Source organism: Falco cherrug, chromosome Z, assembly GCF_023634085.1.
Source record: "Falco cherrug isolate bFalChe1 chromosome Z, bFalChe1.pri, whole genome shotgun sequence".
Lineage (NCBI taxonomy): Eukaryota > Metazoa > Chordata > Aves > Falconiformes > Falconidae > Falco > Falco cherrug.
Window position 1 is genome coordinate 39,600,383 of NC_073720.1, and position 72,089 is coordinate 39,672,471.

General features: G+C 40.2%; 2 protein-coding genes across 5 annotated transcripts in view; one reads left to right on the plus strand and one right to left on the minus strand.

The window, feature by feature from the left end:
* Positions 1 to 5,042, plus strand: part of ZFAND5 (zinc finger AN1-type containing 5) — a 15,676-nt gene extending 10,634 nt beyond the window's left edge. For all 4 annotated transcript variants that reach the window (XM_055699483.1, XM_055699486.1, XM_055699485.1 and 1 more), the window contains exons 5-6: positions 3,104 to 3,229; positions 3,483 to 5,042. In XM_055699483.1, the coding sequence (XP_055555458.1) occupies positions 3,104 to 3,229; positions 3,483 to 3,631 (275 nt within the window). In that variant the 3' untranslated portion in view covers positions 3,632 to 5,042. The remainder of the gene's footprint in view (positions 1 to 3,103; positions 3,230 to 3,482) is intronic.
* Positions 5,043 to 26,514: 21,472 nt separating this feature from the next.
* Positions 26,515 to 58,897, minus strand: GDA (guanine deaminase). Its single transcript, XM_055699320.1, has 14 exons — positions 58,638 to 58,897; positions 53,368 to 53,456; positions 51,505 to 51,676; positions 48,908 to 48,995; positions 47,530 to 47,635; positions 44,814 to 44,841; positions 43,284 to 43,391; positions 42,117 to 42,224; positions 39,907 to 40,004; positions 39,115 to 39,182; positions 38,500 to 38,646; positions 35,371 to 35,489; positions 34,238 to 34,265; positions 26,515 to 33,187 (listed from the first exon to the last, which is right to left on the minus strand). The coding sequence occupies exons 1-14, from the start codon at positions 58,758 to 58,760 to the stop codon at positions 33,117 to 33,119; spliced, it is 1,353 nt and encodes a 450-aa protein (XP_055555295.1). The 5' UTR covers positions 58,761 to 58,897; the 3' UTR covers positions 26,515 to 33,116.
* Between the last annotated feature and the right edge of the window lie 13,192 nt (positions 58,898 to 72,089).

The following is a 72,089-nucleotide window of genomic DNA, read 5'->3' on the forward strand; positions in this document are numbered from 1 at the left end:
AAGGTGATGGAGAGAGGTATTTGCCAACAGGAACTCTGATAAAAGGGATGAAACCTGTTTTAGTGGTGAAGGGTTTGCTTCATCTGAAAGTTGTTACTGAGGAAGCAGGTCTACAGTTACCTGTAACGGTTATTTTCCAATGTTTAGCATTTTTTTCAGCCACTTGTTCCATGATGATCATACAGCAGTCATTCAGAGACTTGGCCTAATGATTAACGCTGTGATGTCTGGCATAAAATGAGTTTCCTATATTGAGGACTGGAACTGTACTTGCCCAGTTGGATTTGACTTACGTGCTAAAGGAACCCTTTTATGACAAGCAGTTCTCAGGATAGCGTTTGATGAATTTATATTTGCTGCTGATGTCATGCCAGAACAACTACAGTTTATGGTATTTTTCATCTTTCAGGTTGATGAAAAGGGATTTTTCTCACAGAGCTTTAAGTGAGAGGCAGGATAGGCAGCTTTGCCTCTGTCCTAGCTATTACTCAGAAGCACTTTTTTGAAGGTTTGACAAGATAAAAATGCATCATCAAGCTAAACTGGTGTAAAAGAATAGTAGAGTTCTGTATTCATGGGAAGTAATAAGTTGAACATCTTATTTGGTTTTAGGGGGCTGTGCCCCATCTTGTCTTGGGACCTTTGAGTGCCTATTAACTCGTTGTGTTCTGCTTTTCCTTGGAATATGTTTTAGTGGTGAGGGAAGGATCCTGTTTATCATCCCTTTCAGGAAATGTGCTGCTATAGTTTCTTAAGATACTTTTTGTCATGTTCCAGTTCCTGGCTGGGCTGCCAGTTGTCACAGCTTCTTCATGCAGAGGAGAAAGTATATCTGTAGTAGTTGGTAACATTTTCCCTTAAATGGATTTGTTTTCAGTGTCTTTGTTTTGTGGTAGTGATCTACTAGGCTATCTCTGCTTTGGTGATTCCAGGGAAGTTGCTGTTTCCAGTTTTCCTTCCCTGTGGGCGTGATAGGCAGTGATAAAGGTTGCTCCTCTTTTCATTTTCTCTTGGTGTGTATTGTGAATGACTTACGCATTTTCTTTTACATCTGATTGAAACAGAATGCATGCTCCCAGGGCTCATATTTGTAAGCTGGTTCTGATGCAGATGAAACTTCCCTTGACTACCTATACACCACTTGCAAAGTGTGTGAGCATTTCTGGTTCCTCTGTTTAATCTGCCATGTTTTAGGATTATAACTTCATTTTAAAACAAATTAGCAATATAGCAAATCTAAAAGGAGTTTGACCATGCTTTTTGTGAGGTGTTTAGTGATTACTTTCAAGGCCGTAGCTAGTGGCTGTTAGCCAAGGTGCATAGTATCCAGCAGGCTTATGCTCTTTGTGATGTCACTGGTCTTAACCTGTTTTTTAGTCACAGGCTCTCAGACTGGTTAATTGATACCAAACACTGCTTTCCTTGAGATTTAAACACAAGTTCAGAGGATTGTATCAATTCATCTAGAATGTTACTCAAGCCAAATTTTTTTCTCAAAGCAAAGCAGCAGAAATTACTCCAAGAAGTAGCAATAGCATCAGTGATCATGGTGCTAGTGCTGTAATAATAGTTCTATCACTCAGACCTGGCAGAAGAGCACTGAGACTGAATTTCCAAAACTTTAAGGAAAAGATCTATGCCAGGTGACAGAAATTAAAGTGAAGTGATGAATGGCCTTGGTTATTTGTTAGGACTGTTGCTATAATGTATAAGAAAATATTAGCAGCCATTGTTTTACTGCATGAAATTTTTTAAGCGCTGAAGATTCCTTATTACCTCTGAGAGCTTGTCACTTTTAAATCTTGTTTAGATTATGAAGTCCTCATTGGAGGCTGTCTTATACAGTGAATTGTGAGGCTTTTTAGGTTAGTGGTAATAGTGAGCTGGGTGTTTAGAGTACCTGTGAACATGGTAATGCAAACACAATTTTAAAAAACGAGTATAAAGGGTAAACAGAAAACCAATCAATATAACTGTTTCTTCAAGTCAGGGGAAAAAAAAATCCACTTTTCACAGGATACAACATTTACTGATCCAAAAGCATCTCAACTAACAAATCCTATTTGTGTGTGTAGAGTTTATTACAAATAAGTCCTTAAAGCCTACATATGCTACCTATTCTGTAATGTGTTCTATAGTTTGTTCTATTTTAGAACAATAGGTGTCATACAGCTGGGAGTGTTCAGGAAAAATGTACCAGGAGCAGGTGTTAAGTTGTGTACAAAACCAACTCAGCTTTCCTCTGTACTAGTTTGGATATAAAGATGACATTTTAAAAGTTTCATGGAAAAAAAAAAAAGTACTTTTTTAACAATCAGATTCACAGAAGGGCAAACCTTTATCCTGCAGAGAACTTAAATCAAAGCTGACTCATTTTGTCTGCAGGTATTCATAACAGAGGCAGTTGAGGAATGACTTATTTTGAAGCTGAATGTAGTACAATAATACAGATAGTCAGTGTGAATCTGCACTTGATTCTTTAAATTACTGGAAGTGTCAAAAACATGAGAAATCTTTAAACTGTGCGTGTCTTGTAGCTGTGTTCTGGATCTGTCACAGAATCAGTGGCTTGTTAGCTGCTGTCCTTGTGAACTATTTTAGGCATCTTGACTTCACAAGTGTACTGGCAGAGTAATCCTTCTAAAATATGTTCCTATTAGTTATGCTCTCTACAGGTATCCCCTCTGTTCAACAACTTTAGCCCTGACAATACTGTTATTGTTTTATATTAAATCTTACTTGATCACATGATTTTTTTAAAAATATTAAATGTGTGCTTAGAATTTCTGGAGTGCCTTCCAAATCCTTAATGCCTGTATGCGCCTGTACAGGTGTAACAAGTGCCTTGTATTTTCTAGCTGGTGGGACTGTGGGGAAGATCTGATTTGTTTTGTGTAGAGCCAAAAGGGAAGAACAGAGTACCTGGAAATCCCTATTCCTGATTTACATTTTCATAGACTTGCCTATGTAGTCCTCTGGAAAACAAACATCAGGGTCTTTAGTAGAGGTATTTAATACACAAGAAATACATGCATGCTACTGAATAGCTAGTGAAGTCAAGAACAGGAAATTTAACCTTTACTTGCTTTACTTGCTTCAACAGTTGTTACTCAACCAAGCCCATCAGTTTCTCAGCCTAGTACTTCCCAGGATGAAGAGAGAGCCCCTGAGCTGCCCAAACCAAAGAAGAACAGATGTTTCATGTGCAGAAAGAAGGTTGGCCTTACAGGTATGAGAACACCTGTCAATTTTGAACACATTGGTATGATTAGTTGCCTCTTGCTAGATTAAACTTGGTGAAATGTCTCTACCGTTAAATTTAATTTGCTTCTTCAGGATCCCAACAAATTAGTACAGCTGTTCATCTTTCTTACTCTGTATGTCAGAGTACATGAACATACCCTGCTTGTAGTGACTAAGCCCCTAATTTACAACTTATATATGAAGCTTCCTATTGATGTTGCTGCTTTTTCTATCTACAGGATTTGACTGCCGATGTGGAAACTTATTTTGTGGACTTCATCGTTATTCTGACAAGCATAACTGCCCATATGATTACAAAGCAGAAGCTGCAGCAAAAATCAGGAAAGAGAACCCAGTTGTGGTGGCTGAAAAAATCCAGAGAATATAAATTAACCTGCTTGTGAAAAGACTGACTTTGTTTTGTTCTTAATACATCCTAGGAAAACATGAAAGAGCAGGTGCATGGCCATTTTCCTTTGTTCTTCAAAGTTTCACTTTCAGCCTTGTCTGTCTTAATGATATTTCAGGATGTTTGGGTGTTTCTTACAGGCAGAACTGGGTAGATAACAGCCCTTGAAAATATATATGCTCTCCCCAGGATATAATTGGATGGTTAGAAACTTGCACAGGGGACAGACCCTCTAGTTAACATGTGCCAAACAGATATATGCTATCTGCACGTTTGCAGCATATCTACTGTTTGAAGTGTATTTGAAGTATATCATCTTTGGCTAGTGTTACGTGCCTGTTTTGAAGAAGGGTATGTCAAAAAGGTTGGTAGTCTAATTCTATCATTTAAAATCTCATTCTCATTTTAGTTTTCACACTCCATTGTTTTTCAGCAGAATGTAAGCTATGTAGAGGGGTCCACCATGCCAGTAAGATCAGTGTTGGTGCCATATTTTAGAAAGTCACTTTTCCATTTTTCTCAGTATAATTGATAAAATCAGATAAGTATAAAGGGAAAGCTATTTCATAGGTTCCCAAAGGAAATGTGAACTGGCCTGCAACAGTTGTTAGCTTTTTCTTGTATAGTTAGAAATGTTACATAGCACAAGCTTGACAGGTTGACTTACAAAAAAAAGCTATGTAAGTTTAGACATGCCACAGCAACTCTGTCAACTGACATGTGTCTGATGGGTAAGTTCCTGAAGTGTGGTGTCTGCTTACCTTCTGTGTATTCACAGTTCATAAGGGCATAATTTTTTCCTGTTTTCAGTGTAACAGTTGCACCATTCTGCATGGAAAACCATCCCCAACATGGCTGCTGTAGAATTCAGTTGTAGATGGAACCACTCTTGAAGGGTTGTTTTATTACTTTTAATTGTACTTGAGTGTAGAACTGTAGTGTTCTTGGGTGTATTGCATGGGCTGCATTATCTACAGCATTGTACAATAACAACTCTAGAAAAGGCACTATACTTCACTGATGCTTGTCTGGTAATATCACTTCTGTGTTATAATGGAAGGGGGTTTTGTGATGTATGAAACTTGTGTTTATATAAAAACAAGTACAGTTTAGACTAGTGTTGTGGTAATGCCTGTTCTCATCTGTAAATAGTTATGTATGTATACAAGGCGCTACTCCTGAACTTCTGATTTCTATTGCAGTAGTCAGTCATAGTTTTTACTTCATTACTAAAAGCATCTCAGTTTTGCTTCTGACTTCATCCTTCTGAGTTACTAGATCTGTAGACATGTACAGATAGTTCATATTTATGTACTGCACATAATCATGCTACCCAGCATCTATGCTACGTTGTATTATGTAAATAATAAAAGTAATGTACAGAAGGCAATACTTTCTTTGTGATAGTTTATTGGTTTTAGTTATTGCTGTGATCAGAAAGTGGGCTTGTAAAGTTCAAGGTGCAAAGTTAGTATAAAATTCTTATAGATGTTGTCTTTATGCTTAAGCTTGCCTATGTCTTCATTTCTTATTTGGATATACCAACTTCTAAAATAACTTGTGTGAGCAGCTGGAATACAGATAACTACTCGATGGCTTGACAAAAATACCAGCAAACAGCAGCGTGCTTAAAAGGGAGCAAAGGAAGGCACTAGCAACGAACTTCAAAGGCTTTTTCTTTTGCCTACAAAACTTTTTTCCAGTGGATCTGTTACAATAGAACCAGTACACTGGCTTCGCCATTCTGTCCACATCTTCATCAGCAGACCTGGGCAGAGTTATTGTCAGGGTCAGCATCCAAATACGATGTTAAATATGCCAGATTTATCCTTCCCAATAAGAAGGACAGCACATTTTGCCTTGGAGGAAGAAATCTTTACTGCTGGATTATGCATAAAAATTGCTTGTATCAGAAATGGATAATGTGCATCCCACCAGTCAGCTGCCACTCACGTGATATGTTACTACTACAGCTACTATATACATCTCCAATAAGGGAACACAGGTATGCTCTGGGACTTCATTTTCCAGGATGAATTTTATAACTTAATCATGGAATTACTTTAAAGCAGCAAAATTATCATTTTTCTGCCTTCTGTATTGAAGCATAATCACTATTGCACTGCGGCATAATATGCTGTTCACTTTTTTCTTTTGAAGCTGAGAATGCCCTGTAACTGGATATTTGAGGAGAATGTGTCTGGGTTTGATACAGTCATGGCTACAGTGTGTAAGGACAGGTAATAGTACTGATACTGGTAGTTAATGATTATGATGGTCTCATTCTCCCTGTTTTTTCATCTGAACAAAGGCAGTACTTGGGAAGACTTGTTGAAAGAGTTGATCTGGAGGAGTGTGTGGAATGAAAAATTCATCATTGTCCTATAAAATCATGAACTGTATCATGCGTAAATTGCTCACAAGTGGGGTGTGAGCCTGTACTCAAATGTAAGTCTGCAAGCTCCCCTGAGCTTTGTTCTTCTAATAATCTGTATAGTGTCTCTAATCATTCAGGAGCCCTGATTCTGTGGAGGCTCAGGAACACCCAAAGGAGGGGAAGGCTGTTTAAAAAGAGCAGGTATTGACAAAGGAGACAGGGGTAGTATTTATACTTGGGTGCGAACACTGTGGTACGTCTTCCAGGAAAGAAACATGATCAGTTCACATGACACTGATCCTTGTCTAATGTTTGGCTGTTAGACTGAGATGTTTTTAACTTACACATAAACATGCTGTTCTGGGAAGAGTCTTCCTCTGTCCCAAACAAGCATACCAGATGATGGGGACTTTATTTTAGTTAGGGAACAAAAAGGAACATACAAACAAATGTGTAAATAAAAGCGGCTAAAAGCTGTTTGGTAATCTTCAATCTGGGAAATACTTGCCTAGCTAGTGTTGTAACTGCAATACCATGTTCCACAGGATCCTATGCAAACTTACTGACAGCTGTTACTGGAATTTGGAGTACAATGATGAGCTTCCTGTGGTGTTTACAACCTGTTGCTCTAAGGCTGATGAGCTGCCAGATGACTTGGTTGTGGTGCATAAGGATGCCATGGGGTCGAGAAGCCCTGACTGTCTTTCTGATACTTAGCTCTTTGAACACGTGCTTCTGAAAGTTCGTTACTCTGCCATGTGTTTTGGAAGGTCAGTATTCACAAGTGTAAGGCCATGTCTTAGACACTTGCTTGTATTTATCATGTCTCTTAGTCACTCAGAGAATACTTAACAAGGATTTGACTCATGCCTCTTGTCTGAGTCAAAATGCATGTTGGTTTCTTAATACTGTAGAGCTGCTGAGGAATGTAATCTGATGCATATATTTGAAGGAGGAAATGCACAGCAAATAAGGAAATTGGCTTATTTCAGGTATCCAGGTGTGTTAAGTAGCAGTGATTCAGTAAGAAAAGGAACTTTGGTTTCTGTATAGGTGTGTGATTTTGTTGTTGTTGTTTGTATTGGGTTCTAAGCTAGCCAAACAATGAAAATGCATTTTATCACAAATGACTTATTACTGACTCCCTTTTTTTGGAAACGCCCAGAGAAGTTGGACTGTGCTGTTGCCAGAGACCTTTTGTCTCCTGAGTAATACACCTGAAAGTATCTGGATGCCATTAGAATTAATAAGTGATAAACCCAAACAGTTACATGAGGGGAACAGATAGAAAACCTGAGCTGGAAAAATAGTGCAAACTTGTGGAAACATTAAAAAATAGTCCAGGACCAAAGTTCTCTCGATGAGTGCAGTTAGGATTAGTTACCCCCACAGTGAGGTCCATACCTAACAGAGGAAAGTTTGGGTGGTTTGTGGGGTTTTTTTAAGTGCCATTTCACAGCCCTGAATTACCCCTTAATCTACTGTAAACGCTTCAGTAGATTGTAAATTGCCCATTGTAGTAGTAATTTGGTGATGGCCCAAGAATAAACAGGGTTGGGTTTAGGGGTTTGTGGTTTTTGTTGTTTTCTGCTGGACTGAAAAGAATGCAGATACCATTTCTGCTTGAAAGGGGACAACAGCACAACAAGACAAAGAACTGGATTTCTGACAGGTCTAAAGAATTGTATTCAGTGGAAGAAGCAAGTCTTGCTATGTGGGATGCAAGATAGCAGACTACAGGCAGCCTGTGATCAAAATGAAAATAGAGGTGTAGAACTGTTGAAGATGGCAGTATACTTACAAAACACTTGTAGCTCGACTGCTGATTTGTTACTTTGACTGTTACTTTGACTCAACTTAAGTAAGGTATCTGTATCTTTACCTCCTTGTAGTCCTAGCCTTTTTGTCCCTGCCTACAACCACTCACAGCATTTATTCCCAGGTAGCAATAAGCCTTGTTATCATAAACTGAGGTTTACTCAATAGGGAGAGAAAACAAAATTAATAGGACAACTATATCTACTTTTGCACCTGAGTACATGGATGCAGGCTAGACTATATTGTGTTATTGGTCCTGGCATAATAAGGCAGGTTAAGTCTTGCACTTAACTAACCACATGGGTCAAGTGTCTGCCTCTGCAGGTGTTTCACAGTGAGGTTGTCCATGGCCTTTGCCAAGTGAAGGCATTTCCAAACCCCCCCTTCTCCTTCCAAGGTCCCATTGGGATGCCTTTAATGCTAGATGACTGCCGTTGGAGTGTGGTGCTATTTATACTCCATACAGAGGTGACATTTCTCAGTTATGTTGTTGTGACTATGCAGCAAGTTGTTTTGTTTTTTTTAATTGTTGTGCATGTATTGTAAATATGTGTAGGAAGCATGTGTATATCGAGGAATTCATATATAAAGTGCCTTCATCTTTTTCATTTTTCTTCCAGTTACATGCCATATCTCAAAGGATTTGACTGGACCCAAGTCTGATATTTGCAATGTCATATACTGTGGTTATAAAGTGACCTTCTCTGTATAAGACCAGCATGAATATCAGAGTAAAATGAGCGTCCCTAATGACAAACTGGGGCTGTGTTTGCTAAATGGATCACTAAAGCTGTGTTGCTCATGCAAAATGTCTAAATCCAAGGAAAGAGTTGGTCATTGACTGCATAATAGCCAAATGTACTTGCCTAATTGGACTCGACACCTTAGCTGCCCATGGCTTCGCTTGCTAAGCTACTTTTAAACTTAAAACACGGCTAGATCTGAATTGGTTTTACTGTCCCCCATACCCATAGGCAACCAGCCTCACTGTGATTCGGTTTGCTGTTAGGGGAAAAATCAACAGTTTTAAAATGCTTTGTTTAGGAGTTGTTAGGTTTTTGTGGTCATTTTGGTAGGGCTGTGAGCACTGTTGATGGTAAGTCACTTCTAACCTGGTCTTCCTTGTTCATGTGTTTCTAGGTTCTTCCTATAGCTCCAACAATTCAGTCAATATACATGGAGGCAACATGACTTAAAGGATTAACTGAAGTCATGATTTGGTATGGAGCCCTGCTCGTACCTTTTTTCTTTCAGCTTCATTTTCCCACTGCTACATCATCTTATCACTGATACCTACGGAGATAGGTATCTCTGTCCCTTTATCCAGTGTCTGAAAGGAGTCATTAAATGTTAACCAGGCATATTTAGAGATGATATTTGGACTTTGCTTTTACTGGTTGATTTTTATTTTCAGACTTCATTGACAGTGGTCTTTACATGTACTTCATGTATTTTGTCTTCTGAAAGCGTTTTGGTGGTGGTGATGTACTCGTACAGCTTGTCGGTGTACTTTTTTGTGAGAGGTGTTAGAAGCACAAGGTGCTTGCGGAGCTACTGCATGGCAAACGTGTAGGTGGAAAAATGCTCCCTACACAGCTCAGGCTTTTCATCTTCAGAGACCTACATTTGTCCCTCTAATATTTTTGTCTGATTGGTGATTGTGCAATGTAGTGAGGCAGGATGAAGTCCCACTGTGAATCTTCACTTGTAGTATCACCAAGGTTGTAGCACAGATCTGAGGAAAAGCAATCTAATTCACTGTTCCTCATTCCTGTTTACCTACTTACCACAGTGTACACTTACACTGTTTAAAACCCACCCAGCCTGCCTCATTTTGTGGATGAGGATTTTCCTTGGGTTGACAGCATTCTTACTGTAGATCTGGTTCAAGCTTACTTTAGTAGGTCAGCAAGAAGTTTGGTATGTGATGACTATTCCCTGAGTTCCCAAGGGAGCCTGTTCAATGGTTTGTACACAGGACCATTTGACTCCCAGAGGAGACCAGGTCAGACCAGGTTTAAACAGGATTAGGCTAAAGTAGATTTTCCTTAGTTGTATTTTAAGTAGCGTGGGATTTATGAGGGGAAAGTAGGTTTATAACCCTGGAAAAATCTTGATCCCTTTCAGTCTGGTTACAGTCTTCAAAGTGAGACTGAGCAGTTTTCTTTGATTACTATGCTGGACTTACCTGATGGATAATATCCATATGGGCTTACGTATTTCTACTAGAAGATCACCTTCGGTTTGACCTTGTAGGACCAAAGACTTGGATGTTTTGCTGCCAGTTCAGTCACAACAGTTCACGGAAAGTTCACCAAATAGCAGATTTAGGGTAAGGAGGAGTTAAGGACAGGCCAGAGAGGTAAGACCACCACACATGGATTTGCAAGGGCTGCTGAGGAATTGCCGTTTCAGTCTCCTGTCGAGAGGAATTGGCTGGTAGTTTCAAGTGTGTAGCAGTGATGCAAAGGCTGGCATTTACCACCCATGGCTTCAAGGTGTGCTAGCTGAGTCTGAGCCCTTAACCTGCAGGTTGCAGAAGTGGGTTATTTGCTTTCAAGATAATACTATGCTTACATGTAATCACCTGGCAATAAATAAAAGGACCATCAGTGAGAATAGTTCACTGGTTCCTCAGCAAGACCTTCTAAGCCAGACTTTAGAAATCCTATTATGATAGGAAATGGCCTCAGGGTGCAAGTTAATTTACTCAGGTTTCACCTAAGGAGAAGTTGTTGTGTTTACCAGTTTGTCATCTAGTGAGGGTGAATCACAGGTCAGGACAGAGTCATTCCTCCGTGTGAACTGGTCTTGAGTAAACAGAGGCATTTAGCACTCATCCGCAAATAGCTGCTGGAGGCAGTATTGGTGAATAATAACATTAGGACTTTTACAGCCTTCTTCCTCTTCATTTCCCAGGGTAGTTCACGGTGGCAGGTAAGGGTTGCTGTCCCTTGTGCACAGAGGAAGGACGCAGTACCCCCCCGTACCCCCTCGAAGGTGCGGCTGAGTCCTGCTGGACGCATGGCAGGGTGTTTGCTGTTTGCCTGCAAAGGCTGATATGTAAGAACACAGACTTAAAGCAACAAGGAGCAGATTTGCATTCAGGGTAAGAAAGAGTTAAAACAGAAGTGCTGTTGCAGAGGCAGGCTTGTGTAACCTGCAGAGCAGGAAGAGCATCTCCTGCCCTGAATCCTGCTGGTGAGGAGGAGGGGGTTGCTGTTGCTGACGATTAAGCAGAAGGACCTGACAATGTCACCCCAATTGCTGCAGCATTTGCAGCACAACAGGACCGGTAACGGCCCCTTTAGGGCAGGCAGTGGGTATGAGGAGAATAGAGGTGAATCTTTGATGGGGAAATTTAGGAAAGTTGGTTGTGAAAGACTTATCAGCATAATCTAATAGGACTAGATAAAGGTTCGAGTTGATTGTTACTAGATAATCGTGATGTAGAAAAGTTGATAGAAGGAATAGGGAAGGTGTACAGAAGGTAAAAGAAGAGCTGGGTCGTGCTAAACTGGTAGAGGAGAAGAGGCAGAGACAGAGGAGGAATGTCAGGCAGAAGTGAAAGAGTGAATCCCTTTCCTATGGGATCAGATCACTGTGCATATTGTAGGGAAAGTGGGCACTGGAAGCGAGATTGCCCTAAGCTAAAGAACCAGCAAGGGGTTCTGGTGAACTAGGGACTAGGAAAAATGAGGTGGAATTTTTAGTGAATACAAAACCAACTTATTAGTGTTAAACTCCAGTGAAAAGAATTTGTTACAGTTGTGGGAGCTGCTGGCCACCAGGAAAACATCCTGAAACCTTTAAAGTACAAACTAAGAAAACAATAAGAATCCCAAATTCACCAAAATAATCAATTAACTGAAATCTTGAGCTTATCTTTAATTCAGCAGAAAAGTGGAAAAGAGGATCTCCCTGAAGTAAAAGAAATCTTTAACCAGGTATATCTGGGAATAAATTCCAGGTAAGGCGAAAAATGCTTTACCTGTTACAGTAAAAATGATAAGCAGGAGGCCTGCCTAACTCAGGTAAAACAATATCCCTTGGTCAACTGGGCTGTGGGGGATATTGGCGTAAAAACTAAAATAAAATACACTCTGTAGTAGTTCTACTAATGTGAATCTGTGTGTTTTGCTATGACGGTGACTTGTTATGGGATGCGCAGATGAAACTGCATTGACAACGAAGTACAAGGAATAAGGTTGGTCAAGTAGCTCCTACCATAGTCAAGGGCAAGACTGGGTTGGCCTGTGTTTGCCACCAAGAAGAATCTTGAGCTCCGCTGTTGGCTGCAACACCGTAGGTGCTGAGCAGTGGGAACATATGCCATGCAAGACCTTGATGTGAGGAATGACCCCCTCTGTTATAAGAGGGTCATCCAGGAAGGAAGAACATAAGATGGCCCATTGAGGCACTGATTTGGAAATTGGAAACCACCTGGCCGACCATGAGGCCAGAAGAGTAGCAGAGGAGGTGGGAAAGGAGGAATTATCCTTAATACCAGACGGTAAAATCCAAACTGTAAGTACAGATCAGGAGCCAAACTATTCTAAAGATCTAAAGCTAATTCAGGACATGAATGGTAAAATAAATAAGTGGACCTATTTGGCAGATGGTCATATAGTGGTACCATCCAATTTAATATGGACCACAGCCCTAACAACATAATAAGACTCACTGGGGAGCTGACACGATATATAAAAGTCTAAATCAAAAATTGATAGGGCGAAACTTGGACACTACAATAAAGCAGGTGGCTCAGAAATGCGAATTGTGTTTACTTAATAATCCCAATGTAACGAATAGAATAAAACTAGGGAACATTAATAGAGGAAATTATCCAGGATAACAGTGGCAAGTTTATTTTTCTGAACTCTTAAGAAAAGGGGGGTACCGATATTTATTAGTTATGACTGATACATTTTCCGGTTGGCCAGAAACTTTCCCTTGTTGAACAAACAAAGCAAGAGAGGTAACAAAGGGATTGTTGAATGAGATTATTCCCTGTTTTGGGGTACCGGCAACAATCTCTTCTGATAGAGGCTCACACTTCTGTGCCAAAATAATACAACCAGTGAGTACAGTATTAGGAATAGATTGGCAATTACATACTCCTTACAGACCTCAAGCAAGTGGGCAAGTGGAAAAAATGAACCATTTAATTAAACAACAAATAGCAAAAATAGGGCAGGAAACAAATCTAACTTGGCCACAATCTCTCCCTTTAGCATTACTAAGAATCCGAACTAAGCCAAGAACAAAGGAAAAATTAAGCCCTTTCGAAATATTATGGGAGACCGTACCAGTTACAATTTGCTGGAGAAGATCTAAGACAGTTGGGAGAGGGATATTTGTGCAAATATGTGAAGGCCCTCCAGGGACAATTAAAGGTTATAAATAAAGAAATACTGGGAACAAGGGCCAGGGGGTTAGATCAACCAATTCACTCCTTTAAACCTGGTGACTATGTGTATATAAAGACTTTTTCAGGGAAACCTTTAGAAGAAAAGTGGGAAGGACCCTATCAGGTGCTGCTGCTGACCTTCACCGCCCTCAAGATAAGAGAACAACCAGCCTGGATTCACTATTCTTGGATAAAGAAAACTCCTGAGAAATCATGGGCTGTCACCTCAGCAGGACCCATGAAACTACAATTTATTAGATCATAATTATAATAGTAATTTCTGTAATAGTAATTTATTTAATTGTAATAACTTCTAGAAACACAATGGACTGTCAAAAGGATCAGGGATATTTGTGTACAGTTATTCTGATCTTAATTGTAATAACTGTAGAGATTTTAGAAACTGAAACATGGATAAACAATACCCATCTTCAAACACTGCCAAGAATTGTTAATGCCACGAAAGCTAAGGAATGCTGGATATGTACCTCTCTTCCTAAGGGAGGCCTGATAACACCCCTGTATGGGGTGGCCTCCCAAAACTGGAATTATCTAGATGGCAAATGGCCTAACTGGCCAGACTTTTGGAAAAAGCCAGGCAATGGTAAAGGATACTGTCTATATGATGACAAAACATATATGTTGGGTCCTAGATTTGATTTATAAATATTAAACCAAACCACCACAGTCGTTATGAAAAGTGATAATAACTCATTGGAAAGCTCAAACAAGGCAGGAGGAGCATGTCCTGGAAACCCAGGGCAAAATACTTGTTCCCAATCTGATGGATGGAATGATTAAACAAGGCATCCATAAGATATGGAACATGGTGCAGATCCTGGATGAAATTACTACAGACAATTTCTCATGGAGTTTTGAAACTATACGGAACAAACTGACTTCGTGGTTACCTAATTTGGAATGGTTAAAGCATGCTTTTGTTATAATACTTATTGTAATAGTTTTAGGAATAATATGTGTATTACTTCAATGTTTTGTTTGGTGCTGTCAAAGAATGATCATAAGGCATAATGATTTTTTTGTAGTTGCAAAAGAATTTGCAAAAGTTGTTAGAAAAGGGGGGAATGAATAGTGATACTGTACCACTTACCTAAAGGATGACGCACCTATGCTTAAAGTCGGGAGATGTCCAAGAACCCTTATTGCAACATGACGGATGCACAGACTGCTAAGTCCTTGGGTTGGTTATCTTTAGAAGGGACATTTGGTCTTAGATTCCTGTTGTACATGCAACGTGGTGAAGATGAAGACTAAACGTGGCGGCTAAGGAATAGAGTCTGCGTAGAGACAACTCCTCAAGGACATTGTGCAGGCACGTGATATGTAAATGAATTCTCAGAATTGTAATGAATGTGTAAACGATTTCTTGGAAAACTAATGAATAGGTATGAGTAGCTTGTATAAAGGGGGGACTGAAAAGTCCCCTCGGTGTGCATGACTTTGGTGGAGCGATCCCCCATGCACCCAGCGCTGCCGAATAAAGATAACCTCCGCTCGCCTGCATATTGCTGACTGATTCTTCAAATCACTGTCTTTTTATTCTAGTTTGTGCAAAGTGGGAGCTAGGTGGTAATTCACAAAAACTTACCTCTCAACGCAGAGTAAAACACTTCATAGACTTATAACAATCGTTTACTGTTTAGTCACATTTAGTTCTCACTGGTTCTTACAAACCTTGCCTCCATTTTAAAGTACAGCTTTTTTTTTCCCACCTCACATGATGTTCTGTGAGGAGGGGGCTTTTTTAGTAAGGGGCTTTCTTTGTACGAGGGTGGATCTTTTAGTGTGCTAATTAAGACAGTTCACAGTTCAAGTAATTTTCTGTTGGCTCTTATTAACAACTTGGTTCCCCTTGAGCTTTTGTTATGCCCTAGCTTGACATATTCATGGTGTTCATCAGTTCTCCCAACGCCGTGTTTTGTTAACAGTTCTTAACGTCCTGTTTTTTGCAAATTCCTTCTTGTTTTTATTATAGGTATTTACCTATTTTGTCTAAATTTAAACTTAAAATGATAGCCTGGTCTTTTATTAATCACCTATCTGCAAGCTGGTTGACTACAATACCACTGATCACAGAGGGGGATGGTGAGTTACGGTACCAGGAGCAGAGGTGATACCCAACTGCAGAGACCCAACCCATCTTTCAGCAAGAGAAGCACATCATACGTGTCTAAAGCAGCAGTGACAGTGCCAGGCTCCAGACGCAGCTCTCCTTGATTCTTCAAGGGTGTCTCTGCCACATCCCTGCTTATCCTGAGCTCTGGGGTTGCCACAGCTTATCCCTTTCCCAAGGGCAGGGAGGGCCAGGGGACGTGCAGTAGCCCTTTGGCTGAAGGCTGAGCAGGCACTGTGCCAGCCACACCTCCGCTGGGCTGTGCTAGCAAGCAAACACAGATGAAGCCTAGGGGTGATCATTCCTACCTTCCAGCAAACACTGTCCCAAAAATCTTTTACCTGATTCTATGGAGGCTAAAATCCACCCACCCCCTCCTTGATCAGGCTATTGAAAATCTTTAATTGCTGGCGTTGCAGTTCAGTAAACAACTGTGTCACACCCCTGCCAAACAATAAAAGCAGCAATAGGCAAAAATATCCTTACTCGGTTGGGCTTCTGCTCCCAGACCTCAGAAACACTCTTACTCTGCAACTCCTGCAGCAGCTTTTGCTTCTCTCTTTCATTTCATCCCACTCTCCTCCTGGTAGCTCTGGAACAGTCTGAAGCAAACCTGTCTGATTTTCTTAAAGCAGTTTGCATGATTTGAAAAGCTGCTAGGGTGGGTGGGTGTTTTTTTAACTATGTGTGGTAAAAGGTTATGCCAAGAACATCTTTGCAGAGCCTACTAGTACTGGAGAAAGAAAGTCAATATATGCACATCCTCCTTCTGAGTGTTCGTATGCTGTTTTGGGCTACAAATAGAGAGCTATTTTTAAAAAAGCTGACACAACGTCTCTATTGATTGCAAGTCCTAAGCAGTCAGAGTAACTTGAACTTTTTTTCTGCTAACTGTGACTTCTTTTAGGGCACGTTTTACTAGCACCAGTTAAGTTGCTGACTTCTGTCTACTTTTTTTAACCAAATACAATTTAGTTAGGTGGAGTACAGGCAAAGGGATTGTATGAAATCCCTGTGTTTTCCCAAACCTAGTCATTGTGGGTTTTTTAAAACTTTGTACAAACACACCTCATCGGTGTGCAGCTCTTTCCTAGATGAAAGCTGGATCTGAAAACCCCTGCACCTCGCTTTCCTACCTTAGTTGTCAGAGTGCCATGTGTAGAGAAGTGAATCCTCGTGTTTTTCAGAGACCAAATGCATGCTTTTGCACTTGTTTTAAAACCTTTTGTTTATGCAGGTTTACAGCCATAAGCATAGTATATGGCTTTTTTGTTTCCTACTCTTTGGGAAGAGCTGTTCTCAGCCCACGAAGGTGGTAACACAACCAGCTTAGAAGTCTCATTCAGCTTAAAATAACCTGTGGCTAACCACAGTCTTTTCTGCATGACTGCTCCCTGCTGACATGTCCAAAAGTAATTGCTGTGTAGGTTCCACCACTGCACAAAACTTGCTGGAGAGAAAGGGTGGCCAGGACAGTAAGGCAAGGTCACCCTGCTGTGGGTTGAGCCCTGACACTACCATTCTGGTGTGAGCGGGTGTCCTGGCTGCCATTCTTCTCAACAGCCTGATCCAGTCTGCCTATGCCCCTTCAGCAGTCCTGGGCTGGCTAGCAGGGCTGTGGGAGTCCTAGCCACACCTGCTGCAGTGCCACCCCAGCCCATTCCGTCTTGTCACAGCAATGCCTCCTCCAGCCATGGCCAGCCTCTCCCTTCAGTGACTTAGTAGCTGAATAATAGCCTTTTTTTTTTCTGTCCCTCTTGTGTATTTACCAGGAATTTCAATATAAGGAAATTGCATTTAGAAAGAAATTAAAATTAAAGAAACTAACTGGCATCTTAAGGTTTCCCTTTTCTAAGGCTGCATACTAAGAACAAAGCTACTCAATTTGTTTAGCTAAAGAAATCATCAGGCATGCCAGCTACTCCCAGAGCAAGGTTTCAGGGCCAAGTAAATATTTTGAGCAGGTGTGTTTATATTATCTGTGCTGATAGTCCCAATCTGCAGCACCATGAAATCATACAGCTGTGACTGTATCCTGCAGAGTACTGGAGCTCAGAGGTTGGTTCTTCACTTCGAGTGAACCAAAAGGCTGCCTGAAAGGGCAGGGTTATTCCTATGCCACACCACTGCTATGATTCTGGATGTGGAGTTTCAGCAGCATGTGGGTCCCACCAGCTGCCAGGCCCTACCTAGGTGCATGGCAAAGGGCACGAGCATTTATGCCCATCACACCGCCTCTGCTAGTCCTCAGGAAGCTGGAGCAAGCGACTAAAAGATGGAGAAAATGCTTGAAGTCAACAAGGTAGAGCTGAGCCTGCATGGGGGCAGGCCAGCTTCCCCTCCACCAGCACAAGCAGTGTCATAACGCCACACTTGCTGCAAGTGCAGGGGACATTGAATTTCCCCAAGGGATGCTGACCTTGCTTCTGCCTGTGCTTAGAGGCAAGGCACAGATGTGCCACCAAAGCCCACACAAAATCTTGCATGCTGCCACGTGTGTTGCTCCAGCAAGGGAGTGTTGTGTCTTGCATCCCTTTTTTGATTTTCATATTGATGTCTTTCCTTTTAAAGTAATGAAGATAGGGCCTCCACATTAATTTTGCCCATATCTGACATAACTTGTGAGGTTTTACAGTGAAAGTTTTCCTGGCTGCCCATGCAAATTTCAAAAAAATAAGGGAAAAATGCAAGAGAAATTATTTCTTGACAGGGAAAGGGGCTGGGGATAGGGGGTAGGGGGAATGTATTTTTTTCCTGTGTTATGATTTTATACAGGTTTGCAACCAGAAAATCTCCGTCATATTTAGATGAACAGACATGCGAGCAGCTGTAAAAACATTTGTTCTGTTTTTACGATGATATGATAAAATGTTAAAATAGGAGTCTCAAAATCCAGTGTACAAATATTTTAACTTCTGCTGTCATGTTCAACTGCTATTTCAGTTTTGAAAAGGCCATGGTTCCCTAAAGGTGGTGACCCTCTGCACAGCAGATGGACCAAGGGAAGTGCAGAGGGGAGTGTCAGACCTATTTATGCCAGTGAGAGACACCACACAAACCATACTCGTGCTTAATTTTGCCTGATTAGTATGCATCTTTTTGGACAACGGAGGAATCTGCTTATTAAATACCTCTTTGAAATCCATTACCTCAGCCCCTTTATTTTGGAGTTGCACTTGTAGAGATGATCTCAGTGAGTCACCATCTCAGCAAATGCAAAAGACAGTTCAGTGCATTTAGCACTAGTATCACGTATACAATTAATACATCAGAAGCTTACTGAAATAACAGAACCACCCAAAGAAATCATTTAGGTGATATTAGTAACTAGGGTTCAGTGTTCCTTGATGAACAGGCAAGAGTCCCCTTCATAAACATCTTCCCATGCTGTTAATGCTGGAAGTAGCTGGTAAAATTATGCCTGCAAAAAGGTTTCACTGTTCCAAAGCAGCACAAACGTTACAAAGGGGAGCTACATGATGCAGTCTTTCCCTACCTGTCAGAGCAGGTTGCTCAGACCTTGCAAGCAGTGAGTGGTGGCTTGCTTTTCTCTGGAGAGGGGCAGAGCTTGGCAGGTGAATTCTCAAGGGCAAGGGAGATGCATATTGTTGTATCCCCACTCTTGGCAAAGAAGCAGCAGCATCCAGCTGGTCTTCCCTGGGCTCTGTCAAAGACACAAAAAGCAATGGGGCCCTGCTGATTTTCTTGCCCTCTAGTGCAAAAGGATGAGTAAATCATATTACAGCACTGTCATGGTTATTACAAAGTAATTCTTGGTAATATTTAGGACTTTAGTTTTGTAACCTTCCTCCACAAGAGGCTAGCTGCAATTTTCATGGTCTTTGCATCTATGGGAAGGTTGGGCTTGCATGGTAATCTTGGGTTTAGAAAACAAGTTGTAAGGTCTTATCCCTGCTATGTGCTAATATTATGCAGTTCGTCCATCCATCCCACATTTCCCACAACAGTATCTGAATGTTTACCTAACTGTACTTGGAGGACAATTTAGAAAACAAAATATAATAGTCCTGAGTGCTCATGTGAATAACAGAAGTGAGTACGAATAATGATCCAAAGGGATATTTTGCACTTTGTGTATCTATTTCCAGTCAAGCTATTTTAACTGAATTTGCTGGGATGGGAGTCCAAGTATGGCTGTAGTTTGATGCAGAGTTTTAAACTTGTCCCAGAACATAAAGTTTTGTTAGTGCTCACAGACTACACAGCAGCAGGAATTCACAAAACACCTCTGGAAGGAGTGGTGAAGGGTGACGCTGCTGCCAGCTATGGTGCCTTTTCCCCTCGTGTCCTTTTTAGGGGGTAAAATAACCATGTTCTTACTGTACTCCTTTTTTGTCAGAAAGGATTTCTTTTAAGAATTACATTTTATGTAAGTAAGGGCACGGAGAGGAAGGAAATATCCTCCTCTTCCCTCTCTCCCCTCTTTCTGTACTCTGGCACACAGTTACTGTGCCCTTCTTCATAGCAGCTGTCATCCCACATACCACATTTATACAGGGAGAAGGAAACCATGGACACTTGATATTGTAAATCAGTCATTGATCAAGAGAAGGATGTTAGGCTGTACAATATTTTTTCTAAGGTCTGGCCAACCCTGAATCTGATGCCGTTTTTCAGCAATGCCCAGCTCAGCACGTCTATCAGCCTTGGCACGGAAAAGCCAGATATTTCTGTGGCAGCAGGCAAATCCCAAGCTGTTTGGCCCTTGCACAACACGTACAAAATGTTCTGCTGCTTCTGGATCTATGAAACGCTCTGGTTTGTTTGGGGGATAGGTAGGACCAGCTGTTGCCCCATGCTTTCTGTGAAACCAACGCAGACTACTTCACTTGTGATTTGCTGTCGAGCCCTAAGCTTTCTCTGCCAAACCAAATTGCAAAACAGATGAAAATACCCTTTTGATAAATCCAAGCCAAAATGATAGGAAGCACAAAACATTCCTACTTTTCCTTGAAAATAGTTTTAAGGATAGTGATGCTAATGGAACAGGTGACACTATATTATTCACTGTAGCTGGCACTCTGGGAAGCAGGGATGTGTTTGGGCAGCCTGTTTAAAAGAAACAAAAGAAATGATTGCGTCACCCAACATATAATGAACAGGTACGACTCTCAGTCGCTGGATGTTACAGAGATCAGAAATGTAAATGTTTCAGAAAGGGATTAGACAAACTAAGGAGCCACACCAAATTTCTCTGCTGCAATGTTGGCTTTAAACTTCTTGGACTTGTTGACTGAAAGCGGGGGAGACTGTGAGGAGAGGCTTGTGCTGTGTCCTGCTGTTGTCCCGTACATCTATGTTTATCAGCCTGACTAGAAATAGGGTAGCTGTGCTAGGCAAACCTTTGGTCTGACCCACTCAGTCCCTTTTACATCTTTGTGTAAGGAAGAGCACAGTTACCCCTGCAGGAGGATGGAGGAGGCGAGCAGTGGCTGGTGTGCCGTTGGGGGTGCACCCACTCTCCACATGAGGAGCACTGCCAACAGCCCTGGGCTGCCTGAGCCCACTCTCCTTTGCTGTAGGTTTGTTTGTTTGTTTGTTTGTTTTTCCCAGATTGATGCTTTTAAATAAATAAGAAAGGGGTGAGGTTTTTTTGGTCTGAAGATGGAAGGGCCAGGGTTACCAGTGTGAAGCTGAAGTCCTCTGTGGATTCACAGAAGCAGTGTTGTGTAGGTGCAAACTGCCTGATGCCTAGTTAGTCTCACAGCTGGCTAATATGCCCAGCAGGATTTACAGACATCATTTGCCAGGAGAAAATAAGTTCTGTTTACGATGGGTGAACTTGTACTTACTTCTATTCACACACACACACACACACACACACCTATTTTTTTCTTTTCATTCAGTTGCATTTCGGTTACCAGAGGCCACTAAACAATCACTAGACTGAAGCAACTTTCTCTGCTGACAGCCTAAGCTGGATTTAGTGGATACCCTAGAAGTGACACTTAATGAGTTAATATTAGGAGTGGCTGTTTTTCAGCATCGCAGAAAAAAGATTCCAGGCAGATACAGGGATACACTGCTCCCGTGATCTCTCAGCTGAGTGCTTGCCTCACTTGGTTGCTCAGAGATACCAACTATTTCACTCAAAGCCCATGGGGGATACATCCTGCCAGTTGTGAAAATTCCTACTGAATAACATTTTACCCAAATGATAGTTAAATTCCACTGTATTTGATGAAATACCAGAAACAACACTTCTGTCAAAAGAAATTTTTCCCACCAGAAAATGATTCACATCAGATTTTAAAAGCAGCTCTATGCTGAATGCTGCAAGCAGGGCAATCAGATGGCTGTTTTGGCAGGGATGTTGCTGACTGTAAGGTAGAATAATTTTGCATCTTCACGGTTCATATTTAGGGTAATGAGGGGTAGGTAGCCACGTGTCTGGTGGGGAACTGATCTGTTTCTGCAGTGCCATCTCCCGGGAAGGTGCTCCCTCTGCAAATCCCCACCATAGTTCCAGATGATGCCAAGTCCACCCTGTGCCCAGGTGAGGAGTTGGAAGAGTGCCCTGGACCCCGCTGTCCAGGAGTCCAGGGATGCCTTCATAGTCTCCATACCTGAAATCACCCATCAGTTTAATGAGGTGATGTGTTAAGGAGGTAATGCCATTTACTTTCCTCTATCACAAAGTTTGTTTTTTACTGCACTGATAGTGTGCCTCACTCTTTCTGCACAGTCAGTTGTGCCTAAATACTTGTATCTCTCATTGCAGTGTACCATCCTGACTAGATACAAAAGCCACCCCTGCCAGCATTAGCAACAGATACTCTTTACTCAAGCAGGGATGAAAAATGCTCATATATGTATAATATATATATATATAAAGCATATATAAAATAAATTCCTTTGTAATCCATTCTTGCTGTTTGACTTTACCTTTCTTGTGTGGGATTAAAAGGGAGCAAAAAAGCTAGAACATTGCTATAAAAATAGTCCCTCTTGGAGGCCACAGTTGCAGTGAATAAAAGGACTAGAAGAGCTGGCTGACCTCTTCTCCCACGGGGAAAACTAGAGTTTGTGCTGGGTTTGTTTTCTTCTTTAAGCTTCCCCTTTACAGCAAGAGAAAGCAGTCCATGCCTCACAGAGGGCACACCGTTGCTCTCCGGGCAGTGACAGGCCCTGCTGAGGCTCTCCTGCCAGCCTCGGAGAGAAAAAATAACCTAGAGTAAGATTCCCTGAGGCTGCATTAAAGGTGAACTGCACTTATGATGTGTACAGGTGGGGGAACGGGAGAAGGCATAAGGTAGAAATGGGCTTTACCATTCCTTCTCCCATCCTGCAGCTCTTACTATGTGCTTCTTTTTTCATCACCTTAAAATTGCATTTACTTTCTTCTCATCCAGTAGCATCTCTGTGGGAAAAGGTTACCAGACCAATTCCAAGAAATCTAAATTAAATCACGTTTTTGCAGGAAAGACCCAGAAAATCATAAGGAGGGTCAGCTTCAAGCACAAACACACCTGAACCTACTGCTAGGTGTCCTACAGGGGAGCTCAGCCGCAGTGTCTGGCACAGATCCTGCAGGCACACACATATAATGGTGTTGGTGACTCACAAACTCATGCATTCGGCATGTCTTTCATGCTTTCACAGGCTGTAGCCTTCAGCATTGCAGCCTGTGTAGCATCTGCTGTTTGGACAATAACCATCAGGTGACTCCACAGATCCTAGAAGGTCCACATTACTGTCCTGTTTGTTGTTGTAGTGGTTTGAATTTAAATGTGATTTTCATGTCCTAAACACCAAGGAATTGAGTGTTCCTTTGGGCAGGTTGTGTCCTACAGTGCAGATCTCAACACTGCAAGAAGGCTGGAGCACTGTTCAAAGAAGTACTACAACTATCAGACAGTGTAGCACCTAAGACCCTCATATCTCTCCTACCCTGGATTTCAGCTATTACCCCAACTATCTGTACAGGTCAGACTTTTTTAATGGAGGGTTTAAGTCACTGGAGTCAAAAGTGTGAAATGGCAGTAAGTGTGTAGGGCAGTGGCTCTATGTTTCTTGCAAGCAGTTGCTTCTCTAGGTGATGCCCATACTTTGAAGATGTGGAGATGCTCACAGAAGGTGACGGCACATGACACTGTGAGGGGGCACTGTTAGAGGGCTGCGGTTTGCCGTGGGCTAGGAAGATAGTAGATGCCCTGGCAGCCCAGCCTTGAGGAGATGTGCACCAGGAGAAGAGGCAGAGGGGCTGTGCAAGGGTAGAGGGAGAGCAGCACAGGTGGGTACCACGCTCTGTTCACAGCCTGCTCCCCACTGCCCCCACCCATGGGCTGTACCCACTGGTCCAAAACACTTCTGTAAGATACAGCCTTGGAAATAAAGTAGGGAAAAGCAGGAGGAAAAGGCTTGTTTCTTCCATTGTTTTCCCCTCCTGCTCTTCCTTTCATTACTTCCTTTGGTTTTGCTTTCCTTTTTCTCTCTTATTTTCTTCCCTTTCCCCTGCAACTCCTCGGAGGGTTTCACAAAGCAGGGGCGGTATTGCCAACCACTGTTCTTTTTAAAGACAGAAAAAACTGAAGTGCAGGGGTTTATGAAGGCTGCTCATGCCACGTCCTACCTCCCACTGCCTCACCTGGGTTCAGCCCCAAACCAGCACCTACAGGCCGATGCGGCAGCAGCTCCTCCCTGGCCAGGCAGAGTTGCAGCTGAGAGCTGTCTGTACACACGAATCGCTTTGAGATGGCTTTTGTATCAGAAGCAGTGCAAGTATAGCAATTTGAGTTTAATTTTACTCTTGGACAGTTTGAGACAGCATTGAGGTGAGGATGCCTTAGTGATGGGGGCACCAGCTCAGGAGTGCAGGAAACTGCGCTCAGCTCCCTGCTCTCCGACAGGCCTCCAGTGGGAGTTTGCACTGCTTGTTTAGGCCGGCTGAGCGATGGGGTGTCCAAGCAAGCTCCCAAACCATTAACACAGGGTTCAGCACAGCATTGCGACTGAGGGAACAAGACTCCCCTAATGAGCCGAGCCAGTGTTTAGCATGTGCATGGTGTCATGCTGCTCCTACACACTGTGCCTGGAACAACCCTAGCCCTAATTGCTCCAGCCGACTCTGTGTGTGTCCTGGCTTTCACCGAGGTGCTCAGCCCCACAGGTGGGTATGAGATGAAGGCACAGCCTCTTGGAATGACTCAGCCACCCCTCTCTCAGGGCTTGGAGACGTCAGAGCAGAGGATTGTACGAGTTCATTTCTTTATAGGTTTAGGCTTAAAAAAATCTGTGAATTTTTCTGTAATAGCATCTTCTGCACACAGTTCAGACTTTTCTTTTTTCCCCCCAATTATCCCTCAGAGCATGTGAATCTGCATAACAATGCTGGAAGCGCCCCCAAGATATGCAGCCCCTCAGCTGACATAGGGGAGGACTGCTCAGCACTGGCTGCCAGGTGCTGCAAGGCAGCACTGCTCTTGTTTGGCAAGTCTGTTTGATGTTTCACAAGCCATGAAAATAAAACAATGGTGACTCCTTCTCAAAACTAAAAGCTCAGGGAACAATTTTACAGCACTAATATGAGCATTAGCATTGCCCACAGCTAGCTGGAACTGATATTCTGTATGAATTATCAGAGGAGCTGGGTTTCTTACAGCTATGAACCTTCACCAGTGTGCTGGGAGATTGAGATTTGTTTAAGTCAGGGCTAAGACTGAAGTGTGCCTATGGTTTTAATACATCCAGAGGTTCCAAGAAGCAAAACACCTTTTATATTTTCAGATGGTACTTCTAGGAGAAAATACGAAATAAAGAGGCACCATTCATATTTCATCTGGATTTCATGGCATTTCTGGCCATATTCCTAAAGGACAGTTTTAATCAGAATTAATGCAAGAATGCAGTCACAAACTCACTCCTTCGGAAGGAAGAACAGCTAATTACAGAGTACAAGCACAGGGCAAGGAACTTTCATTTTGCATTTTAACTATGCTCTTAACTTATGAACTGTAACCCTATTAAGCCCAGTTATAAATGATCTAGTATCTGATTCCAAACCAAGAAGTCTTTGTATTCTTAATAGCCATGGGAGAAGACTGGTGAAAATTACACTGGTGATGTGTTCATGATTATTCAATGGCTTTTTTTTAAGCTTGCAAATTCTGTGGTCACTTGTGCACACTGTGCCTGCATCAACTCATTGTGGTGAAACAGGTAATCGTAGCCTGAGATTTACTGACAACATACCCAAAGGCTCTCAAATTTTCAAACTCACTCAAAAACCCTCTATACTGTAACATCTGTGCTCACATCTGGGATTTATACCGCTTTAAATAGGTAAGTATCAACAAAGCATTTCTTACTGCTGTTTTCCAAAATAAAATGTTAACAAGCAGAATTCCTAAACTGGAAGTCTAAATGGATCCTTCTATTAAGAACAGTAGTCCATAAAGAAGTATTCTTTCACTTATCTTTCCTCTGTAGTTTGCATGACTTCTGCTGATAAGTTTGTTGATGAAAATACAGAACAGCTTTATTTCTTGTGCACATAATTTTGCGTAAGTTGGTAATAAATTGCACATAAATCTCAAAATTTCAGCATACAATTCCTCAGTGTGTAATTAGTAGCTCTCCTGTGGTAGTTTTTGTTTTAAGAAAATAAAACATTAAAAAGAATTTATTTTTTAAAAAATTAAAAAAATTCTGATGAGTTTCAGTGCTCCTGAGACTGGGGACACTTTTATGCCTAAGCTTTGAAAAAAAGTGAAGAAAAACACTTTAAAGGAGACATGACTCTGTATGCTTGCTGCCAAACATTAGATGGTGGCATTTCAGGATAGTCTACTTAGACACGAAATAATAAAAAGGTTACTGAAGTACTGGCTGTGATTTATTGAGCCAACAAATCTGGTAATAAAGATACATGAAAAGCTGTAAGTCTTGAATCTGAAAAAAGATTCCCTAAAATAACGTTATGCATACTAAGCAGAGTATGCAAACCTCTGTGACGGGTGTGCCCACGTTCTGCAGGGAACATGTAAGTTCTGTGCATCTCCAACACCTTGCTGTGTATTATAGTCTTCACTGAAAATCTTCATCAGTCAGATTGCCACCTTTCTCTCTCTCCACCAAAGTCAAACACAGAAAGAGATAAGGGCTGCTGTAAACACAAGGCCTCTTTATTTGTTTCAACAGTACATGACTTCCCTTTTAGCATGATCAAAACCAAGCAGAACAGTGGAAATCACATATACCACTATCCCTAATACATTGCTTTTGCTTGAAACTACATGAGTACAACAGGAAGGATAAATTCAACAACATTAAATCCAGTTAGGCATTTTTCACAAACGAAAGAACCAGAGCCTACACACAACAGGCAACAAGCAGACCAGAATCAGAAGCGCTTATTCCAGCAAGATGTGAATTCTCCCTTGGGGAAAGAAGGTTCATCTTGAAGCAAGGGCTGCAAACTTCCTCAGCTAAGGCATATCTGCAACTACTTTTTAAAAGCATCATCAGTAAAAGCTCTTTAAAGGAACACATAAACCAGCTCCAAAGCCACAAGGCCAGATAGGACACAGAGATCAAAGCCTTCAGTTGTCACTAATGTTAGTCCCTTCTACTGAAGGCTTATCTCCAGGGTATATTTGTACCTAAATGTGCCTAGGAGCACTGGGCTAAGCAAAGCCTTTGGTAGCTGAAGTGCAGATCAAGGTAAAACATTTTTATGCTTTTCTTAGCTGCTCACAGTTTACATCCTGGTCTTGGCTGGTTTGGATTGTTACTAGCTGACTCAAGTCATGAAGCCAAATCACTAAGACCTGTGCAAACATAGTAACATCTACTTGACAGGACAAATATTTTGAGTCAAAGTGCTAGGTGGGCGGGTGTAAGATTGCCTTTTAGCCTTATCCTTCTCCCAGCTTCACTGATTCAGCATAGTTATTTCCATACTAAAACCAAGTGTATGAGAAGCCAGAAACTAAAGCCAGAATTAAAGCAAATCCATGCTTCTGAGTCCTGACAGGGGAGGAAGTGTGGATCTGGGCATGACTATTGCATTCACATCTACAGAAGTGACTGCCTCTACAGAAGCCACAGGGGACCTCAGTGGTTGGAGTACACTCTGATTCAGGACGTATTCCAGGAAAGAATTTCCAATGAAATTTCCAGGAAACATCCCTCCAAAAACATTGCTCAGCCTTTCAAGAAAAACTAACAGTTCTATCAGCTTTACACAACAGATTGTTGTTGATGTTGCTGATGTCCTTTTGGCTTCCCAATAATTGTTTTTGTTGCTGCTGTTATTGCTTTTTCTACAGAGAGCCTTGCAGATGTAATTTGCTGGCTTCTCTGTTGAGAGAAGCACAAGTTGTTGCACATATTGTACAAGGGCTTATAAAAAAAAAACAAAACCAGACCAGCAACTTTAAGCCAAAGTTCCTAGTACCTAGAAGTTCACTATTGGGTATACGCTGATGTAATTTAAAACATGCTGTGCTCTCTGCAGTGTGCTTAACTTCAAAACAATCTGACTTTTAAAGCAGCTTATTTTCAGTTACTCTAGTCACACCAGATGTGTGTCTTCCTGTGCCAGACTCGGTCACCACTGCGCCACCAGGCACATGACAGGGGATGACATCTGGGGCATGCAGGAGCGGAGCCTTCCTCGGGACCAGACCAGCTCAGTCTCTGGCCTGGCCAATGCCAAATGTTTCACAGGGCACGTGGAGGTAAAGCATAATGTGCCCTTGCATTAGGTTTCTTCTGCAGTTGTTACAGGTAATTTTGATTTAAATCTTGAAGTAGAGGTTAAGAAGTTGAGAAGTGTTATATAATTATGCTATGATTAGCTACAATTATTTGGGCTTGTCTAATTAAGTATGTAAGTAACTGCTTTGGAAATAGGCTCAGTTGTTGGGCAACAATGACATTCAGAAGGGATGAGGGCTGTGATTTAACAGAACATTGCCAGAAAACATCTTTTTTTCTGTTTCCCACCTAAAACTTCACTGACATGTCATCTTGTTTTCATGAGTTCCTCTGATCTAGCTTCCTTCTACTTTGCATTATTTTGTATTCTGCTAGCACCCTTTTCCAATCTCCTCTCATTTTCTTTCCCCAGTCCTTTCTCAAATTTTCAGAATCCCTTGGCTTTTTTTTAAATACCTTTTAGTTGTACACTATCATTTTAGAAACAACGACCACTGCTGCACACCAGGCTGCAGATAAGGTAGCATGATTTATTTGTGCAAATCCAGTATTTTAAAAGCTGTCCACTTTATCATCTGTTACAGATTGCTCCTGGAAATGCTTAAAACAGTACTTTGAAACAGCTTCTCCGAGCAATGTTGTTAATCTTTTCCTTTTAAAACTGGGATATTCTTTGAAAGCACTTGGGATTTTATTTTTCAAGACTTGTGAATTCTTTTAAAATGTGTAACTAAGAATAGTTACATTTTCCTTTGTTCAGTAGAACAGTAGACATTTAGCAATAATTATTAACTTTTGCTAATCTGCACTGCAAAATCAAGATTAAAATTTTAAAAGTCAATTTCTCTGTAAATATTTTAAAATTAAAACATTAGTATTTGTGTCAGTTTTCATAAAACCATTACAATTTTTTCATTCATGAGTGCATAATTAGGCACGGACTTTTAATCAGGGTCATTTTAACTTTTCTTTTTCTAACAGGAAGTCCACTTACAATACTGAAAATGTTCAGGATGTGAACAAATGCACATTTTTTTTCCTACAAAGTTTTCTGATTGCACAGAAAACACAGAATAAATACAAACATTAGACCAAGGCAACATTTTAAAGTGCAGAACTCCACTTGCCATACATGAATAATTCAAATAATGCTGAATAATGCACAGACGATACTTACTAGCATTTCATTAAAACCTAAAGTGACACAATGAGATCAACATATAACAGTAATTCAAATACATTCCATTTATAATAAATAAGTGCTCATCTGAACATAGAACACAGTAACCATATTGTCCCAGCAAGCAAGCTTTCCACAAACTACCCTTTTTTTTTTTTTCCTGTGTCTCAGTGGTGTGCTAACATTGAACACAAAGACACATTAAGAAAGAAAGATCCCATCCACAGTCTGGAAAGAGAACAAATGGGGAGTGACATCTGGAAACAGTTGCATGTACATTTTTCCAGAGGTTTTACCTTGAGTCAGTAGCACTGTCTCAATTTACGCAGACTGAAAATTATCCCTTTCTTTTCTTCCAGTTACTCATCTCCCCTTAGTGTTTGCCTAATTTTTTAATTCCTTTTTTTTTTTTTTGGGTGTTGTTTTGTTGGTTTTTTTTTTTGGGGGGGGCGGCGGTGTTGGGGATGGTGGCAACAGGAAGGAAGAGGGAAGGAGGTTGCTTTAATTTGTCTTCAGCTGCTAAGTTCTGAGACAAGAGGATGGAGTGGGAATAGTCATGTCCTACCCCAACCACCCTCCCCTACTCAACCCTGGTTCAGTTTGCAGGGTAGTTTTGCAAAAGGATTAAGTTTATTTTGGAGGAAACTGCACCAGAGGCTCAGCTGCATGCCCAATATACTCCAGCCTCTAAAAGAGACATTAAGAGCCTGAACCAATTATTTGGCCTGCTTCAAACTGCATATGCAGTGGGGACATTTACCCAAGGAAATGGTCTGTATGTAGTCTTAAACTGCATTGTAGATGTGTAAGTCTCAGCAGTACTGCTCTAATCTACTGATCCTCCCCTCTTGTATCAAGTATCTCGGTAATCTACTCATAGCCAGTGAGCCCCAAGGACCAAAACTTCACAGTGGGATCCTCAATGATTTCCCCAAGATTACTTCAGAGAAGTTTGGCTACAACATCCCCTGTATCTCCTAAAACTTAAAATTTCCATGCGTAAGCCACCTCCCACTAACAAGCTTTTGGGACTACCTCAGGGAACCTCACTTTACAATTTTATTTCTGGCATTACAGTCTTCCTCCATTCAATTTTATTTAAGATGCTGCTGTTGAAAGTACCTCCCAGTTTATTTGTTGTATTAATTCCTCCACTGGCTTCCTCTCACATCAAATTCAGGTTTCTTTCCTTTAACCCTAAGCATCTCAGCACCCACTGTCACGCTATCCATCTGAATCCTCACTCCTCCCAGTCCTGGGCACTGCCAGGTGCAGCAGCTCTGGCAGCTGAGATTCTTAAAAAGTTGATTCTCCATTTCCAAGTCTGGGTAGTATATGGGTACTAGACACTAGAAAAACTATAATGAAAAGGCTGAGTTCCTACTGTGTGCCTGAATTTAACAGGATTCAAACTGCTCACGATGCAGCCAGTATTCAGATACAAAGCTCATTGGCAGCAGTAATCTAGAGAGCCCCTTTGTAACAGGGCCAGTGGTACAATGTCGGATTTGTTTAAGTTTTTGTGTGTTCCTAGTTTTCAAAGAAGTAACCCCTCCTTCCCTGCAAATCTTTTAAGAAGAAATGCTGAATTTCTTTTTTAACAGCACTACAAAATAGTGGGAAAACAATGAAGTCGGAGACAGTTAAGACTACCACTAAAATAAAAGTGTTGATTTAATTCATATCTCTGGAAGTGAAGAAATAGGGCACAAACATACATTGTACACAAGGCTGTGTAACCTTCACTCCAGAAAATATTCTTGCAAGAAAGCCAAAGCTGAAAACCATGCAACTCCTTAAAAATAGTTTCAAACAATAACTGGGAGGATTAAAACACATCTCACAGATCTTTGGTTTTGGAACGTGAAATTTGGTCAATTCATGTCAAAATTCATGAGGAAAAATGCTCCCTGAATCGTGAAAGTTAAAGAGCTGAAGATTGTATTTGCCAAGCAAGTGTGCAACCGTGTAGGTGATTGGGACACATGAAAAACAAAACCAAAATGGTTAAGAAAACAGCCTGATGGAATGTGGAAATCTTAATCCTTAAATTTTGACTCCCAAAGCTTTAAGAAGCATTTGACGTAGAGGAAATGAAAGCTGTTCAGTAGGGCTACATGGCTTTGGCAAAAAAAAGCCACACCAAAAAGACTGAACTGCCATAAGTGCCTAAGCTAGCTAGCTTTTACACTTCCACTTGATGCTATACTGTCTCATGTAGGCATAACCGTAATGGTACATAAACTCTGAATATGCTTTTACAATCAGAATGTTATCAGCAACATTGGGACAAGTACCCTCTCAGATGCAGACATGAAGTAGGACTTTGGTGCAGTGACTTCCCTTGTTCTGTGAACAGAGGGAAGTCCTGTGCCTTTACATCACCAGGCAGTGAGACAGAAGCGTCAAACAAAGCTTAGTGAAATCAAAGGAATTTGAAGCAGGCCTTAAAACATGTTTATAGTAACTCAGTATTGCCTCTGTTGACACTGAAATTAAAGCTTACATCCTTTGTGTTACAAAAATGTAATAAAGAAACAAGAAGAAATGCTCTCCTCAAAATAATCTTAAAAAAAACCCCAAAACCAAAAACCAAAAACCAACAACAAAACAAAAAAAGTTGGTGATAAAAGGTAGGGAAATAGATTTTTTTAAGAAAGGAAGTCACATAGATTTCCCAAACAAAAAAGGAACATTTTTTACCTGGATTTATTAAGAGCTGGAATTATGGTTGCCACACAGAGCACGTTAAGGCTGAACTGCTTTTTCCATTGACAATTTCCACCTCAAATCAAAGGTGGTAATGGCCAGAAATAGCCCATTTCTCCCGGATTTTTTTAAAAACCCACTCACTTCCCTTACAGAAAGGAGAAGGGTCATGGTTATCCCCTTGTTTGAACAGCCAGGAGTAAATGAGCTTGGGAAGGTTCTGCAGGAGGCTGAACTAGATGAAGCACTCCCTCTAATTCAGAAAAACCTCTGCATTTGTTTGCAATTGCATAGCCTGCTCAGATATCCTAGTGCCTGCTTCTAATTCAACACATTTCATTCAGCTGTCACTCAGCTAAAGGTAAATCAATGGAGTTGGGTAGAAGATCAGGCAGACCACTTCTAGACTTAGGAACAAAGTCTGCAGAAATGCATTTTCAGCTGACAGTATCACAGAACAATGCAGGCCTTCCACTCTCCCAGCCCATCTCCCTGTGACTAATGCCCCATTTCTTATTTGTTTCTTCTATCTGACTATGAATGCCAAATCCGAACTCTTTGACAATAAGGACCCTTATTTATTTATAAATATATGCTTCTTATCCAATTTCTCTTAAAATCCCCAATGTTTTAAATGAAATGATTACTTCCAAAAAATAGGCTGCTGAAGAAAACTGGAAAATGTTCTAAATGCCCCAAAATGTCACTGATTTTTCCATACTTAGTGATAATATTATGGAAATTGCATTCTTTACAAAATTCATTATCTGTGAAATTAATTTACTAGCACTGGCTTTTTTGAAATTCATATGCATTACAGACAATAAGAGTCTCACTGCTCTTTGTAATGCTTCCTACACTATTATTAAAAGGAACAGCAAGTGTCCTCTTTAATTAAGGTATTTACCAAATCCCTTATCAATGCACACATGCTATTTTTACAGAGAAATTTAAATATCCGTTTCCTCTAGAACTCTGACAATTTTGGTGAAGTAATTCTTGAAAGGTCTAACAAAATTTCTAATGTTCATTAGCCTTAAAACATGAAACAAGAATGAGGTGTCGTTCCTGATGATCAGGCACCGTGTTTAAGCAATATTTTCCAAATCAGATGCAGAATGATCAGCGGAGATTTTTTGGAAAAGGGAGATAAATTTATACGGAACTTGAAAAAGGAACCACTTGCTTTCCAGCCACATACACTTCAGAAATATTCCGATCGTCACCTGAAATAATATGGTCAAAACAGGGATTAGCACATCAATCTATGTGCTGATTTAATGAATGAAAATTACACAATCCACAAAATCTATTTTGGAATACATCATGTGTAGCAACCACTTCCTAGAACTCTGAAAGTTTACTTAAAAGAGAAATAGTCAGTGCTACCACAAAGATCAATTAATGTTCAAAATATTAGGCTTTTTTTAAGAAATAAACATAGCACTCAGCTTCTGCAATGGTGTCATGGGTTTTCTATACATTTAGTAGATTCAAACCCTGAAAACATTGTATATCTGTGCAGAAAACACATTATTGCACAGTATCCGAACTAACTCAGGTAGCAGGGAGAAGGAAAGCTGGTTTGACTCAGCTAGCTTCTCAAGAAGGCAAAAGCCTAATTAGACAATGACACAAATGCGGCCCGAGCTAACACCAATTACCTCTACATAACAGCATCATGGGCAGCACAGCTTCTGGTCCAGAAGGCGCCCTGTCTATTCTCTTATGGGGGTGGGATTGTTTGAGTTGGGTTGTGTTTGTTTTAAAGGCCATCGTTTTTGTTTGGGAGTAAAAAAATTCACAATGGCAACTGGTCTGCAGAAGTCCTTCTGAGCTGAACTGGTTGTGAACTGGTGATTAGCATGTCAGTGTTACTTTATTGTGAAATATGATTTAGATCATACTGTAGCTAAAGATAGCTGTGGTAATAAATCTGACAAACCTGGTGCATCTGATCATGTTAAACTGGCTATTTAACTATGTCCCAAAGAACAAAAGTTAAACCACTTAATTCTTACTCAGTATTTATAAACAAATATTAAGAAATGTAAGCAAATCAATAATTAACTAATTAATTTAAAGTAACATTAATGTTAACAGATAGTGGCATTAATGTTTATATACATTGTAAACAAATATATTTAATTACTGTAAACAAGTGTATAATTAATTATGTAGAAATAAATTTATTATTAACTTCCACATTAATTTAGGCAACTTTTGATGTACAAAACAACAAAAGAACTTTATGTGGGCTCATACTCTGAACATACCTAGATACAGGAACTTCTGGAGAGCATCCTATAAAAAAATAGGAGAAAACCAAATTCAGAAAGGAGTATCTGCTATACCAGATCATAATTATTTGAAGCTTGAAAGAACTGATAATAATAAAAGTTTTCCCAAATACAAATATTCCTACTAACAGGAAAATCAAAACTTAATTTGCACGTTTTCTTATAGATAACTTTCAGCTTAAGGAGGGTGTATGTCTCAGGAAGAAAATACTGCACAAGTTTGATGTAGAAACAAATACCTGCCTAAAACACAATACTTCCCCTTCTTTTTTACACTTCTCAAATTCATTTACTTATTGAAAACTAAGAAAAAAATTGTAAGCATTTTTAAAGTCCTAAGAACCACTAACTTAGCTAATAAGGCTTAGACATAAATATTTTTTTCCCAGAATTATTTGAACTAGGGAGAAGGTCTAAAATTTAAAGGATTTAATCTAATCCAGTTATTGTGGCTAAAACAGATTAAGGAGCAATTAGCTCACCATTTATGTCTGCATTTCTAAGTAAATGGTGACATTCAGAATAGAGACAGCAATAGACAGTCTGGCTTGCATCAGTAAATTCAAGTAACTGTTGTTCATTACCTTTTTTAATCATAAAATGGTTTTGTATGAGAAAGTGTGCCCATCGCATAATGCCAATACTGCTTGTACGTTTGCACAAAAACTGTGCCTTCAACTCAAATTAGCCATCTTGATTTCTTTTATAAATTTAAAATAGCAGTGCAGTCAGGGCAACCTAGTCTTTACCTGGGAACAGGTGGCCATTTTCAAGTTTGAACTCAAAGTGTTAACTAAAACTAAATTGCTTTTTCTTGGCTGCCATTTGTCACTGTGAATAGCAAACTAATTGTCAGCTTGGGCTAATAAAACATGCATTATAAAAAGGTTACATGTGGTTTTGTTCATGGGGATATAGGACTGTCACTGTGGACAGCATGATTCCAAAAAAAACCAACCACTGAACCTCTTGGGCCAAAACACAGCAGTGGTGTAGTACAGCTGATCCCTGTTACTGAAATAACTTTCAAGACACTTCTGGCTGTATCACAGACCTTCCCCACATAATTCCCCTTAATTTTTTTTGACCGCTAATCCTGTTCTGATTACCTCGAATTTATCAGCAGAGAACAAGTCAAAAGGGCTGTCTGAAGCCTTCGTGTTGATCAGCAGTGCATCAAATTCTTTGCCAACCTCAAAGTTTCCAATCACGTTGTCTAGCCCTAGAGCTGAGGAACAAAATAAGCTCACAAACAGATATTCAACACAAGTCTCTTTCCACCACGTGGAAGCACCTGGCAACTTACTTGAGGTGTTCATAAGAAAACCTACAAGAATTTAGATGATTATAAGGAAAAACATGAAAGCAAATTCAACAGTGTGTATGTCAGCATTTAGTTCTTAAGCAACTCTTCAGTAAAAACATATATTTTGGTGAATGTTTGAAGGGCATCTGCTAAGGGTAAAAGAAATCTGAAAAACAATTTGAACCTCTCTTTTGATTTTTGTTCTTTGAACGTTCTCCATTGATCTGATGTATAAGCCATTAACTGTCTAAAGTGGAATAACAATAATTTACAATGTAATGATTGTGAAATCATTAAAGCTCAAAATGGGGCAACAACATGAAGTCACAGAAATAGTAAAGTATATAGTAATATTCACTTTGCTAAGGCAGTATTAGATTTACTCGTTTAAACAAGTTTACTTGTTTACTGTTGTGACAGGTTGTATAGACCTATTACTATAGTAACATATAATAATATGATAATAAAAGATGTGTGCAGGGAGGACAACTAAGAGTAATTAGCAGGAACAGAGAACAATATGGTATGGGGAAAAAATCATAGCCAGATCTGAAGGTCTCATACCCAGTTATAAGGCTTGTCTTGTGGTCTATATTCAAAGCTTCTGGTTCTCAGGTCCACAAGCACTGAAAATCTACAGGTTCCTCTTCAGTGACTGGGTGCTTACAAGTGTTTAGAATACCTAAAGAGAGGCTTTGTGTCTCTTTGGAAATTGTTTTGGAGAGTTTTAAGTTGTACAAAATATCTGTGTATTAAATCAACTTTTCCAGTGCTCTGGGGTTAAATTAAGTTATCAAAGGGGATAATATCTGCAAATAATTTCTTCACTTGTTTTCAGATTGCTCCTGTCCAACAAGGGAACTTCAGCCTTCAGTGAAGTTTGTCTGTGGCAGGAACTTCACAAAACCTTAAAGATGTTTAAACTCCTCCAAATGGTGAAATATTTTGATTACCAACTAGTTTCAAAATGATCTCATATTGCTTCGGCCTTGTGAGCAGGATGCAATTTTTAAGTTAAACACAAGAGGGTGACAAGTGCTTAGGAGTCTTAGCAAAGAAAATTACCGCAACAAAGAATCATTTAAATTTCCACAAACTGTGTTTGTCCAGGCTATTGGCAGGTTGCATGTGTAATTTATATCCTACACTTGAAAGTGATTCATTAAGGATAAACCAGCTCCAAACCAAGATATAGTATAAATACATTACTAAGTAAACCTAAGAATCCAGATGAAACAAGTGCAAGAGTAGCTGTGAAACCACGTGTGAGTTTGGGATTTTTATAGGTTTTCCTTTCCATATCTCACCCAAGTTGTTCTCACCTTTTATGAGAACAGTGTATATATATATATATATATATATATATATATATATATGAGAACAGTATATAAAAGATCTCTCCTTTTTTGTCCCCTGCCCATTTTCTGTGTTCTCTGTTTCCCCATTACACCCTCCAGAAATTCAAATACACTCCCGAGAAGACCTGTTTGATGACATTTTCATTACATCTGTCAAACTTCCACTGATAGTTGTCAACGGTGTTTTCTGACAGCTACAGAAAGTTACACTGAAAAGACTTGGGACCCATTCTTTAACAGGTAGTGAGATTGTTTCTGCTAACTGAAAAAGTAATAAATCTTTACTTATGTGTGGATTTGCTCTCTGCTAAATCACTAAAGCTTTTCTAATTGTATAAATCAGTATGGGCACAGTGATCGTGACAAAACGTGCCAGTGGATCAGAATAACCCATATACTATATGACTATATTCCGCAGATGTAACTGTGTATTAAACAACCATGGTGCATATCATGCTTAAACTTTATGCTTCTCTCTGACTGAGAAGTGATTTGCATGATGTTTTGATTTGCTGGAAAGACAGCAACAAATTGCCTCGCTGTCACGGTTTAACCTTAGCTGGCAACTAAGTACCATCAAGCTGCTTTCTCACTGCCCCACCACAACACCCAGCAGGATGGGGAGAAGGAGTAATTGGGAAGAAGGTAAAACTCGACAGTTGAGATAAGAACAATTTAGTATGTGGAATAAAATTAATAACAATAATAACAACAACAACAATTGTAATAAAAAGGAGAGCGAAGGGAAAAGGAAAAAAAGATTAAGAAGAAAAACCCCATCAAGTGATGCACAATACAATCGCTCACCATCCGTTGACTGATGTCCAGCCAGCCCCCCAGCAGCAATCAGCAGCTCACAGCCAACTCCCCCCATTTTACAACCTAAGTATGATGTTGTGTGGTATGGAATATCCCTTTGGCTAGTTTGGTTCACCTGTCCTGGCTGTGTCCCCTCCTAATTTCTTGTGCCCCTCCAGCCCTCTGGTTGGCAGGGCATGAGACACTAAAAAGTCCTTGACTTAGTATAAACATTACCCAGCATCAACTAAAAGCATCAGTGTGTTATCAATATTATTCTCATACTAAATCTAAAACACGGCGGTGTACTAGCTGATGAGAGGAAAATTAACTCTATCACAGCTGAAATCAGGACAATGAGAGCTCAAAAAGCAGAAACAAAAATAAACTGATGACAAACTGGATGCATGATTTTGCACAGCTTTTCCTCCAAGTGTAGGTTGCTGAGAAAACAGATTTCCAATTGCTGTGATAAACGTACAAGCACTAATGATTAAGAAGTCTGAGGATCTTTGCAAAGAAAATGTACAACCCTGTAAAATCATTAATAAGTTTCTTATTAAACTGTCAACATCAATACAAATACTCTTCTGTTATGAGCCTAGTACGGGTATTACAGACTGAAGGGTATCGGTATCTCTGCCCAGCAGATATTACTACTGACTTTACTACAGCACCAGAAAATCTGTGAATTCAGCCATCTTTTAAAGACAGGAGATGTAGTATCAAAAAGAGCTGTAGCTCTCTGCACACATCCTATAGAAATTTCTTCTTACCTTGGCTTCCTCCCAGAGTGGCAAGTTGAAAAGCTTCTTCAAGTGTTAATCCTGTTTCATTCACTTTATTGATCTGCAGGCTGTTAGATGCCATCATTGTCTTCCTGATGGCATCAAGCATAGAAGCTGAATATCCACCAGCAACATCTAGAAGGGATCAGATTCTTAGAAACAAGCTTTGGGAATAATTCTCTGGGTTCCATTTCTATGAGTGTAATCAAATGTTATAAAGTGGTAGATGTGATAAACACAAAAAGTTTTCCTGGCAAGCACTGTCTCTGAATATATAATATCTAATATAAACGCTCTCACATACAAGATAGGTAAATAGAACACAACACAGAAACACGTAACAATTGTTGTTCAAGCCCTGTTTACTGTCACAACAGGAAAAAAACTTTCTTCATTCATTTTTGCTTTTATTTTAAAATGCTTGTGGACCAGCTCTAGATTTCAGCACTCTAGAAGGGTGGGGTGGGGGGTGGGGGCAGGCAGGTAAAGCAGGTCCATAACTTCCAGACATACTAAATTTGACATATGAACATAACAGGCATGGTTCTGTATCTCCCAATGGTTTCCAAGAAAAAAAAAATGTTGTCAGAGCAAACTACTAACCTGTGCCAAGGCCAAGCTTCACATTGTGTTTCAGGACCTTCTGCACATTTAAGACACCACTGCGCAATCTGGATTGGAAGAAGAAATGTGTTCTGTGTGATACACGCAGAGAAAGTTCAGGAAGAGTAAGGCTACAGAGCCATTTCATGAGAACGTATGCAACAGATTTGGGTTACAAAACTGGGATGGAGCGTTTGCATTCATACATCTGAAAGATGGGGTTTAATCACTAAAAATAAAGGCAGTTTTTCTTAATTAAAAACTCCCACACTTTTATAGTTATGTACTGAAAAAGCGCTCTCAATACACCTATGAAAAAATTCAAATATGATGCAAAGTATTTTCCAGATGGGAAGTCATTTCATGAGCTCCTGTACATCACCACAAACAAGATATTGATTATGGTAAAGGCAAAATGACTATCAACATTTAGTACAGTATCCTGGCTGGATACCATACAGTATCTTATTTCTGCTTAATACAAACATGGCTATATAGCCCATTCCCATTTTCCCAATACATATGCATACTTTGAGGGGAAGGGAGATGGCCTGAATCTGCCACTGATAGAACAGTCAAAAGAAATAAAGTTTAAAAAATAAATATATATATACATACATACACACACACGCATATATATATATATCACCATACTGAGAAATGGAGCATGAATGGTCAAGCTCAATCCAATGTCACTTTTGTGCAATGTCCTTTTAACAGTAGGCTGGACTCGGGCCACTAAGTGAACAAGAGCTTTATTTAGCTGTACACCACTCTTTTTTATTAACTTACGAAAAATTAGAATTGGGGCAATGTGAAATTGCAGCTCCACGAAGACTAAATATTTCCAGCTCTTCTTCAGAAAGATAACAGGCATGAGCCATCACTGTCTAAGGAAAAATCAGAATCACCAGTTTACTCAATATTGCATTTACTTCAGTGCCTGTGATTTTTGATGCACTGCTTTTAATAGCCAAAAGGACACCTGTTACTATCAAGGGACATAAATGCACTTGTTGGATGAAGCTCTTGAAATTGACAGGAGAGAAAAATTCATTAACTTTAGTATGCCTGATGTATCACTCCCTCAGCTTTTTTTCATTTATTAATGAAAGAAGATAGGGTGTTGACTTTTGCAGTGATTGCTGTGACTTAACAGCTTCAAGGAACAAATGCAAAAATGCCCTAACACTGAGGCAACCTTATGACTTGTATTTTGTAGCTAACACAGAGATTAAGTACTAGGGCTAGGAGTACATCAGATGCAATGAAAGATGTATGTACTCTTAGCATGTTTCCCATTGTGTCTCTAAAGGTTTTCACCAGGTAAATACGTATCTCTGGAATATTCTTCCATTAAAATAATTTAATTTGTTATGCAAGTGATTAATGACTTTTTTTCTTGGCCTACATAATTGATTTTAAAAGTAAGTTCACAAGCAGTACGCACAAAACATAGAAGTAAGTATAGGATAGTATCATTTAATTGGACATAAAACAATTACTCCCAGACAAATCTAATTGGAATTGCCTCATATGCCCATTGCCCACTCAAAAAGAGCAAGAACTCTGTTAGGCCTTGCAATCTGCTGATAAAAATGAGAAGGGCATAGGGACAGGTTCCACTGAGCATCTCCTAATAGCACTGTACCCTTGCCACCTCTACTCATCAAACTCAAGCATAACTGAAAATGCAATGAGAATAGCCACATCTTATGTTAAGGATATCCATATGGTAGCTGCTGAACCATATCTTTACTTTTTAAAAAGAAGGAAATATTTCAGGCACAGCTCTGAAAAACATACTTTCAAAACATTAAAAAAATGGTGTCTTAGTTTTGGTGGTTGCGGAGGGGTGAATGCCTGTGGTTTTGTCATGCTGGTGTTCAATAGAATGCTTCCCCAGCCAACCAGTAGCCCCCATTTTCAGTGACCATTACCAGCGCTGAGCCTATAAAAGTTTGACAGAATTAAGACTTACATTTTTGCAGCACTAATACTTTCTTCAGCACACTGATGCAAAAAAACAGCATGCATAGGATTGTGTAAGAGAGCAGAAGTTAATACTGTGTGCGTACTTAAGTAAACCATACTGATTTCTCAGGAAAAGAGGACTGTATATAAGTAATTTACTGGGGTATAGCTTCAAAGACAGAAATGGAAGCTCAATAGCTAATTCCCAGGGAGTTGGCAGCTGCCCTTTGTGCCTCTGAAAATTCCCTCCTAAAATTTTAAATTAATTTGACTGATGTTTAAGCACTCTGACTGTAGTTTGGCTGTTCATATTCACTCTCGCATGGGCTCTCCACTATCTAATATGGTGTCCCCTGGCAAAACCAAACCTGTACTTAGTGTGGACTGGTATCAGATCTGCTGGCATTTATCTCGCCAGCCTAAAGCTTTAATGAATTTCAACTCTTCAGAACACTGTGCCTCTCAATACTTGGTAAAATAAGCTGACAAGATGAGAGTGCTTTCGGATAGTTAGAACAGTAAAGTGTGCCTTTCTGTATGTAAGGTTCACACACAGAAGACAAGAGGACCAGCTGCTTTTCTGCAGGAAACTGCCAAAACATGAAGTTGGTCATACCATAATACCACAGAACAAATTCTCAGGCAAAACCAGTGTGCAAGAACATTGTAATTTAAGGATAACTGGGCACTCCTGAAGAATTACTAGCTCCTACAATACTAGATTTACCTAGTCTTCTTCTGATCCCACTGCCCCAATTTTCTTTGGAGCTCTTGGAAAACGTATCAGGAAGCATAAAAGATCTTTATTGTTCATCCCCCCTAAAATGCTTAGGAAAAGTGTGGGCTTGTCTAAAGTTCCAAAACCTTGACCAACACCTGTGCAATAGGGAATATAAAGCCAATTCACCCTCCCCCAGATGTCACTGACCTTGACAAAACAATGCAAACTTTCAGGTAACTACAGTTAACCACCATATTCTCTACATGGATAGGTGTAAGCTATGCTGTGCAAGTTTTTATGCAGTTACCTTGCTGGTAAGCAGCTTGTTTTTATCATACAATTCAGTATAATTCTGGTAGGCAGGGAACATGTTCTCCACAAGTTTCAGTTCTTCTTCATTCTCACTTATGTGACTCTGCAATAAGAAAATATATAGCAATGAGTGGCTTAAACAGCATTAAACTTGAAGTAACAACCTTCTAAGCAAACTACTGGTGCTAAACATATGATAATAGAAACTAGTATTTGTAAAGCCTATAGTTAGATCTTGTCCTTGGTTTTCTGTTTTCATCAGAGAGGTCCCTGGGACCCAAAAGAGTAACTCCACTTGTTCTTTTAAAAGTGATATGAGATGGTATGCCTGGGTAGTCTGTCTCAGTAGTTTGGTGACATAATGGCCCACCTGATATTTGGCAAACATTAAATTAATAAATCAAATAATACATATGACTGTGAGGTAAAAGAGAGAACCAGCCTACCACAGAGTGGACCCTGGGATCAGGGCAACATATGGGTAGCTGCTCCATGTATCTTCAGATGGGCTGATTAATTCCTGGTCTCAGATAAAAATCTGATCCTCCTGTACTCCCATTGGAGCATATATTTTCAAAATGCCCACTTCATAATGATGAAAAATCCTAATGTTGGATAGCTTTAAAACAGTATATGCTTAGAACGGTGTAACCAAAAAAAGAAACACCTTGAAGTTTCAATAGACCTGAAAGCTTTAAAATATGTCTTTTTTTAAACACAGAAACTTCATCACACTGGAAATCCTACAGCTATGTTAACAGTTTTAGATAAGATACAAAGGTAAGTAATTCTTTTATCTACTGAAATTGCTCTGTACAGAAACAGCAGAAGGCAAAGAGACAGATGTTAACAACCTTGGATTAGGGAGAGCAACCTTTAGCAACCCAAGGATTGCTCTAGCCTACGATACTGGCAGCTGGTCTCCTACCAACCATGCGCTGGGGCTTGCTGACTGTGCATCCTTCCAGTCATGACCCCCCTCACTTCCTGTGCACATCACTGCGTTCTTGCAGAGTACCATCAATCATTTCAGAGGAATTTAAAAGTCAGACTCCAAGGAAAGAATGTGATTTAAATGTTTTGCTGACATTATGAAAAAACCCTGGTCGGCATGCTATCTGTCCAAACTATGTAAATCGTATACAGAACTCTCAGAGCTTACCTGCACATGGAGATCACAGGTCTGTGCTAAATTGCCAAGTGCATACAGCAAATCCTCTGTGCAGGAAGGGCCAAAGCGGGGCGTTATTACAGGCTGCACCCTTGGATACTGGAAATATTAAAAAGACACACTTGGGATTCTACATATGTAACTCAGTAACCACAATTAAGACAAGCATTTACACAGCAATTACATTTTGTCTCCACCACTTACTGTTTACTGCATCCTTGCCAAATAAAATTAAGCTGTATAGTCATTTCCTTATTTGTATTAGTAATTTCACCTCAGAAACAGAGAACCAAAGTTTTTTTTTCCTGAAAACGTTTCTAATGAACTTTAGTAAGGAAGTTATTTTTCATTAGAACTCTTTCACTGAGTCATCAAGATTTTACCAGATTTCAGGAGAAGCAGTAGACGCTTCTTCATATTTGCTGACAGTCCAGTATGCATTATGCGAAACAACTGAGATGAATGACCAGATGTTTTTCCAAGTTGTGCTTCTGTACACATCAAAGATGTAATAAAAAACTGCAAAGTTCTGTAAAACCAAAGCCTTTTCTTGTTCAGTCTTCTTCACTCATGACAGCAACAAACTGTCCTTCTATTCCCTAGATAGGAAGATTCAGCACCAGATATGCTACACAGTAGGAAACAGTGCAGAAGACACCAAGACTAGAGCTACAGATGTTTACTTTACAGCTTGCACTTCTGAATTAATATTTTCATAAAAAAGAGACAATGGCATTACAAGCCTTTCTTCAGTCATAGGCCACAGCTGTGCACGTGACACCACTACAAGACAGTACATAATAGCACAGTTTGCAGTTTCTTATACCACCTCCCACATACAAGAAACTCAGGAATTCTGCAGATCAGCTGACTTACTCTACTAATACATATGATTTAGGCATTAAACTCTAAGCATCTGTGCTTCAATATTTTAAGACACAAATGTCAACAAATTAAGCCATTGAAAACAAAAGGCTGGTAAGAAAAGTATCCCTGCTTGTACTACTGGAGTCTACACCTCTATCTTTACCTCAGGAGTGTAAACCTGAACTTCTTTAAAAACAGAGTGGAAGACATGTGCTGACCCAAAATACTAATTTGGTAATGCATTAGTAACCCTACTGTAAAAACACTGATTTATGCTGGTGAGAACTTCTTTTACCAGTCTATTTATATACCAGAGAGTGAGAGAGAGACAGTGAATTCTGTCTTCCTTTAACAGAAAATTGTCCATTCTAGGAAGCTGGATATTTTAAAGTCAATAGAGCAAACACAGAACATTACTCTGATGTGCTCTGACCACATGAAACTGAATTTACACTGCTTCAAGTCCATCTCCCAGCAACATGGCTAACAGAACATTTTTCAGATTGATAACACCTGTCTACTACACAGAAAGATGTGTATTTATTGATTTGGACACTAAGTCAGCAACGTTTGTTCAAGTAGGATTAACTATTTCATATATTCACACAGCATCTTCTGAATACAGGAGTGCATACAAAGGAGAATTCTACTTACTTTCTTCTCCAATAGTTCTTTAACAAACCTGAAAAAGGGTAGAAAAAATCTGTTATAAATCTGTCATCTGTGCTATAAAATACAAAAAATACAGAAAATATTTACTTAGATACTCTATTAAGATTTCAGACATAGATCCATTTTTTAATGAAAGCTGGGCCAGATTCTCAGATGAAATAGTAAGAACACAATGAAGTCAAGATAGTTACATCAAACCATGCTAGCTGTGAATTTGACTGTGAATATACATTTTTTTTTATTTGCAATAATTAACATTAGACGTGGTAATTACTCTGAATTTTCACTGAAGACCAAATACATGCTACATTAAATTCACTGAAAACATAATTATAAGCTACAGCTGCCAATATTAGAGGAAAAAAAAAACCCACACTCAAATTTGTCTGTCCATGAATTTAAATCACAGCTTTAAATATATTTTCTTATTTTAAATATTTTTTTTAAAAAACACTATAATATTTCATACTTCACTTACAGTAGTTGTATACATCCTCATTCACTTAAAGAATCTTCGATTTTCTGGAAATGCTTATATTAGTGCTAGCATAAATTAAGCTACCTTACGGAAAATACATATAGATTCACTTACTTTGTTAAATAAAAGCAGCTACCTCAGGGACCTCTACAAAAAACTCCAAGTAATCAATATGGATAATGCAGATGAGCAAATAAAACTTCCTCTGATTTTGCAGGGAAGAAATTCTTTGAAAACTCGTAAGCACAGCATATGCAAATAATTTTCAAAAGTCAGTTCGAGATAGGTTCTGGCTAGATCTCTGTGAATTTTTATGTCACAGTTTATATTCAGAAGAAGCTGCCATTTTGGTCACAACAAATTTGAATCAGATTTGTCAAATGTCTTCAGATGGAGAAGAAAATGATGGTGTAGGCTAGATTCACAACACTGAAGCCAGTGCTAGATCACCAGCTCACACGAGAGACCTAACTCAACTTCCACAATGACCACTGCAGTTTGAGCCCACCATTGCCTCACTTTGAGAGCCAATACATAGTTTGAATTAGGTATCGTTTGTCTGTCCCTCCTCTTATTGATCCACCAGATATAATGACAATATTCACTGAGGCAGAAACTGCAGCACAAGTATAACTCCTAGGTGATAATCCAAACCCTCTAGATAACTGTTTTAATTCTTTTTCAAATTCTTTGAACAGTGTAAGCATTGTTTAAAAACTGAAACACCTTTCTCAAAATACCCTACACTTTGTTGGCTTATGTACTCCTCTATGAGGAAAGAAAGAAGCTCAGGTTCAAACCACTGTCCTCTGCAGCAGAATAGATGTGAACATGGATCCTCCTCTTCCCAGATGGCTTGACTTGAATTTAGATTTAATTTATGAAGTACCTGGAATTGTATATTATTTCCATGCATACAATATCAGTATTTCCAGAGGTTAACTGTAAAGAGCTGAAAACAGTGTAATCCATTTCCTGACAGTGTGGCAGATCACATTTCTTAGGTTCTTAAAAAAAATATCCGAATGTTGCCCTCTTAAAAGGAAGAGCTTTTTCATCCCTCTGCAATTGCATTGCTGCAATTCAGGCCTGATGAGGTAAGTAAGTACTTCTGATCCATGCTGACAAGCACACAGCTTTCTTGTCTACACAGCTCCGGAGTACTTGTGGCACACCCTCATCCAAAGCTGAGAAACATTTGTTATTAACACAATCAAATAAAAGGGGAGTTGGATATAAAATAAAGCTATTTAGATCATTCTGAAGCTTTAAAAAAAATAAAAACTGGAAGTTCTGCCATTTCAGACCCATTCAGCAGGACTCATGCTGTATTACAAAAACTGGGGATTTACATGAAGGAAAACAAATGTTAGGAGAGCGCAAATGATTAATACTACATATTTTTTAAATGTCTTTAAATATAAACACCATTAGAAATCGATGACCACTTCTAACTTTTACTGGCATTCTTATAGCATGATTTGCAAAAATAAGGTTGCAACTTCAAACAACTGCATCAAGATGATCATATTACTGTTAAATATTTTCTTTTTCAGCATGGTATTTGAAACATTTATATAACTAAATAAATAGTCCCATGTGAAAATCTGTATGTCTGCCTAAGCATTTTCTGAGCATGGAGGCAAAAGACAAGGGAAACCTAAGACAGCAGGGTGTCTTGGGTCTCCTCCACCACGTACATTCCCTCAATTTAATTCTCCTTCATTCTCTTAGCTGCAAGTTACAGTGATTTCACCGGTACTATGCTAAAGGAGAGGAGAACCACAGCATGTTTAAAATATGAAAGCTGAATCCTACAACTTCAGTAAAGCATTATCCTAAATGGGGGAAGAAAACAGCTCAGAAGTTAACGGGGGTGAAGGAATTGATTGCCACCCTGCCATCTCATGCCAGGTCACACCACCTACACACATTGAGCTGTGAAGGAAAAAGAGGAGGCAGAAAACAGACAATAACAAATACATATTCTCTCTGAACCCTACAGCTCTAGCTTCTCCCATTCTTTGGAAGAGCTGGAGAGAAGCCACTTGGGCTGTGCAGCGACTGGGTACGCAGGAATGGCCAGACTGTAGGAAACAATACTTCTGGAAGAAAAAACCTGTTCCAAATGAACTTACACCTGTAAGTTCTTAGTCAGCTTTTCAGATGTATGAAAAAGTCTTATTTCTAAAGGTTGTGCCATCAATTTAATCACCTTACCTTTCTGTCTCTAGGACAGAGTCAACAGTAATCTCTCTGTATTGTGGCACACTGTCATTCATATCCATGCAGACTTTTCCAACAAAGGCTCGTTGACCGAATTTATCTGTTGAGATGCATAAGAATATAGAACTTAAAATCACTGGTTCTCAAAAACTCCTACCAAGGCCTGTACTGAAATCAAAATAGAAAATTCCACTCAAGTCAGCTTCACTTAACATAAACAGAATTTATGCTCTTTTCTTATCTTTAAGTTGGGAACATCCATGTGACTCTGAAAGTTGAAAAAGAAAAGAGAAAAAACTCCCAAACATTTAAACAGTTCTCCTCTTCCACATGAGTGCCCAACTTTATAAATGTTATAATTGAAGACAAGATTACTGTAGTTTAACCACAACCAGAATTCATAAGGTTAGTATATGAAAAAGACCAGTGTGAAGTCGTGGATGCAAAACACAAGCATCAAAGTATAGTAGCTGTGGTAGATGAGCTGAGCTGAGAAAAGGCACAAAGATCTCGGCAAACTATCTCTCCTTAAGAGAAAGGAATGAGGTTCCTTATATGCCTCCCACATGCAGCTGGATGGAGAAAATTACCAGAGCTACTTCTAGCCTATTCCTTGGGATTTGTTCATGCTAGGACTCAGAAGTCATGTGTGAGACTTAAAAGGAATGCATGTAATATTCAGTTCTAAGATTTTAAATGTGTTTCTAAATTAGATCTCTTTTGTTCATTTTTACTGTCCGAGTTGTTGAATACAATGGCCTCGAAGTTTTAGGTTTTCCTAGAAAATTAGAAAGGCTAGGGAGATTTTGATGGAAACATTCTCATTAAATTGGTCTGCTTTGGGAGCTAGCTCAGCCTTGAGAAATCCTGCAAGAACCACAGCACTTTCAGACAGCAGGCATTTGCAACAGTGAACAAAAGGGAGGGATAAGATCCTGATGCAACTCCCACTGTTCTGGTTTTGGAGGGCACGTGGAGAGTTTTGATATTGATTCTCAACGGCAATTTCAGAATATCAGGAAATTAATGCACTGACTGCACATCTTGACATTCAGTCCTTTAATCCTCAAATACCAAAAGCTAGAAAGAGCAGAGAACTGCAGCTGAAGAGCAGCTCCAGCAGACCTAATTCAAGCTCAGCCAGCAGCTGATGTGGGAATGAAGAGACTAGACAAAACAGCAGTAGGAGAGAGGCGGTTAGGTGAACAAGGGTAACCTGGGTGGATTCTGGGGACGCAGTATGACAGACAGAATGAACAAAAAACAAATTAGTAGAAAGACAGACCCCTAGCTAGTCTAAAACTCCTAAGCATTGTTTCCTTCAGCTAACACAGTCTGCACAACATCCTTCAAAACTCACTGTTAGTCTTACCTATAATTTCAGCAAGAAGAAGAGAAGTATCTGTGTGAATTGTTGCAAAGTAGCAAGCTGTAGTCGTGCCATTCTTTAGAGTTCGTCTCTATAAAAAGAAATCAGTTTCAACTGTCTGGAAAAAAAATAGTTAAGCTGCCAAATTGCAGAACAGGCAGTCTCATTTCAAACTCTGAGAACATTTAGTTATTGTGAAATTGTGCAGTGAAGTAGGAAGGTAAAATATAGATTTTTAATTTCACAATTGCTTTTTTAAGTCTGAGTGTTGATAAATACAAAACTTTCTCTTCCAAATACATAAGGATTTTAACAACACCTAAACCCATAGAAACCAGTCTGTATTTCCTTCACTCAAACTGGAAATAAATTCTGACTCATATTTAGAAATACAACCAACCAGTCATTTATGTTATTTCCTAGTTTTGAAAGGCTCTGGCTTCCACAGTGAAGCACTGTTTACCTAACATTAGCAAAGCAAGGCTTTTGGGAAAAAGTAGCTGGTTTTATTTGGTTACCTGATGTGGCTTGGAATAAATAGTATAAAACTCTTTTGTTATCCCTGAATACAAAGTAATAAACTGCAAGGTAAAAGTAAACTGAGAACAACTCTTCAGTGTAGTTAATTATTTATTTAATTACACCATTTAAAAGGAGAGGGTAGTGGATACGTGTTCATATTATGTTTGGAGAACATGTATAAATGAAGAGCCATTTACAGTCACATTAAGTCACGATTAAACTTACAGCTTCACTTGATCTTGGGACTAATGCATACTATTCGACAACCCATTCAACATACAGGTTTAAATTGCATTTTTGAATTCTGGCTACAATGTAATCTGAGAAATTTTTTTTATGAGAAAGAAGGTGGAGCATCCAACACAACTTTTGAGAATGGCTAGAGCCAATTATTTGACAAACACAAAGCCAAGCTCTGTCTTTTCCTTACAATATTTAAATTAAAGCCAAAAATTTAAAAAATGTCTTTAAGGGTTCCTAAAATTTCATTACTGAGACAAATTACCTTTTCCTTTCTTAGCTTTTAAATCCCAGAATTCTCCACTTCTGGATTCCTAACATCATTGTTAAATGAAAGCTAAAAACGTGGTTTCTAAATCATCAGCATCAAGAACTGGCTTTCGTAAAATTTGAGGGACCAGAGCAGGTTCCAGCTAAAATCTGGCAAATTTCACCTCATCTGTTTCTTTTACCTGGTATAGAAAGTGTTTATTTGAAACAGAATTTTGGTTTAAAAAAAATCACTATGTTTTCATTACAACTCCAAAAGTACAAAGACACATATGAAACAGCATCTGCTTCCTGCAGGTTTAGTCCTGTTTCTAACAGTTGAAGGTTATTATCAGCCCCATCAGACATTGCAGAGCAGCTGATATTCTGAAACATTTTGGGGTGAAAACATTTTCCTGACCTTGTCCCATTTGATAGACATAGGGAGAGCCTAACCATTATGCTGAAGCTCCTACAGGTAACTCCCATCCCTCACTGGCAGTTCTTTCCCAAGTGATGTTACTAAACACCCTGCACAGCAAGTACTTTAGCTGTGCTAATGTCACCCAGTTTGAACTGATGGAGACAGTAACAGTATGTTGAGGCACACAGCTGGAACATGAGATCACTTCAATGTCTTAAGTAGCTGAGGGCATGTGTGCTTGTCACTAGAGTTTATGAGCAAGCTGCTCCTTTGTGTTTTTATTATGGCAGGTGGCAGAAAATAATTTTCTAAAAAAATTCTGTGGCAAGGACAGTATAAGTCTTTATTTCAGATTCACTACGCTATAATTTTGACACATGTTGTCACAGTATTAGACAAATGCAAGGCAACTTATGCTGACCAAATCATTTAATCTGTTGAAGATATTTCAGTCTACATATTAAAGGATACATTTCAGCTATAGGACAGAATCAGTACTCTGCAATGTGACTGAGCTGCTCATTGTTCATCAAGTGGAATTTGACCTTAAAGCCTTTATATTGCTTAGAATCAGTCTAGATCAAACACAGTATCTCTGTGTCACAACACTGTTGACAGACTTCAGCTAAAGCCCCTGCAGTGAAATATATTCCTGCTCCAAGGATCTCAGCTGTAGAAACGTCTTTCTTAATTACTCCAGAACACCCCAGATTTGTTGCCCGTGAGAAGCATCTTCTCTTTCATGTAATCTTTGCAGAAGACAATTCCACAAGAGGCTTTTTGTGCAGAAAAGGAAATATACTCTGACATAATTTTTTTTTTTACCATGCTTAGATATTTCTGCATTGATGTTGTCAGCACCTGCTGGCTACACTAGCTCTGAGAGTACTCTTAAATGTTGGTCATAGTACTCAGATATCAGAAAAAATTATAAACAAGTTCATTGTTATCCATATGATCAAATGAACTGTCTTACCAGCAAAAACAGAACAAGACTGGAACTAGCAGGTGACAATCTTGTCTGGCAATTAGAACTGCAGCTATACTATCTGGTCTTCATGACATTAAAACATGCTTTACTAATTCTGCTGACCTTCTGAAAACATACATATATTTCACAAATATGAGTGTCGTCAAGAAGGTAAATGGCATTTGCAGTACTTACAACAACTCTGGTGTACACTTCTTCTGCAAAATCACTGTCTTTGTATTTGGCTTCTGTTGGGAATGTGTAGGTAGTCAACCACTGCAAAAGAGGCAGATCTACTCTTGTACCAGTAAATGAATACTGAGGGGCATGAATGTGTGTATCAACCATTCCTGGCATGAAGAATTCACTAGGGAAAGAAATGAGAATTACAACAGTCCAAAACAGCACAAAATTTTCCACAGTAAGTAGTTTTGCTTTAAACAGTATGTTTGAGCAAATTCCACCAGAGTAAATGGCAAGTACAGATTACCTTTCCTCTTTCAGCATCAGCATATCAATTCCTACTGTGCTACCCAGACCCCTTTTATGGTATGAAGCAGTTGAATAACTTTTACACAGACTTACATAATAATAACTTTTATAAAGACTTGCTTATAGCTAACTGAGAGAAAAACAATATAAGAGCATGATGAATCCAGTTATCTTTAATATTTACGCAGACTAAATACCAACACTGAATAAAGCCAAACAGACTTCACAATAACTAAAATTACCCCACTGCAGAACCCACCCAAAAAAGAGATTTTGGCACAGTCTTCCTTTCTAGTAAGGATATATTTGGAATGTCTCTAGCTGACAGGCCATTACATTTACAAAACTGTACCAGTTTTTCTCTGCATTATATACATGTCTATACATACATATATTCAATCAATTAATTTCAAAGTTTAATGGAAGAACAGCCACTGTGTCTACAAATGAAGACACAGACACCAGTGAAAAAAATCTTTGCTCAATATCTTGAGACGAAAAGCATATTTACAATGGAACTGTAATATTGTCTGTTGTCATGTAGTGTTCATGCAGTAACAGGGTGAATATATTAACATCACCAAGAAGTTGCTATAATTATTTTGGTTTGTGCTGGAACTCCATACAGTATAAAATTTCTCTCACTCTCCTTCTCCCAGACTAAGGAATGAACGGTGATTTCATCTCTTTGTAGTTCCCCTTCCTGTTTTCCTGCACACTAAAAATGCTGAAAGATCTTTGTCAATCTGATCCATGCTCCCAGAACCTTCCATTTTCCTCAGGCTATTTCAAGTGAAGAAAACATCTGATGACTCATATATACTGTACGATTAGCCTTCCAACAAAGAACACAGATTTTTTAACAACTGAACACTAAAATGATGCAGCAGCAATAGATTCCAAGCCACAAGTTGTTTATAGTTCTGCTACTGCATGCAAAGCAAGAAGGTGCCATCCAAAACTATTTCACTTCACCAGAAAGGCAGGGGATTTCACTGGCTGAAGAAAAAAGAAATGCTCTAGCTGCCAATACATTTAGAAATCCAAGGTTCTGTGTTTAGAAGGTTTAAATCTTCTAATTTTATTAGTTTTTACTAAGGACTGTGTCAAAGCCCAAGCAATTGAGTTTTATATCTGTAGTGTTAGTGTTACCTACATTTACAAAGTCTAGAGTTTCAAGCTACTTAGGCAGAGCCCACTGCTAACAAAATGGACATAAAATTTAATCTGAAGGACGTATGTCATTTACTTCTGTAAGCACAGAAGAGGTCATGTAAGAAAGATAAATACAGCATTTTGTTCTGTGCACTGTAATTCAGCCAGCACAATTCAGCCATGGCTGCCGTTCCAAACTAAGGAATGCAAACACCGTACAGATTGTCCACCCTCCAAGTCCCAGGACACGGTCAGCTCTTGGGTTAAGATCCCTCACAGAGCTGAAAAAGAGTTTTGCCCATGAGATTTGGTTTAACGTCCTCCCCACCACAACGTATTCAGAAAGACTTGCATTACTTCACTCAGAGAATAAACGGCATTTGCTGAAATTAATCTAAACAAAACACATACTAGTTACTCAGTTCTCTTATGTCAGATGTTTTGAACCCCCACTTCTCAGCCAGTTGCTCTTGCTGATCAGTTTGTTCGAAAAACACAATCTAAAAGAAAAAAAACCAAAACCTAGTTAGATTCTTTACGCCTGTATCCCACATCAGCTTTACATGAAGGCAAAACAAGTCATAGCTTAAAACAGATTTTACACACTTACTACAAAGGTGATAGGTTTGCATTGAAATACTTGTTCTTCCTGACTATCAAGCATGATTTTGAAATACCTACTTATAATCCAGTGAATAACCGCGCCCACTTTGTAACTTGTAAGAAAACAATTAATTCATTCTCAAGTAATACGCAGGCAAGACTGCTCAGACTTCAGCATCCACTGGCATTCCTGTAACATACCGCAATGCTAGCAGTATGGCTGCTCATCGTGGAGGTATGCGACAGCCTTATGGGAATGCAATTATAGTACTCAAAACCAGAAGGGTCAAATTAATTGCTTTGCCTAGGACTAACTGGCACTGAGCTAAGTATCTCCTAATTTTCTGCTCACATCATTAATGTTGAGGTTTTTTTTTTTATTTTTTAAGTGCCTACGTACAGAAAAGGAATTGAGGAAAAAAATGCGGATAATGATTTCAGTTTCCAGAACAGACTAAAAGCATGCTCAAGATCTTTGTTTATTTAAAAAAACCTGCAATTTGGAGCCTATCTCAGCCCCGTTTGACTCTTCGAGAACATCAACTCTACCACTACTGAGTTTCTGTTGCTAAGTCACAATTTTAGCACACTTACTGTTTATTTTTAAATTCCATGGTGTTTTAGTCTACAACACGACTCTTGGCAGCTGAATTCTCCGCTTTTTAATTCTCTGGTCTGGCAATAATATGCATGAAAACTCTCCAAAAAATGAAGAGCGGAGAGTCTAGGAACTACAATGCCCACTACAAGCTCCAAGCAGAAACCAGGTTTCTGCAACACTTGACAGAGTAAAGGATGCATCTCCCAGCCAATGACTGTCTACCCTGAGCTTTCAGGAATTCTAGCCTAACCACTGTTTCTGTCAGAAACTAACTCACAGTCTTCCAGCTTCCTTGGTTTAAGACCTCATTCCTCTAAGTTCAAGGGAGTAATCTTAGTGCTATTGGTATCTTTCTGCTCCTGTGAAGATGCCCACACTGAGTACCTGTATCACCCTCAGGCCAGCAGTTTCTAAGGCAGCAATTAAAAATATGTAAAGGCAAGATAAAATAGTTGTAAAAAGGCAACAGGAAGGAACTTAGGAGGAAGATCAAGAGGACCAAAAGAGCGCTGTTTGGCAGTTAGTTACACGCCCATTTTTTTTAATATATATGTGACATTACCTTTTGCAGTTTCTATTTGTTCTGTAAAGAAAAATAAGCAAAGGCTGCTCAACTGTAGACAAGAGGGTTTTGGTTGCCTAGCCTTTTAAATGCACATATGGCTTATATGATTTACACTGTCTGAAGAGCAGATGTTTAAAAATTTTAGTCAGAAATAAACCTGTTAAAATCATACAATATAAATAAATACCACGCTAGTGAAAATCGCAAGAATATTGTAGTCCGTTAATACTTCACATGAAGCTGCATCTTTCTCCTTCTAAAGAGGAATATAGCCAGCTTAACTAGCTATGTATCTGCAGAGGGCTTAGAATACAGACCCACTGAAATTTCTGATCAGCAGTAAAGAAAATGTCACTTAGATGCTGAAGTCAAAATGGATGCAGAATGAGTAATGTTAGAGTTGCTGGTGTGGGGGGGTGGGGGAAAAAGGAAAAAGAGAGAGAAATATGCAACACCAGATGACAAATTCTGGAAACAGAGGTTGCCATGGAAAAGAAATTACTATTATATACTCATAGGGTGCAGATAAATAAAACACTTAAATCATGGAAAAATGAAGAAAATAGGTTTCAAAGGAGCCAGACACATGAAATCAACCCTAAACCTGACATTTGGTTTGTTAATGTTGAATGCAGCTATAGATGAATCAGCAAGACATATCTTCTTTTCAAACATGCTTCCCAACAGAACTCTTTGGTTACCCAAAAGATGTTCTCCATTGCTTTAGGATATATTTTCTCTAGCCACCTTTCTAAAACTGAATGTTTTAGGGTCTTTGAGGTCTGAGGCTTGGACATTTGCTTGAGTATTTGGTTGTACATCCAAGGTAACCAACCTGTTGCACTGATCCTTTAAATTAGTTCTGGACCTTAGAACTGTAAAAGCAAGAAACAACTTCACAGCAGAGTCAAAAGAAGTGCACAGGCAACACTAAGACCTTCAGGTTGCAAAGAAGGAAGTCACAGAGACTAAGCAGCACTTTGGGAAAGGTGTATCACATCAACGGCTGCTAACACCAGTGCTCAAACACATCGATCAGTTCTGATGTGTCACCCATGTGATGGGGCTAAAGGATCCAGAGACAAGGATCTGAGACCCCCCCCTACCCTGGTGCTTAACTTGACTTTTTTTATTCTAAAGGATGCCCAAAGCTCCTCCATCAACACATAGATGGTCTGCTAAACTATGCATTAACCCTGACATGGTAGACGCTAACTCCTTCCAAGCACCACAGTGCAAATAACTTTGCTACCAAAAGAATGGAAATGAATGATACTGGCTGAAGGAACGCTGTTTTTTGATCCAACAGCGCCTGTGTTACTTCTTTCTGGCCATGACATTCATACATGAACATGAGCAAGGGATCCATCCTTCTTTTCCGTCCCACACACTTCTCTTCCCTCTTTGTTTCCACAATAATTAGCTGACCTCTGCAACTAGAGACATGATGTCTACTGCTTGCCTAGTTCCCAAAACTAGAATGTGAGGATAGATGAGAGACAGGAGCACTCACTAGACCCAGCTCCTGAACAAACAGCCCAACCTGTGGAGAAAGGCTAAGCAACGAACATCCAGACGGATGTTGGTACCTTAGTACCTTCCTCCTTGAACAGCTAGTACATATCATTTGCTATCCTAGCTGGCTTAAATAAAAGACTCAATGTTTGGCAGTACTTAACAACTGTTAAGTACCCCTATTCCACAGCTCTTGCTCTTTTCATGCCTCCAACAGGAGCTTTTAGCTTAATACTTGTTCAATTTACTTAATATTGTACTCAGCTAAGTTAATTTCACCAAGATTTCAATGACAACTCACATTTTGCACTTGTCTCTATTTTCTTTACCCTGAGGAATACTACTCTTTGTTTGCCATTCTTCAAGAGCAGCACCACTCTGCTCTGCAAACCACTCAAACTCAGTCCTGATTTTGCTAACTTAACGATAACTTGGGTCTCCATACCTGACAGCAGTGTTTTCCTTGCTAAAGCTCCCTTTTCAATTACAGGCAAAGCACAGAGAGCCGACATTTCATTTGTGGCCTTTACCAACCAAGTATCCCCACGTGCAGTGGGAGTCTGGGCAGTGTTTCTGTGGCACTGGCTGTATGATCCTGTCCCTTGGAGGACAGGGACTCACACTGGAGAACAGGACCTGGCTGTTCACAAAAGTTGATCTATTCACCCTGTCAGAGGCAAGAGTCTTCCACAGTCAGTTGCAGTCAGCAACATGAGGCAAAAGAACAAGTCTTACTTAGTTTAACTTACTTCTTTGGGAGTAATACTGAAACAGTTTTGGTGTAAATTTGGACAATAAACGTATGCAATTTTCTAACCAGCTTGTCCTTGAAAAGCTAACTCTTCTGTGATTCCAGCAGAAGTTCTGCATGAGGTAAAATTACGAGTAATAGGATAAAGGGTACCATAACTAACTGTATCAGACCCTAGAATAGTAAAATGCCAAGAATGTGTATTAAAAAGTGAAGAAAATTAAAGTCCTTGTTACTGTATTCTAGTGGGAATTTTATTTTTGGACAACAGAGTTTTACTGGAAAATATATTTTTTTTAAAGCAACTGCATGAGAATGTGTCAATTTATATGCAAGGAAAACAATATCCAGTGAATCCTTGTTCACTAGGAGAAGGGAAGACAGTGACTGAGAGCGCAGATTCCTAGGTACAGCTTACTAAGATACCTGTTTTTCAAACAAATCACTTAAAGCCTAAGGATGCTGAGTAGGGACACTTTTACAGAAATTGTCATTAGAGAGAGACCAGAATGGGGTATGAGTTTCTGCCTCCTGCACCCGAGTTACACAAACCAAACTATTTTGTCATTCAGCTCCGTTGTCTTTAGTTGACAGCAACCAATACAGTTATGGAAGTCTTTATTCCTCTCCCATACATCAAAATACCACTTCTCATAGACTTTGCTATGCCTTGCACCAGACTCCCCAAGAGCTGTAAGAGGGCTGCCCTGAAACAGACACTCATGGACTTGGATGAACAGAGAAAATAAACTCAGTAAGGGCCCAGTGTGCTTTGCACAGATTTCAAACGCTACTGAACCCAGACACACTGATGCCTGTTATTTAGCTGCAAGAAAGAAAAAGACCTTTTTAAATTATATATAGGGTACCTACATATGTTATTGAGTGTATAAGGAGAATTCACTAATCTAACAATAAGACATCACCAGTCTACCTACACAACGTGCACGGTCGTTAAGGGAACGGTACAGCTTCCCTGCCAGAATCAATCCTGCCTTACCAGTAAATGCAACGCTTGCTCTAAACTTGGCTTGTACCACTAATCGTTGTGCCCAACATCATCATTTTCTTAACCCTTTATGGGCATATGTCATGTTTCCTCTTGTGACAAGAAAAAAAAAAAAAAAAAAAAAAAGCCTCACTCAGAAGGCTGTGCATGAGTAGAGCGAGTACGCTGCAGTTACAGCCCGTGCTGTGATAGTTTGCGAACGGGAAACCTGCCTGTGAAACTGAAAGAAAACTGAGAGAACCTGAAGGAGCGCCCGGCCCCGGCGCGCTGCTGCCCTGGCGGCGAGTGGCACCCTTGGGGACAGGTCTGGGCCACCCGCAGGGCCGTGCCGGGGGAGCCCAGCGCGCCCCGGCTACCCCGTCCTGCCAGCACGACACCCCGGCTCGGCGGCCCGGCCCGCAGGCACCCGGCAGGTTGTGTGCGCATTTCCCGCGGCCTCCCTACGGACCGGCGGAGACGGCCCTACCCCTCACTCACCGCGCCCGGGCCGGGCCCGGCACCGAACAGGGTCACCGGACCGGAGCGGGGCGGAGCGGGGCGGGGAGGGCTCGGGCCGGTGCCTCGGGCATCTGCTGACACCGCCCCCGGCCCCCCGCCCGGCCCCCGCACAGCACCCCTGCCCCCGGCCCCTGCTCACCGTCCCGCTATCGTCCACCCCCAGCAGGTGTCCGTGGCGGATCTCCATGGGCGCCGAGCGGCTGGAGTGCACGAAGGTCCCCCTGAAGACGTGGGCCAGCGGCGGGCGCTGCGGGGAGCCCATGGCGGCAGCGGGCGGGCCGGCGGGGCTCGCTTCGCCGCGGCGGACGCTGGCTGGGAGCTGCCACCCAGCGAGCTGCCGCCCTTCGCCGTCTCCCGGTGCCGGCGGCGGCTTCCTGAAGTTGTCACCATTTCCCCACCCCCTGGTGACTTTCTTCGCGGGGAGTGGTTTCGGTGTGGGGACGGCGGGAGGCCGGGCAGCCCCCTTGCCCCGGCGCCGTCGGAGGGAAGCGGGGCGGGGTGTGGGGGTGGGCGCTCTGGCGGGCGGCAGGGACGTGGCCGCGAAGTGCGCGGGGTGCTCCCGCTCCAAGCCACTAGCCACCACCCCCTCAGGGACGAGTCCTCTGCCGTGTGAGAGCGCAAACGCCTGGAGCAGTGCCCCGTGGGTCCCGGGGTCCCGGTTACTTCCCGGGAAGCGGCGGGAGGTCAGACCAGGCGCCTGGCTGCGCTTCGGGAGCGTCTGGCAACGCCCGCAGCCAGCGCCGGGGTGGTAACCGCTTTCAAAAGTTTAACGTAAAAAAGCTTGCCCTGCCACAAGGTGCCAGCAGCTTGTGACCTGCTGCGGTGTGCCTGGAGCACTAGGAAATTCACTGGACATTTTCAGAAAAATAGACTTAATTGTAAAATACCATTAACTTTAAACACGCATACTGAGGTGGCAGTTACTGCTTTGTTTCACCTGTTCTGCCGGACTCCATGCTCCGAGATTAAGCTCTCGGACTGTCTCCTCACTCGTTGGCCCCGGTACTGCATGTTAGTAGGGCATAGGAGCAGAAAATAGATGCCAGCTGAGGTACCGGAACTGCCAGGAGTAGGCAGCCAAATGCCTCGTTCAGTGGAGGTGGTCTACAGAAAATAACAGCCTCCAGAAAAGGAAAGGCAGAGAAAAACGCATTTTTTTAACCCAGAGAACCTCACTTCCAGAACCACATTCTGTTCCAACAACCAAAGTCAATCAGGAGCACATGCTAAGAGGCTTGCTATTGAGATTATTGGGATAAGACTTCCTGTGGGGCCAGAATGATGTGCACCAAGGATAACACCATGAGTATCCTCTGAATTCCTGTTTGAAAACACCTTTCTTCATCAGGTTGTGAAGCAGCAAATGAACTTGGCACCAAGAGCACTGGCACTCATTCTCAAAGCTGGATTGTGAAGTTTGTCATTACATAGTTTATTATTAAAAGACCTTTGCAATTCTTGCTGTGCTGACACTGTATAAATGCGTAGCAGATTCTCTCTCCTACAAGCTCTCCATATCTATGGTGGGAGGAGAGAAAGACACAGTGAGAAAGCACAGGATGAGTTTAATTTTGGTCTGCTATGGGCAAGTCACCAGCTTTTATCTTGCCTTTTTGCCTAAGAATGTTTTCTAGGTTGCTGTGAAAGAAGTTTAAAAAATAGTGGACTTACTGATAGCAGCTACATGATCTTACATGGACTTCGCTGTCAGCTTAGTCAGGCCATAGTGTCCAGAATAAATTGGACGAGTGGAAGTGACTCTTACGTGCCAATATTTGTAATTTCTTGTGAGAGGTCTTGTAGTTTAGGAAGACTCCCAATGAGGTAAAATGGATTTTTTTTCAGATACATGGCAGTTTTTTATTGTATTTCTAATTTCTTTGACGTGAGAAGCTAGAAAACAAAACAAAATGCAAATTGGGCTTGTGGGTTAATCTTGTTTGGAAAGAAAACTGGCATTGACAATCCTTCATGCGATTCAGTTTGCCTACAAGCTTCCTGCTTCCTTCAGCAGCAGTTATAAATTTTAAAAAAATATCACCAAAAGGCTTTTAAATTAGCACTTGTAAAAGTCGTCTTGCAAAGGTGTTTCTCGGGGTAATACTACTGTGTTTATTAAGGCTGCAGCTGAAACAAGCTGTATTCCAAGCTGTGACCCCAGGTGAGGAAAATTGCCTTTTGCTGTATGAAGGATAAGGAGTGAGAGAGAGGCTGGTTTTGACACTGAATAACAAAAGTAGACGGAGTGGAGCTGAGAAATACGGTGAACAGAGACCAAGCCCTGTGGACATAAGATCACTTGCTCCTCCTGTGAACAGAGGTGTGAAAACAACTTTGCCCAGCAATAGCTGCTGCTCCATGCAACTTGCCTCTGCCCTGGTGGCAGCAGCTAGCCAGATTTTCCAAGGTAGGTGGGTCCCACTGTACGCTGTCCTCTCCAGTGTGCTGCCCTAGGTATCTGTGTGCTGCACTTAAACCAGGCTACGTGCGGCTTTTGGCTTCAAATCCCGACCTTTTGTGCTGGCTGCTACCCAGACGCACATACACTGTCCAGAGCAATAGCCAGCAGAACTCGCTGTTCCTGCGAAACCATTCAGCTGCATTTGGTGGGGACGTGGGCTGCCCCTGAGAACCTGAGACTTCCTCAGCCCTGGTTTTCCATTAACGATCTCACCGATTTCCTCCAGCTACCTTACATAAAGGTTAATACTTACTGCAGTTGATTTCAGTAAGATTTAATCCAGCCAGTATTTATGCATGAGAAGAAAACCAAAACCACTGACAGTTTCTTTCTCTAGCACTTCAGGAAGAAATGTTCAGTAACTAATACCACTGTTGGTAAATTTATGGCCTGTAAGTGGGTTCCAAACACTCTGAAGTTGTATAATTTCACTGCTAAAAGAACTAAAGCTCTCTTCCACTCTTTTCCAGCTGTCACGTGGGAGAACATGGGAGCCCCTGAAGAGGTCTGGTGGAGAAATGGTTAACACCCTTCCCTCCTCCCAGACTTTTTTGTTTGTTACTAGTTTGCAACAGTTATGCCTGCATGCCCTACATATTGACATGGCTCCAGATGAGACCATGCTGGCTGTGAAAAACTGACTCATTCTTCCAAAATGTAAGTGGATTACACTGATGCATGTTTAGTTTTGCTGGGATATGCTGGGCTAGGCACTTTACCTCCTTGGATAGAAATGTAATGCTCTGTTGTGACAGTTACATACTCATTAACTTAAAGAGTAATGACATAACTTTCTTATTTGCAAAATGGTTGAGGGTCTGGGGAGAGAGATTTAGATTCTTACAAATCATGCAATATTTTGTTTAAATAGCATTTTAAAAGAAATGTTAGCTTTAGAGATTCCTTGAAATCATCATACCTGGATTAACACATTTACATTGAAGTACATAATTACTGTACTTTGATATGGTGCTGTTAAAACAACTGAAATCTGTTTTGCCATTTCAGACTCCCTGTGTCTTCTAATTCGTTGCCTTCTAGGCAATTACAGAAATAAGGCTTTAGTCAGAGTCCTGAAGCCAAACAACTTCAGCACTAGAAGAATAAACAGTCAATGTACTTCTAGGATCACAGGGACAGATTTTAGCAGGATTAGAGTGTCTTCGTTATCATTAACACTTTCACTTAGTGATTTTTTTTTTTCCACTTGGTACACTATACAAAGCAAGAATTCAATGCCTTGTTTCAAAGTTTCAGAGCACCTAAGCTGATCCTGTAATTTCTGGTAAATACAAAAAAAAAAAAAAAAAAAAAAAAGAACCAAAAAACAAAAAAAACTGGTTTCTGCCCCTCCACTTTCAGAAAAATAGTTCATGGGGTGAATGCCACCAAACAGAAGCTCCTGTTGTCAGGACTCTGCTGAGGTAAGTGCCTGTGGAATTTGACCATCAGGGTACAATAATTGTTGTTGTGATATAGAAGTGAATGTTCTCATTGCATTTTGTGGTCAAAATGTACCTTGCATTTGTAACATAGCAACTAAATCAGTGAAAAGAAAAAATATAAGAAAAATAAAGTGAAACATGATAAATACCTGCTCTCAAGTGTGAAATTATGTTGGGAGCTAGGATTATTCCAGCACACACTACTTCAAGCATCTCATTTTCCCAGAAATACTTGTATCATCAACATCTGTGTACAATACTTTATTTTTCCAACTCCACCTAAACCTGAAAACTACCCGACCCAAGAAGAGTAAGAAGCAATGACCATACATACAAGCTCCATTTCATTTCCCACCATGGACATTCACGCTGCAGGTCCCAGGCAGAGCTTTCAGCCTTTGGATCCTAAGTCTACAAAGGCTTGGGAAGGCAAGGCTCAGACACCTCCAGGAGAAGCTGGAGTTACCTTCTAATGCTTTCCACCTCCAAAAGGGGCCAATACTGGCACAGTACTGTCATAAAATATGTCATCATTAGAATTTAAAAACAGTACATCCTGCTTGTTCACTGATTAGTAGTTTCCTGAAGCACAGTTTGGCTGATGTTCAGTTTTAACAGACTTTTTTGGGTTTTAGGAACAAGGTTCGTTCTTAACAGAAATTGTAGTAACTAAGCCAGAGAAATTCTTAAGAAAAGTCAAGAAATACTACACAAATATAAGTAAAACTCACCTCTCACTAGAAGTACAAGCATGAATGGGTGAAACATGCCAGAAGTTTTTGTTAGCAAACTTGTTTTCAGTTTCCACAGGATATATAGGATGAATCAATACTCCTGCTAGTCTATACCTCTGATCCTGCCATGAAAGAATAGAACAGAACTTTGGTCTCTGCCGTTGTTAACAGAGCTTTATGAGGAATGAATTAGACCAGGTTGTATGTAGTTGCCTGAGCCCTTTCACTGAGAAAACTTTATCTGTAGAATTACATTACATGGTGAATGCAACACATGTAATAGAATGGGATGAGTTGATTTCTAGTCATAGCATCATCATAAACCACTGTACTTAACTTTTAAAGACTTGTCTTGCTAGTCTTGTTTTCATGCTCAAAACACATAAAAACAAATAATATACTTCAGCATATTGTCAGTAATTAGACATTTATCTAACTTTGCGTTACTAGCAGGAGAATAAATTCTTGAGACATTTATACAAAAATAAATTGTTGTGAGGAATTGAAGTGAGCAGTTACTATTGATTTCCTCTTTAGTGCTATCCACACATGAACTCTTTTCCTGCTTTAGAGGAGTAAATGACTGCTGCTTCTTCCCCTAGCCTTGTGTCACCATTAGTGGTGACTGATAATCTTGATGAGCTCTCTTTTCCAATGTGCTTCCACTTTGTGGAATGTGCTGGAATTAACTTTCTTCTTGAATGATTTGTGAACTCTAAGCTTAATAATTGCAATGTATTAACCAGCAGTTGCATTTCTAAGCTGTACAAAGGACTTATTCATGTGTTCTAGTGTCCAACCAACTAGTAAAATCATCATGAAAGGTTTTGTAATCAGGTTGGAGGAAGTCTACTAGAAATATAAAAATAATGTCACAGTATTATTATGTCATCACTTTGTTCCAGCAATTATTAAAACAAAAATATGTGAGAATAAAAAAAAAAATAAATGAAACATTTACTGAATTCCAGTGGTCATAGTGATGTGTGTAAACAAAATTAACTAACTTATTTATTCACAGGTACATAGATTTATGGATTATCAGTTCTGGAATTGAAAATGAATTTATTTCTATGACCTGTTGATAGCAAGTTTCTTCTTTCCATCTAAAACAGAGCTTCTAAGCTGTTTAAAAGTGGCAATCTCTTATCTGAGGTATACAACATTTCAACTTCCCAACAGTTCCTCTTAGAGAAGAGGGAGAGGGAAGGGAGGGATAGAGGGTGGTGGTGGTGAAGGGAAGGAACTTATTGGTGATAACCATTATGTAGATGTGCATGTCAGTATTATTTACCCAAGTTCAACCTGAGAAGTTGATAGAAGCCCCCTTACCTCCCAAAAAGGCAAATAAGTACAGCAAGTGGGGAAAAGTGGAGTTTTCATCACTTAAAGGTTGATAAAAATATTTCTTTCACAAATGCTTCCCAACCTCACCTGTTTCCTAACAGGCTTTTATGGGATCTTGGCTACTGGCTAAGAAACTTTAAAACCTAGAGTACTGGTCAGTATCCTGTGTAGGGACCATTGAGCACATTAGAAAAAATTATTTCCTAAGGCTGCAAAAGAAGAGATGTTGATGGGCCTTAGTCTTTCCTGTATCCATTTCCTTACTCCTAGTTTTTGGCTGTGTTTTGCTTGTGTTTTCCAGAGGGTTTGCAGTAGTGTGACTCATCCTCACAAAATTACTGTTATTTCATCTTGCTTTCTGACTTTCAAGCACTCAGTGGTATAACTTCAAAGTTATATATATATATATATATATGTATAACACGTGTGTGCCATATTGATACCCAATAAATATGTTTATTTTAGCAATTTACTGTGCTGGACATGCAGATTTTCTAGACGGGATTTTTTTTTTTTTTTGGAGGGGGGTGTGTGCACAGATTTATCTTGTGTCTACATTTAGTGTCATGCAGTGTCAACCTGTGTGCACTGCTTACTTGTGTGCTTGGCATGGTTTCCCTTTTGGTTGGAGGGAGCCCATGATGACATTGCATGCAGGAAGCCACACACAGGTCCCCCTCTGCAACGTGTCTGCAAGGTCCTTCAGTAGTTTGCTCATTACCCGTGCACAGGTTTCTGTTAGTAAAGACTAGGCAGTCTGGGATGCTTCTACAGAAATACGGTTTCACTTATCAGCTATAGACATATTCAGCTGGAAATCACTTACTAGGTGCATACACATGGTGCATACTAAAGACCAGCAATTAGCATGAACTCCATTGCTGGTAAACACAACTCGGGTATACAGTCCCAGAACCACAACACATAGCATCAGATCAAACCTCTATCCCTTTGAATCACACCAGTAAGTAAGGTAGATCCTTCAGTCATTAAGGCTGTCCCACACAACATCCTTGTCGCTAAATTAAAGAGATATATGTTTGATGGATGGACTATTAGATGGGTAAGAAACTGGCTGGATGACTGCATACAAAAAGTTGCAATCAATGCCTCAATGTCCAAATAGAGTTCAGTAAGAAGTGGTGTCCCCTTAGAGGTCTGCATTGGGACTGGTGTCTATTCAGTGTCTTTATTAATTACATAAACAGTGGGATTGTGTGCATCCTCAGCAAGTTTGCAGGTGACACCAAGCTGAGTGGTGTGGTCAACACACTGGAGGAAAGGGATGCCATCCAGAGGGACCTTGACAGGCTTCAGGAGTGAGCCAATGTGAACCTCATGAAATTCAACAAGGCCAAGTGCAATATCCTGCACATGGGTTTGGGCAACCACCAGCATCAGTAGAAGCTGGGTGGTGAACAGATTGAGAGCAGCCCTGAGGAGAAGGACTTAGGGGTACTGGTAGCTGAAAAATCAGATATAAATCAGCAGTGTGCACTTGCAGCCCTGAAAGCCAATTGTATGTTGGGCTCCATAAAAGCAGGTGTGGCCAGGAGGTCAAGGGAGGTGATTCTCCTCCTGTACTCCACTCTCATGAGACCCCACCTCAAGTACTGCATACAATTCTGGAGTCCCCACCACAAGAAAGACATGGACCTATTGGAGTGAGTCCAGAGGAGAGCCATGAAGATGGTCAGATGCCTGGAACATCTTTCCTGTGAAGAAAGGCTGAGAGAATTAAGACTGTTTAGCCTAGAGGAGAGAAGGCTCCAAGGGAGACTTTATTGTGACCTTTCAATACATATTCTCCTTTATTTCTTATAATAAAGGCAGAGAAAGAATTTTACCAGGGCCTTTAGTAACAGGACAAGGGGTAACCATTTTAAACTGAAAGAGGGTGGATTGAGATTGGACATAAGAAAGAAACTCTTTACTATAAGGGTTGTGAGACACTGGAACAGATTGCCCAGAGAAGCTGTGGGTGCCCAGTGACTGGAAGTGTTCAAGATCAGGTTGAACAGAGCTTTAAGCAACATGATCTAGTGGAAGAGGTCCCTGCCTGTGGTTGGACAAGGTGAGCTTTAAAGGTCAAAAAACCCCAAACCATTCTGTGATTCAAAGTATCTGTCTGCTTCTGAAGATACCAGTCTTTTTTTTTTTTTTTTTCCCCAAAGGTAATTACAGTGTTCACAATTTTGTGGTGTGCTATTTCCCTTCAATCCCAAGTTGATGTCTGGGAAACACGTTGTACAACCCATGCTGTTGTTGACACATCTAGAAGAGAACCTTGACAAAATTCACAAAAGCATTACAGGGCTTCTCCTAAAAACAATACCAAAGCAAAATTGTTCAGTTGGAAATGCATCTGCAAAAGCTGTGGGGAAACTATACTGACTGGACCATTACGGACACATAGACAGCATACTGCCACAAAGCAGAACTCTGTGAAACAGAGGCATGTTATAGAGGCCATGTATGAGTGGTAAGAGGCATTTGATCAGTTCTCCTTTTTCACCAAGTGTTGTCCAAGAACATTGTTTCATCATGCTTGTCATTATTTATCATGTCAATTTGTTGGCTAGCATCATAACAGCTTTTTTTCAATTTTGCTTTTATGTGACTCCTATCCATGCTGCAGTCTTTCTGCTGCATATGAATACTATCAGGTTCAGGTTTGGTTTTAGATGTGTTTGTGGTTTTGCAGCATTAAGGGATTGCTATGGGTTTTACAATGTTTTCTTCAGACTTCCTTAACACTTTAAGTAAAGTTTCCTTTTTTTTTTTTTAAAATGCACTTTTCAATTTTTCACATTAGTGATACCAAGATATTTCCTTCTTCTGTCAGATTTTAAGCTGAAACACTATACGTGAGGCTGTTTAACTGTGATGTGTTCCATGGCTGTTCCCTTCACCCATACATGCAGCTAAATTTCTATAAAGAGGGAGGGACGCTTGTGATCCTCTAGTGCAGTCATCTGTGTTATATGCACCATTGGCAATGCCTGAGGTTATGCATGTTTGGGTGTCTCTCTAGGAAGACCTTGATAGACAATTTGCCAGTAATGGTGAATTCACTGTGGCCTTTAATAAGACATGCCAAAATATTTTTAGTAACAATAAAATTTCCTGGCAAAAAAGGAAGGCAGGCACCTTATTTATAGTTTGGATTTGTTTACCTTGGATTTCCAGACACACAATACTTTTATGGTGAGTAGAAGGACCCCTTATGAAAGCTGCATTTCCATTGAGATCAAGCAGATACCTTCACTCTGCCTTTGACAAGCTAAATAGATTGTGGGTTTTGTTTTTCAAGGTATAGCTCATTTTCCCAGCCTTAAATGTTCCTTATGGCTTTTTTTTTCTGGATCCTGTCTAACTTCAGTGTCTTTTGTGGATGCTGAGAACTGGATGTGATACGCCAGAGCCAATCTTGCTAAGGCCAAATGCAGAGGTTATGTAATGCCCCTATTTATACATCTGAAACCAGCATATTTGCCATTTTGCTTATGCTGCTGCACTGAGAAGTCATGTTCACTTGATTATTTACCATAGTCCATCCTATGTCACAGTTAGCTGCTGAATAAATACACCCTACATAAGCATACACCTTGTATTCATTTTTGTTATGAAATAAACAGGTACATGATATTTGTTTGAGGCAAGGCAGTTAAGCTGTCCAGATCACAGGACTGGGCACTCTAGTATTTACTACTCTCCCTGCCTCCATGTTTTTTGCAAATTTTGCCAAAAGACAATTTTGTATTTTCTTCAAAATGTCTGGTAAAAATAGTGTAGAGCTATGCAGTGGTATTTGCAGAATTCTAGTAGAGACGCACCATAATGTACTTCCACATTTACAGTATGCCTAGAGATCTGTCTGCTTTCTTATATGAGTTGGTGGAGTGGTCAACAGAAGACTGTGTATGGTACCCCATCTTGTGTTTTAGCTGATAAAATGGATTTGCTGAACATTTAGTGTGAAGTTTTTTCTGAATTTTCAATATTTTGAAAACAGAATTGCTTTCTTTTTTTTGGTCTTTTATCACTTCACTATAGCAGAAAATTCCTTTTTCCAAAAAAACCTCCCAGCAATCAAAACCACTGGGGTAATTGCTTTCTGCACTTTTTTTTATGATCACTTCTTTCAATACTTGTGGAAAAGAGCAGTGGGATCTCCACTCCAAAGCATCTGTGTGCATCAGCTGGCACATGTTAGTAAATGTCAGCTCTGAAATGCTTTCAGAATCATTAAAAAATGTATGAAGCAGCCTCTCAAGCTGTCACAAATGAGGCAGATTGAATGACAACCCATCAAGGATATGGGTATTGGCATTTGTGTAAAAGCCAGTGGGATTAAGGCTTCTTCACACACTCACTCCCTTACTTTCCCTGGCATTAGGCTCCCAAGTTCTTGACCTCCATCCCTGGCAGAGAGGTCACTGCTGATCCAGTAGCAGAAAGTCAAGTAGGCTCCTGCTGTGCTGCTGCTGACAGTTACCCCTCATGAGTGTTACTGGCTAAGGATTCTGGGCAGCTCCTGGCACTGATCTCCACCCAGCTCTCTGATCTCGAGGATCTTCCCTGGCTTCCAAGATGTTTTCTCCAGCCGGAATCTTCCCCTGCCCTTTTCCAGGCTCCAGCTTTATCAACCTGCATAGTCTGTGCAGAACCAGGACGTGTGATCAGCCTCTTCAGTGATGTCTCATGTCCCCTCACCAACTGGAGGATTCAGAACATGTCACATGTGTTTAGACCAGGTTTTACCAACATTTATAACTGTCCCCCACGCCAGTTGCAACTAGCAAGTAGCAGGCTTCTGCCTGGGAGTGTAAAAGTTCAATTTTGGAGATCTGCTCACATACACACATGCATTTAATTATCTGCCACCTGCTAGCACTCACAGCTAAGCTATTTTTTCATCCGTGGCACAAGCAAGATTGGTTTTGTGATTAAAAAGTACTGTTGTGACTCATAGGCAATTTTGATATGCAAGTATGATGCTTTAAATAGTACACGGTGACAGAAAGACAGAGCAGGCAAAGTGGCTTGTCTGCTTTGAGGATCTTGGTCCCTGGTAAGTCACACTCATTCACACACTTAAAGTGTTAAATCGCTGTATTTTTGTAGTTTTTTGGATTAGATACAACAGAGGAAAAAAAAATCTATGCCTTTGTAAAAAGGCAGTTGGATTATGCAAATCAAATGGGCTCCCATTTCTTGGCCCTCTGTACAGTCAGAGGTGCAGAAAAACAGCTGAGGCACCTACATTGGATTGTCAGTGAGTGCTTCATCATCTTGGAGAAGAGAAGTTTTATCCTGCTGCCCTGTCAGTGCAAGAGAAATGGATGCCTGGGATAACAGGCAAGTACCAGCCAAAAGTACTGTTTCTGCTCTGACTGTGTCATTTGAGAAAGAAGGCTTCTACTCTGACTCTACAGCCAGAGAAAAAAACCATACTGGTTTTGATGTGCCCCTACCCTATAGTTCCCAAGGCAGATACTGGCAGAAAGACCTGCTGGGCTGAGGGAGAAGAAAAGAAACTCCCATATATTCCCAGGAGAAGTTCTTTAACTCCCACAGCGTAAGCACTGATTTCTAGTTTTATTCTCAAAATGGATGTTAGAGAAAATGCTTCACTCTGCTTTTTAAACGGCTTTTTTTTCAAGAGATGTAAGTAAAACATTACTTGCTAAACAGCAGGAGAGTGAGACGAAGGGCTCATAGCTGTTCTTGGGACAGATATATGCCTCCCAAGGAGCCTTCCAAGGCTGCTAGATCAGGGGTCATGTATGTGTATTGTTCCTATGTGGAGGCTCTCGGTAGATAGATTCCAGGATAAAAGTCAGAGCAGTTTGAAACTGTAATATAACTGGACTCCAGTATTGCAGCAGTGGTTCAAGAGAAGGAGAGCCATCTTCACTATGCAGAAGTGCATTGCCAGTATCCAGGGAGAATCCCAAGTAGCTGCTGATCAACTAATTGGTGGTCTGGGATCAAGAGATGTGTGGTAAATTCTGGTTTTCTAAGCAACACATAGCACATTCCAGAGACCTTTGCATAACAGAGACAGTGTGCCAAGGTACACTGAGAGACTAAAGTTAGATGTGTCCAGGCTATTCCAGAGACACATGCTAGCAGACTCCAGAGCTCTTTCAACAGGCATTGCTTTGTTTTCGTGATGCCAGATCTGGTGTGTCACACCAGAGGAATCATGCAGAAATGTAAAATATCCAAGCCAGTTTCTGACTGGAGAGTTCCATGAACCACTCAGCTACTCCTGTTGATCACTTGATGAGTGATGATCCTCTCCAGATTCTGACCTCAACGTATGATCTGCTTACATTACAGAAGTTAGGTCCTATATACACTTGGGAATCTTGGAGCATGCTGGAGCTGGCTTGAACTAAAATAATGAACTAAAATTACTAAAGTAATTTTGAAATTATCACTGTTAGACCTTCTGATTTTACCTCAACCTTGTAACTGCAAAATTGATTTTGAAAAAAGTAGCAACTTGTAAAGAAGGCTGACCTGCACGGGGAGCCTGATTTGCATCATTCACTGCACAGCTGAACAGTCAAGTCTGAACTGAAAAGGCCAGGCTACAAGCCACAGGCAAACTACAAAAGAAGTAGTTAATTGAGGGTGGTTTTTATCACAAAGTGAAACTGGGGGTTACATTTGTCTATAATTTAGTAGTAAAATAGAGTAGAAATACAAGATTTTGTGTGTATTCATCCTTCCTTTTATTATTTATAGGCACCCATGTATTTCTCCAGGGAGAAGATTCATAAGGAATGTTTATATTATGAAACAGCTTTGTACAGTGAAGGAGTTAACCAGAAATGCCAACTTGTACTTCACTTTCTAGGCAACTTAATTGAGCTAGTTTTGAGATTGAGCAGATACCTTTTTAATAACCTGTAGCGGTTAAAGATTAAGCAACTGATTAGCTGAAGATTGCATTAACACTAACAGCAATCTGGGTTCACATGCCTGAAACAATAGTGGCAACACTCAGTATTTGTTAACTCCTCACTGCTGAATACTTTCATTCACTTCCCACATGAAGCCACCCACTCTGTTCATAACTTGTTCCTTTAAGTCACTCAGATGTATCAGTTTAAATACAGTCTTCAGGGTTTTTAAGATTGATAAAACTTTGCATACTTTTCACAGAAAACTGTGTCTGCTAACAAACTCTAATTTCACAGGGGGTGTAGCTAAGCATGCACATGCAAGTGCGTTTGGGCCTGGGTTTTTTTCCTACTTTCTAACTTAAACTTCTGAAATTTCATGTTTCACTTAGCAGCAGTTCTTTTTGTTGTCCCTGTACAATCTCCACTGGGTGCTTATTTTCACCACCAAACAAAAGAAAAGTTTTAATAGCTTTCTGTTAAGCTAACAGACTGCCAACTGAGGTATAAAAAGTTACAGAGAGGTGGTGTCAATGTGGAGGATGTGAAACAGCTTACTATACTAGCCCTGTGATTCCTGCAACTGCAGTATTTTGTTAAAGGGCTTATGGTGTTTCTACTTAACAATTTGAGAGTTTAGTTTTGTTTCAGCAAGAGAGTACAAGGATTGGGTAGGGAGACAAAACA

Excerpts from the sequence above, each read along its gene's own strand:
- GDA (XM_055699320.1), bottom strand. The coding sequence starts at position 58,760 with ATGGGCTCCCCGCAGCGCCCGCCGCTGGCCCACGTCTTCAGGGGGACC. Across the intron at positions 43,392-44,813 it reads AAGAACTATTGGAGAAGAAA|TATCCAAGGGTGCAGCCTGT; the intron begins GTAAGTAGAATT and ends TAATATTTCCAG. Across the intron at positions 35,490-38,499 it reads CACTCTGGGAGGAAGCCAAG|CTCTAGGGCTAGACAACGTG; the intron begins GTAAGAAGAAAT and ends TTTGTTCCTCAG.